The 60948-nt window shown below is 39.0% G+C and overlaps 4 protein-coding genes across 4 annotated transcripts; 3 read left to right on the top strand and 1 right to left on the bottom strand.

Moving 5' to 3' along the window:
* Positions 1-21752: 21752 nt before the first annotated feature.
* Positions 21753-24595, bottom strand: LOC122006873 (cysteine proteinase 1-like). Its single transcript, XM_042562550.1, has 4 exons — positions 24061-24595; positions 23817-23936; positions 22378-22624; positions 21753-22265 (listed from the first exon to the last, which is right to left on the bottom strand). The coding sequence occupies exons 1-4, from the start codon at positions 24541-24543 to the stop codon at positions 21985-21987; spliced, it is 1131 nt and encodes a 376-aa protein (XP_042418484.1). The 5' UTR covers positions 24544-24595; the 3' UTR covers positions 21753-21984.
* A 1696-nt stretch (positions 24596-26291) lies between these two features.
* LOC122006874 lies at positions 26292-31272 on the top strand. The gene is made up of 7 exons (XM_042562551.1): positions 26292-26800; positions 29824-30123; positions 30201-30244; positions 30351-30404; positions 30575-30707; positions 30783-30842; positions 31010-31272. Exons 1-6 carry the CDS (start codon positions 26668-26670, stop codon positions 30815-30817), a joined length of 699 nt encoding a protein of 232 aa, XP_042418485.1. The 5' UTR covers positions 26292-26667; the 3' UTR covers positions 30818-30842; positions 31010-31272.
* A 14696-nt stretch (positions 31273-45968) lies between these two features.
* Positions 45969-52631, top strand: LOC122006875 (high mobility group B protein 15-like). Its single transcript, XM_042562552.1, has 7 exons — positions 45969-46127; positions 46571-46754; positions 49422-49500; positions 50610-50751; positions 50835-50945; positions 51822-52216; positions 52296-52631. Exons 1-7 carry the CDS (start codon positions 46121-46123, stop codon positions 52590-52592), a joined length of 1215 nt encoding a protein of 404 aa, XP_042418486.1. The 5' UTR covers positions 45969-46120; the 3' UTR covers positions 52593-52631.
* Positions 52632-58288: 5657 nt separating this feature from the next.
* LOC122006876 (beta-1,4-mannosyl-glycoprotein 4-beta-N-acetylglucosaminyltransferase-like) lies at positions 58289-60561 on the top strand. Its single transcript, XM_042562553.1, has 2 exons — positions 58289-58720; positions 59005-60561. Exons 1-2 carry the CDS (start codon positions 58652-58654, stop codon positions 60100-60102), a joined length of 1167 nt encoding a protein of 388 aa, XP_042418487.1. The 5' UTR covers positions 58289-58651; the 3' UTR covers positions 60103-60561.
* The last annotated feature ends 387 nt before the right edge of the window (positions 60562-60948 follow it).

Genomic DNA, 60948 nt, shown 5'->3' on the forward strand with positions numbered 1-60948 from the left:
GAGTATTCCTTGTAGTCGGCCTCGGACCGGGCAGTTAGCTAAATGGTGTTATCAACGTAAGGTCTCGAGTCAAATCTTGATTAATAGTGGGGTATCTATCCTCCTTCATATATTATTAAACTACATAAAATTAGTAGTCATTCATAATTTATTTTTTTTCATATTAATTTAGAAGTGAGCTAGCGGAGACTCTAGAGCGAGCGGATTACCTTTTACAATCATAATAATAAGATAAAAGTTAAATTATAATACATTTAATTTATGAGGGAATGAATTCAGTGAGAATCAATTTTCCTCCAATAAAATAATTTTACCATCCCAGTGTCAACCCTTTGGAAGAAATAAATTTGAAATACAACTTTTATATATATATATATATATATATAATAGTTATTTTTTAAAAATCCAACTATATAGCTTTTTAAACTAACTAATCTCGGAGGTAATCAGTTCGGTCTTATAGAAGTTTCCCACAATCATCAAGGTAAATCGCGAAGTGGTCACAAATATCCATCCAAGCGACTATTTTTTTTAGAGTTGGCATACCACTGGAGAAAAATCTCTATGGTGCGATGAGGTTGGATTCAATCCTTAGATGTTTGGAATATATATGATAATTGTTTTTTTAACCCAGGTATCCAGTTCTTTGAACCAAATAATTTTGGAAGTGACAGGTTCAGTCTCATAAAAGTTCTCAACTGGCCATCAAGGTAAATCAAAAAATGCTCATGGAGGCCTTTCCGGATGACTAATATTCTTAAGCCCACTTCTCACTGATAATATTTTTTTTGGAAGGTAAATGTATTATACTCTCAAAAAGAACAAAATACAATCATATGATATCTACAAAGTGCATAACAGTCTTATGACTTTGTAAGACACCATTAAGCAAATTTCATACATAACATTACACATCAAGGCCTCACTAATGTCTACAAAGTACCAAACATGACTTGGACTTTGTGTGACATCCGAGCATATCACAAAATATTATCACACATTACAAAAGAATTACTTGATATCCATAAAGTGCCAAACATGAACTTGGATTATGTGAAATATTTTCTCAAAGCAAGGTACAATATTCTCAAATCGGCTCATGTTACGTGCATTCCATATGAGATAAATCATGGAAGATAGAGCTGAAGGCGCTGAAATTCCGTTCTATTTCAATTTCCCTGTACAAAAAATTGTACAAGAACATAATTTTTCCTAGCACGCATGTTCGATCAAACATGTGTTTGATCAATCAAGCAAGTTTTTGAATGATCAAAGCACACCTTGATCGAAGTACAAGATCGCTGGCCTCTTGTGTTGATATTCCGAAAATGATACAAAGAAAAACTAACTAATTATGCAGCGGAATTAAAGAACGAGTTATACCTTTCCTTTGTAGCTAAAGACCTCTTGATTTTCTGCCGTATTCCTCTCCTCTTCTTGGATGTCGTGTGAGCGACGATCTACCAAGACACCATCACCCTCCTTCTCTTCTCAGTTTCCAAACCGCTGGCTACAAAAGGAGGCTATAGGATGAGGCACCTTCTCTTCTTCTTCCTCTTCTCCAAGCTGTTGCCCACCAAGGAGTAGAAGAGGGGGACACCGGCCTTAGCAAGGAGGGGGTCGCCGGCCCTAGCAAGGAGAGGGGCCGCCGACTCTTAGCAAGAGGAGGGGAGGGGTGCCGGCCCTAGGTGAGGAGCAAAGGGAGGGGTGTCAGCCACAAGGAGGAGAAGAGAGAAAAAAAAAAGGTTTTAGGAGCTACCACCTACTCCTTTTTATAGGCTTGTTGTCGGTTACAAATAAAGAAAAAATAACAGAATTCTGTTTAGAAAAAATCTCCCTTTTTATAACCGAATTTTGTAGAAAAAATCTCCCTTTTATAACCGAATTTTGTTGAGAAAAAATCTTCCTTTTTATAACCAAATTCCGTCGAGAAAAAATCTCCCTTTTTATAACCAAGTTAAACCAAGCCAAGTTAAACTAATCCAAGTTAATCCAAGCCAAGTTAAATCAAACCAAGTTAAACCAAACCAAGTTATGGATGGGTGGATGTGAGGCTTTATATAGAAGCTATAATAGGGACATAGAGGAGGAATTGGTTTAGGCCTCCTGATGGGTTTGGCTTCCTGTGTTCGGTCCGAACACCCAACCCAAGTTCATCAATAATAACTCATACCACTAAAGGGTTATTATTGAACTACCGCACCAATCCCATATTACAATATAGGTTTCTTCTTATCATGATTGCGTTAATCTCCCCGTGTTTAAGATATCTCATGTCCATTAATTAATTGAGTTACTGACAACCCAATTAATTAACATATGATTTCAAGAGTAGTACTACTCAACTTTATTATCATGCCAGACTAAGTCTACCTGCAGGGTTTACATGATAATCCTTATGAGCTCCTCAAGGGGACATCATCAACCTAAATAATTAGGACACAGATTCCTTCTATAATCAACAACACATCATATAAATAGTATTATTTCCCAACTCATCGGGCCTATTGATTTAACGAATAAATCTCACTCATTGATAAGTTAAAGAAATAAATACTAAGTATACGTGTTTGTAATTATATAGAGATTAAGAGAACGCACATCCACAATAACAGAGGTATATTCTTTTATATAGTCAGTATAAATCGAACAACCTCAAATAGTCCTGCTTAATACACACATAGTGTACTAGTGTAATTTTATAGTCAAGACAGACTAATACCAAATTACACTACAACCGTTCCAATGGTTTGTCTCAATTCATCTTGGTTGTGAGATACTATTTATAATTTATAAGGAACTGATAACATGATTTTCTGTGTGACACCACACACCATGTTATATACAATATAAATTAAATGGACAACTGCATTGACATATATATAAATATAAAATGTAAACATTTGACCAAAGTGATTCTCATTTCAAAATATTTCAAAACAGATGTTCATACAAAAGCTAGACTTATAGTATACATCCCAACAAGAGCAAGATGTCTTGCTTTCATTTGCCTTCCTTTACCATTGTAATGTTGCCAAAATGTATCAAGAAAGGAGGTCATATCGGTGATGTCAAAAGTAATACCCATCCATATCTTGACTTTATCAAGTAGGGGCTTGACAATGTCACAATCAAAGAAAATATGATTATTGGATTCATCTTGTTGGTGACACAATGCACATAATTTGTTGGACTCATATGAGATGATGTTCGTCGTTCTTAGTCTTCCATGAACAAGTAACCAAGAGATAAACCTATGCTTGGGCAAAATATATAGCTTCCATATCACCGAAAACCAATCCACTTTAAACGCTCTTGGACGGAAAAACTCATATGCCAAAGTCGACCCATTATTTTCTCTCGCAAACCACTCTATCATCTTCATGTTTGCGGCGCCAATGTAGGTAGTTCACTGTACAAGCTCATCACGAATATAAAGTAAGCGTTTAATAAGGGGGGAGTCCGAAGGTTTACTCCTCCATTGTCAAAAGTCCATATTTCGGAGATAGTGATGATGAACCCATCGGACCCAAAGGGACTTCCTTCGATTTTGAATATTCCATAGAATCCGACATAAGAGAGTCCTATTCCATGTTTACAAATCACGTAAACCATATCCTCCTTCTTCTTTGGGTAGACATATAGAAGCCCAAGAGATTGGTGGATGTTTTGTTGACCATACAAAGGAACGAGAAATGTCATATATTTTGTCAATAACTCTACTTGGTATTGGAAGGATAGACAACAAAAAACATTCCACTCCTTGAAGTACCAAACTTACAAGTTCCAATTTTTTGGCATGGGAAAGTGTGTGCTTCGGCCAAGATACAACCTTCTTTCTTATGGAGTCAAGAAGTGCCCTATAATTCGCAATCCTCAATTTCTCAATCGTTAATGGAATACCAAGATATCGGAAGAGAAATGTGCCTTGTTGAAAACCAGTTATGTGTAATAGCTCCTCCTGTAGTTGGTCACTAACCTTGGTCATATATAAGTTGGATTTCATTGGATTTGCTTGAAGGCTCGTTTTATCACCAAAAATCAATAGGAAATCCATAATGAGGCTAAGAGTAGAAACATCGACCCTTGCAAATAATAAGAGGTCATCGACATATGCTATATGTGTGAGTTCCACTTCTTGACATTTTGGATGATAATGAAAAGCACTTAGCCTTGATATAACTTTCATAGAACGTGAGAAAACTTCTAAACATAGGTCAAATACAAAGGAGAGAGATGGTCACCTTGCCTCAAGCCTTTTCTTCCACTAAAGAAACCATGCAATCCACCATTTAGATTAACGGAGTAAGAGATCATGGTTATGTATTCTCTTATGCATCCACAAAATTATTGGGGAAACCCAAAACTAACAAGTGCGGGCATAAGGAAACTCCAATCAACCGTGTCAAAAGCCTTGCGCAAATCAACTTTGATCATACACCTTGGAGAAATCCGTTTACGAGCATCCTTTCTCAATAATTCTTAGGATAAATGAATGTTATCACCTATGGACCGACCTTTGATGAAAGCCACTTGAGCCGGATCCAACAACATATCTATAACTTTTACCAATCTTGCCGCCAATACTTTGGAGTTGACCTTGTAGAAAATCGTACAACATGAGATAGGCCTAAAATTCGAAACTCTTGGAGCATGATCAAATTTATGGATGAGAGCTATCAAGGTGTGATTCCATTACTTGAGGAGCCAACCATTAATGAAGAATTCCTTTATCGCCTTAATGAAATCAACCCCTATGTTGTCCCAAGCCGTCGTGAAGAATTTTGCATTGTAACCATCCAGACCCGGGGCCTTATCAGCGCCTATATCAAATAGAGTTTTCTTGATTTCTTCCTCCGTGATTGTGGCTTCTAGGGCTGATGCTTGGGCTTGAGATAATCTAGTCCCATGCAAGGAAGAAACATCAAATTGAGAGCTTTGACCGGACTTACCCAAGAGGCCTTGAAAATACTCCACAAATTCTTCGGCAACTTCATCCAAACTAGTTGTTTGTTCCCCGGATTGCTTGATGAGTGTAATAATAGCATTTCTTTTGTTGTTTCTCTTCACCAAGTCATGAAAAAATTTGATGCGTCTATTATTATTCTTGAGGTAGATACTCTTGATACGTTGTTGGTAGAAAAGTCTTTCCGCCTTCTTTCTTATTGTGTCATAGTCACTTGGGGGCTCTTCTCCATTAAGAAGGGTTTTTTGAACATCTTCTAACTCTGATTTTGCTCTTGATGCTTGCTCCTTGATATGTCGAAAATGAATCTTATCAAGTTCCATTAGTTTATCTTTCAACCGTGTAAGTTTTGTCTTGAGAGTAAATTGTGCATTGCATAGACGGGTGTCTCCCATGTGTTTGCCACCAAGTCTTTGAAACCATCATGTAATGCCCATATATTATAAAATTTGAATGGCCTATTGGATCCACTTTCCCTTGCAAAAGTTGAAACTATGCAACAAAAGTGGTCCGATAGACAACCGGAGAGCGTAAATTCTACATAACTTTCATAGTCCGCAACAAGCCATTGTGAATTCACCATAGCACGATCTAGCTTACAAGAACTCTTCCATTCGTCCATGTCAAATGACACTCAATAGAGCGAAAATCAACCAAACCACAATTGTCAACAAAACACTACAAATAATGTATCTCATAATTAGAAATCGGTTCCCCACCTTCTTTGTCTTGGATTGCTAATGGTGAGTTATAATCACTCATAATAAGCCAAGGTTCCACAATCGTTTCTCCAAGGAAGGTAAGAGAAGTCCATAAGGGTCTCCTTGTCATGATAGAATGAAGGTCATATACAAATGTCACCAAAGAAGATCGAGCCATAATTAAGCAACGAATACGACAATGTATATATTGATTCGATGCATTGAGAACATCCAAAGTGACCGTGAGAATTTCCTTCGCATGATAAAATCTAAGGAGTCTTCATTAAGCTTGGTTTCAATAAGTCATATAACTTGAATTGCCTTTTGCTTGAGGAGGTGAACCCCCCCCCCCCCCCCCACCACCATGTTTTAAGGGTTTATGGAAGCCCCTAATGTTCCAAGATGCAATCTTCATCGTCCACGAGATGAGCAGGTTGCTCTAACCCGTAAATACCTCCCATTTTACTTAGTCTCCACATGTGCTGAAGTTGAAGTTGGTGAAGGTGGCAGTTCCGCTTCATGTTCTTCCACAACAGGTCCCGGAATCAAATGAGGGATGAAGGTACTATCTGAAATGGTGGTGTTCATGTCCTCCATTCCTAAAGTGACAGAAGTAGCCTCACTTGAATCAATTTGCTCTTGATGTGCAGCAACCTCCCTAACATCGACTTGAGTATCGGTTGAATTTGATGATGAGGCCACACTATTCTTGGATGGAATAAGTGATACCATAACTGATTGTGAAAAAGGATCAGATACATTTGGAAGGGGTGATGATTCTATCTCCTTTGGAACCAATTCTTCAATAACCGTTGTAGCCAATACAAGGTCTTGTTCCGGAACACAATCCATTTGTGGTTGAATGTCATCAACGGCTTGTGGAGACCCTTGAGGAGGAATTGATTGCCTTTGTCGATAATAGAATTGTTGCCATCCTCTCGTGGATTGTGAGCGAATGGGGCAGTGGTCATTTTGTGTCGATTTCCGGCCAGAATTCTTGCAATCCGCTTTACAATGTCGAATCCAATCAAATCTTCCACAGTCTCAATATCATCATACTCAAAACTTAAACGCTGCCCAGTTGGTTGAGATTGTTGTAAACTTGTAATTGGGTCGCCATCTTAGTCCGTCGATTATACTTGAAGAGGTTGACCCATGAACCAGACTTCTTTTGTCCCTAAGGAACTGCTGCTTGAGTAACCCTCTCATCAGTAGGTGGAACTTGATCGACTTCATATTCGACAGCAACTTCATTACCTCCAGCGGTGATGGAGTGAGCTTCTCCGGTGAGGTTAGGTAAGGGGGCTAGTTGAGGAAGAAACACTCCATCCTTTGGGAGAGGAGGAAGGTGACTTGGAGGGTCACTTGCCACCTCATTTACCGCCTCAACATCTTGGACCGCCACCTCAACATGATCTACCACTTGTGATGCACCCTTCGTAGTAGTAACTCTTGTTGGCACTACTCGGAATTTCGTTCTGTTTCCCCTGTACAAAAAATTGTACAAGCATAGAACTTTTCCTAGCAACCCATGTGCTTTTCAGAAGTTAAACTTGGATCGTAAACGAAACTTAACATTATTTATCCAAGTTCAACCCATGTGTTCATCAGAAGTTAAACCATATTATAAAAGTTGATTAAATATCTATTTCAAGGATTGACTTCCAGGTCGTTGGTGAGACACTCGGCCTTCTTGGGTATGTGATCATCCACCACTTCCTAGACAAAGTCTTTCAAAAAAAATTTGAATATTTAAATTCCTTAAAGTAATCTTAGGTTTAACTACAGATACCACAATCGAAGCACAAGATCATTGGCCTCTTGTGTTAGTATTTCAGGATCCATACAAAGAAAATAAACTAACTAATACGCAGCGAAATAATTAACTAGTTGTACCTTTCCTTTGTTTCAATAGACCTCTTGATCTTCTACTGTATTTCTCTTCCCCTCTTGGACGTCGTGTGGGCGACAATCTTCCAAGACAACAACACCCGAATCACTTCTTTGCCTCCAAGACTTTAGGCCACCAAGGGATGCTAGAATAGGGAGCCTCCTTCTCTTCTTCTTCTCCTCCAAGTAACCGGCCACAAGAAGATAGAGCCTCTTGATGTCGCCAACCCTTGGTAAAGGAAATAAGGGGAGAATAGAAAGGGAAGAGGGCCGGCCAAAACAAGGATTAAATGAAGAGACTTAGGTTGTGTTATACCATAAGACACCATCTACCTCTCTTTTATAATCCTTGGTGAATGTAAAAAAGGAAAGATTTAAAATTAAAACCTTCCTTTTAATTCCTTTTATGTGTGGCTGACCCTTATTTGGGCAACAATTAAGAAAAAAAAATTAAATTAAAATCTCTCTTTTAAATCATTGTGGATGACTACAAAAAAAAAGAAAGATTTTAAAATTAAAATATCTCTTTTAATTCCTTGTGGATGACTATAAAAGGAAAGTTTTTAAAAATTAAAATCTCTCTTTTAAATCCCTTGGAGTATGGCTATAAAAGGAAAGATTTTAAAATTAAAATCTCTTTTTAAAATCCCTTGAAGGATGTCTATAAAAGGAAAGATTTAAAAAAATTAAAATTCTCCTTTATTTTCTTGTGGTCGACCCCTTGCTTGGGCACCAAGCAAGGCTTGGCAAGCCACCTCTTAGGCTCCAAGCAAAGCTTGGTCGACCCTTGCTTGGGTACCAAGCAAGGATGTGGCTGGTCCATTACTTGGGTAAGAAGTGGACTTGGTTGGATACAAGGTTTTTTTATAAAGAGGCTACAACAGGAATCTAGAGGAGGAATTGATTTTGGCCTCCTGATGGACTTGAGCTTCCCGTACTCAGCCCGAACACCTAACTCAAGTCCATCAATAATAACTCATACCACTAAAGGGTTATTATTAAACTACCACATCAATCCCATATTACAATATGGGCTCCTTCTTATTATGAGTGTGTTAATCTCCTTGTGTTTAAGAGATCGTATGTCCATTAATTAAATGAGTTACTGATAATTCACTTAATTAACATCTAACTCCAAGAGTAGTACCACTCAACTTCATTGTAATGTCGGAACTAAGTCCACCTGTAGGGTTTACATGACAATCCTTATGAGCTTCTCAAGGGGGCATCATTATCCTAATAAATAGGACACAGTTTCCTTCTATAATCAACAACACACCATATAAATAATATTATTTCCCAACTTATCAGACCTATTGATTTAACGAATAAAGCTCACCCTTTGATAAATTAAAGAAATAAATACTAAGTACATGTGCTTGTTATTATATCAGGTTTAAGAGTACGCGCATCCATAATAACAGAGGTTCTGTTCTTTTATGCAGTCAGTATAAAAGGAACAACCTCAAATGATCCTGCTCAATACACACATAGTGTACTAGTGTAATTTTATAGTCAAGATAAACTAATACCAAATTACACTACAACCATTCCAATGGTTTGTCCTAATCCATCTTGGTTGTGAGCTACTATTTATAATTTATAAGGAACTGATAACATGATCTTCTGTGTGACACCACACACCATGTTATCTACAATATAAATTAAATGGACAATTGCATTTAACTAAATACAGACATTTGACCAATGTGATTCTCATTTCAAAATAAATGTTTATACAAAAAGCTAAACTTTTAGTATACATTCTAACAACTCTATCCTCTTCAAATGGTATAGGATGTGAACCCTTGGATAGACTCAAAGGTGAATATTTGAGACATTTCTTCTTCTTTCCCATTTTAATGCATCCACGTAGAATTACCAAATGGGAATAACAAAGCCAAAGTCAAATACAATTCAAATGGAAAAGATACAACCACCAAAATTGAATCACCGTCTAAGTCACCAAGTTGTCTACGCCAAAAGCAAGAGGAAAATCAAAATGACAACCAAGACTTCCAATTCAAAAGAAGCTCCAATTAATCTACGCCAAATGCCAAACAAGACTTCCAAATCAAGGGGAACACCAAATAATCCACGCCAAAATAAAATCAGATGCCACCAAAAATTTCCAAATAAGGAGAACCCCAATTATTGGCCATTAATGTTGAATAATTCTCCCAATAGATTTCTTCTATGGAACGTGCCGGTCGAAATTTGCACAGTGTTTGAAAACTCTGACAAACCATTACATGCATTATAAAATGATGAACAATTGGTGTGTCAGTAGGTGTGGTAATCAAACATGGACAACAAGCAAGAATACTCAACCATGAAGAGCACTGGTAGCAAATGGAGCATCAAGCTGAGCATCAAAAGCACAGATAGCAAGCCGAGCAGCAAAAGAATGGACTGAATCTATGGTTGTCATCCCACCATAAATCGTCACCTCACTTTTAGCAAGTGGTCAGCTATAAACGGATTTATCGTATCTTTACCACGAGCTGTTTGCTGTGAACTAGATAGATCCTTATAGTGGATCTATGAACCCTCTTGGGCTTTTTGGCAAAGTCCCAGCCATCAACGGATTTGACGTTATCTTTACCGTGAGCCGTTTACTGCGGATTAGATAGATCGTTATGGTGAATCTATTCACCCTCTTGGGCTTTTTAGCAAAACCCCAGCCATCAACGGATTTGTCGCTGTCCTTACCGCGAGCTATTTGTTGCGAACTAGATAGATCAATTATGGTGGATCTATTTACCATCCTCTCCCATACCTCCCAACTCACATTCTCTCATCATAGGAAATGTGTACAAAATACAAGCTCTCACCATACACGGTAGGATCTCTCACTGTACAGTTATCATTACACCTTCTACACCAACCAACAGTGGGATTCAACTTGCAATTGATGAACACTAAGGAGGATTCAAGTCCACAAACCGGTGGGTATGTATTTGAACCTTCCGAATAGCCAATCCATATCCGACGTAATGCCTTGGTACCGACACCTTTTTCTAGTTTCCCACATATAATAGATTGAGCTAAAGACGGCTAGATGTCGGGCCTTCATCTTTCTACCACCCCTTGTTATAATCGTGATAACTGAGAGCTCTTTCACTTTTTTTTGATGAAAGGTAAATTATATATATGGAACGAAAAAAATGTACAGCAACCTATGGCGTATATGTCCTCGTCCGTCATATGTGAACCAATGCCAAATCGGAACGAAAATCCATAAGGCCGCTGACTGATACAATACCGCACTAGGCGAGGCATTAGTATCGCATCACTAGGTTGATGTACGCAGACACCAACCGTCATCACAAGTACACAAGATCTCGGGCACAAGCCCAACCAGACAACCATACAAACAAGCACTACTCTCACTAATGGCTGTATCAGCATGGCCTTCGCTGCGGCCTTCTTGGCGCTCCATCTCCGCAAGCTGACTCCGGTCGTCCTCCAAGCCGGGGACGCAAAACTGACCCAACAGCTCCTCAATTGGCAACTCCATGATGAAGAGGATAGTAATCAATCACTTGCATGCAGGCATACGACAATCGACTCTATGCAACGAAGCTATCCACTGGCATACGGCATGGTGTATGCCATCGACTCCATGCAATGAAGTTGACTTGCACACGGTTCATTGATTCTAAGCACTCGGTAGATCCCAAGTAATCAATCCCTAGCATGCATTGGTATACGGCAATCGACTCCATGCCCTATAGCTGACTCGCACACAGCAATTGATTCCCAACAACTGGTAATTCCAAGCAGAAGTTGATCAAGTCACGCACAATACGTTCAATTTGAATTCTGGATCCAATCTGATCTCCCATTCTCCTTTGCTTGATTTGATTCTCAATTTTGAGTCCACCTGCAATACGCTGATCTTTGACCTTCCAATTTGCATGCATTTGATTCTCAATTTTGAGTTCACATGCATTGAGCTTTGAGCTTTGACTTTTGACCTTCCAATTTGTATGCATTTGATTCTCAATTTTGAGTTCACATGCATTGAGCTTTGACCTTTGACCTTCTAATTTGCATGCATTTGATTCTCAATTTTGAGTTCACATGCATTAACCTTTGAGCTTTGACCTTTGACCCTCCAATTTGCATGGACTGCCATTTGACGTGCACTGCTCTGAATTTGAATTTCAAACCAATTTGATTTCCACGCCAACTTCATATTTCAAATTTGAAATTCAAATCTCCCACTAAAAACATGCCACCGAATACAGCTATGATCAATTCATGTACACCAAACTCAAATTTCCAAATTTGAATTTCAAAGTTTCCACTGCCTTCACTGTGTTGCTGCCACCTAAAGCCACTTCCAATTTCAAATTTCAAATTTGAATTCAAACTCCGTACCTTGCTGCCACATCCAAACTGAGATTTGAATTTGAATTTCAAACTCTGCAACTGAATCTTGCTGCCACCGAAAGCCACTTTCAAATTTCCATTTTTGAATTCAAACTCCCGTACATTACTGCCACGTCCAAACTGGGATTTGAATTTGAATTTCAAACTCCGCATCTGAATCTTCACGTTGTTGCTTCACCGGACTTTCACGCTGATGATTCCCACGTTGATGACTTCGCCGGAATTTCCAATTGCAAATTCTGAATTCTCCCTCTCCTACCTTTGCTGCCAATGAATCTTGCCGCTGCTTGTCCACTGTGGTCCCCAACTCCCAGATCGTCAACCCTTATAGCTCGCCTCCATATCAAGCCAAGGCCTTCGATCATGCTCCAAGATGACTCCGGTTGGTGGTGGTGTGGGGCGGTAGTGTCCTTGCACGACCGGAGGAGGCCGGACCCAAGAACCTCCCCCTCCTTTGCACCGGAGAAAAGCTTTGGTAGTGGTCTTCAAGCATCCTCTTGCTCTCCTTCTCGAGTCGCCGGAAAACCTCGCCGGAGCCCTCGCCGGCGCCGGTGGGTGGTAGTCCACCGCCGGTGAGGGAGGGGAAGATCCCCTCCCTCACCGCTCCTTGGTTGCTTGAAGAGGAAGCTCTTTTTGGGAGAGAACAACCACTCCCTTCTTAGAGAGAAGGGGAGCTTCTCTCTCTAGGAAGTGGAGGAGAAAATGACTGAGAGGGAGTGACTCTCCCTTCCTTTCACTGCAGTAAAAAGGCGAAACTCTCGCCCTCTCCCTTCCTTTCACAAAGGTAGATCCGCTATCTTAGCGACCCCCCTAGTGCCGGCCCCACGGATATGAAAGGAGGTTCATATAGGTACACAGGCCATAGGTGCATGGCGGGATAAATCTCAAGTCATCAGTTCCTAAGAATCGACCTCTGATCATTACACCAGAAATACCATGCGCCCACCGTCTACGCTACGCCCTGGGGGCCCTCTCCCTTCCTTTCACTGTGCAAAAAGGCGGGTCCCGCCGCCCAGCGGCCCCCTAGGCTTGGCCCCACAGGGATCCTAGGAGGAGGTAAATCAGCGGTGAATGCTGGCCCGGGTAAAGCGTGGTGTCTCCGGAATTTAACACAGCCGGCCCAGATTATTCATCCAGTGCGCGTCCGTGGACCTTCGACCCTACAACTCATTGTGCAAGGATGCCACGCCTTAACCGGTTGATCCAGCCCGCGGGGGCCCTCTCCCTTCCTTTCACGATTCTATGGGTGGTGGTGTATGGTCGTTGACTGAGAGCTCTTTCATGGTGGCAAAAAGGCGAATACGCTCACCCCCAACGCCCCTGCCCAACCCGCCCCAGGGCCAACACAGAGGAGGTAAATCACGAGCGGATACTAGCCTTTGGAATTGTGACTAGCAAATAAGAGAGACATTTACCTCGGCTTTACCGAGTTTCGAACCCTAGACCCTATGGTGGCAACACCTCATGTGCTAGCCACTAGACCGTCCCGAGGAGATGACTGAGAGCTCTTCACGGAAATAGCTACATTTATATAAAACTGATTTGAGAGATAAAGACTCTCAAATCGAATGTCGAAATATACATGGTAGTCAGGAGTCCATCCTTTGTAACTGAGGTAGACTCTTTTATCATCACTCAATTCATTTACATCATCATGCACTCAACTTTCCTCTCACCATTATGCTATACGTGGGCAATCCACAAGCAAAAACAAAGTCAAACCAATATCCAATCACACGCACACACAACATCACATTAACACATCACATGCATTATAAAATGATGTGTGGCAATCAAACACGGACAGTAGGCTTGAATACTTAGCCATGAAAAGCACGGATAACAAGTGGAGCAACAAAAGCCTGAATAGCAAACAGAGCATCAAAATCACGGACTGGATTACCAAGATTGTCATCCCACTGTAGATCGTCGCCCCACTTTTAGCAAGTAGTCAGCTATCAATGGATTTACCATGTCTTTACCGCGAGCCGTTTGCTGCGGACTAGATGGATTCTTATAGTGGATCTATGAACTCTCTTGAGATTTTTGGCAAAGCTCCAGCCATCAACAGATTTGACGTTGTCCTTACCGCGAGCCATTTGCTGCGGACTAGATAGATCATTATGGTGGATTTATTCACCCTCTTGGGCTTTTTGGCAAAGCCCCAGCCATCAACAAATTTGACATTGTCTTTACCGCAAGTCGTTTGCTGCGGACTAGATAGATCAATTATGATGGATCTATTCATCATCATCCTCTCTCATGTCTCACATGCAAAAACAAAAGATAAATACAAAGACATGTAAAAAAATATAGCAAACTAATCTTCATGTGCCACCCATGTAAAATCTAGTCAATTCTCCCTTTGCCATCGATTTAAACTTTGCTCCATCCATATCATAACTTGCATATACGCATAAGCCATGAAGCTTCAAAACCACGTACAGTAGATGAGGCTCCTTCAAAAACACGGACATAAAAAACAGTGAGCTCCAAATTTCATACAGCAAGCACAGTGAGCTCCAAAAATAGCAACATTAGCATTGTGGTCTCCATTTCCTTCATGTACAGTCAACATGACACCTTCTACACCAACCAACAGCGGCATTCAACCTGCAAATGATGAGCACTAAAGAGGTTCCAAGTCCACAAACCGATGGGTATGTATTTGGACCTTCCAAAATAGCTAATCCACATTCGGCGCAATGCCTTGGTACCGACATCAATTTCTAGCTTCCCACATATTATAGATTGAGCTAGAGATGGCTAGATGTCGGGCTTTCATCTTTCTACCACAACCCTTGTAATATCTCCCAAAAATTTGATGCAACTCCTCAAAGGATTTGAAGTTGTGCTTGATCTTCATCCATCACTTCACCTTGCACCAAAGTTCACAAATCACCGGACATTTAAAGAAGATATGTCGATTTGATTCTTCTTATTGTTGGCACATGACACAATCCTTGTTTGTCTCATATTCCATTCTATCCTTGATCCTCAACCTCCCATGAGCTAGCATCCATAATGTGAAGCGACGCTTTGACGTGATTTCCGGTTTCCACACAATAGATTTCCATGCTACTTCCGACCTCCTTGGCATGAAGAAATTATATGCATTTTTAACTCCATTTTCTATCCCAATAAAACAATCCATCATCCTCATATTTGCACTTCCAACACTATTTGAGGTTCTCAAGATATTGTCCCGAATTTCTATGAGCCTCTTAATCAAAGGAGAGTCCGAAGCTTTGCTTTCCCATGCCCAAAATTCTGCACCTTTTATATAATGATGGTGAATTTATCCATAAAGAATTTGTTTTGGACTTGATATCTCATAAGATTTTGCTCAACAAATCCTCATTCCATGCAAGGATGTCTCTAAGGTCATATCCTCCATCTTACTTTGGTAGATAATTTTTTTTCTCCAAGATATAGGAGGGCATTTGGAGAACCAAACAGACATACGACAAAGTGCTTTAATCTTGTCTACAACTCCACTAGAAATTGGAAGCATTGAAAACCAAAAGCATTCCACTCCTTGTAGAACTATACCTATCAATTCCAATCTTTCGGCATATGACAAAGTGTGTTTGGGCCAAGCATTTATTTTTTTTGTGATAGCCTCTAGGAGTAGTCCATAATTAGCAATCCCTAATTTTTCTACCGCCAATGGAATGTCTAAATATTGGAAGGGGAAAGAACTTTCTTGAAAATCCAAAAGATCAAGAATTTGGGCCTTTACTCTTGCTTCTACACCGACCATGAAAATCTACGTTTTTTGTGGATTTGCCTTTAGCCCTGAAGTCTTTCCGAAGAAATCCAAGTAATCCGCTGTGTTGTGTAGAAGATGTATCCGCTCGGTAAAACAACATAAGATCATCCGCATAAACAAGATGGGTGATGCCCACCTCCTTGCACATTGGGTGGAAGTGAAATAATGACAATCTAGAGGTGACTTTGAGTTTTCTTGATAACACCTCAATACATAATCCAAACAATAGGGGAAAGAAGGTATCCCCTTGCCTAAGTCCTCTTTGCCCACTGAAAAATCATAAACTCCACCATTAAGAGAGATTGAGTAAGAGACCGTTGTGACACATTCCTTGATCCAATTGCAATATCGTTGGGGAAAACCAAAATTAACGAGTGTCGACATAAGGAAATCTCAATCCATCATGTCAACAGCTTTTTTCAAATCAACTTTGATCATACATCTAGGAGAAACCCTTTTCCTTGCATATTTCCGGAGCAATTCTTGAATCAAATATATGTTGTCACCTATAGAACACCCCTTTATAAACACTACTTGAGCCGGATCTAATAAGAAATCCATAACTTTCGATAACCGGGCAACAAGTATCTTGGAAATAACTTTGTAGAATACATTGCAGCATGAAATCGGTCTATAGTCCGCTACCCCCACCGCATGATCTTTTTTCGGCACAAGTGAAATTAAGGAGTGGTTCCATTGCTTTAGTAGTTTGCCACTTTCGGAAAAATTCTTGCATAGCTACAATAAAATCATTATCAATAATATCCTAAGATGAAGTGAAGAATTTCGAACCGTAGCCATCCGAACCCGGAGCTTTTCCACACTCAATATCATGCAAGGCGGCTTTTATTTCTTCTAGCATTACCGACTTGATTAGATTCTCAGTTTGCCCCAAGGTGAACTTCCTTCCAATGATCTCACTGCTATCCAAAAATGTGCACGCCTCTTTTTTAGAAAGTAAGCCATGAAAGTAGTCAACAAACTCTTCCGCAACTTCACTTATACTTGTGGTTTGGTCTCCATTGCGTTTCTTGAGTGTGATGTTGAAAGTAGTCAACAAACTCTTCCACAACTTCACTTATACTTGTGGTTTGGTCTCCATTGCATTTCTTGAGTGTGATGATTGCATTCCTCTTGTTGTTCCTCTTTACCACATCATGGAAAAAAATTGTGCATTTATCCGCACTCTTCAAGTATACATTCTTGGCCCTTTGTTAGTAGAATTGTCTTTCCGCTTCGGCTAAAAGATTTGCTTTCTTCCTTATGTGAGTGTCCTCTATAGGAGTTGGGCCACCATCTAGAATGTTTCTTTGAATCTCCTCTAATTCTTCTTTTGCTCTCTTTGCCTTCTCCGAGATGTGCCCAAATTTATTCTTGTTTAGCTCCCTTAAGCACCTTTTCAAGCGGAGCATCTTTGCCTTGAGAACATATTGAGTGTTTCCTTGGATAGGGGCTTCCCATGAGTCCTTCACTATCTTCTCAAAGTCTTCATGCAATACCCACATGTTGATAAATTTAAAAGCTCTATTCGGAGGCCGGTCTTTGGACAAGATGTGCACAATAGTACATGAATGGTCCGAGAGACACCCTGATGTCGTAAACTCTGCATATGCATCAAAATCTGTCATCAACCAAAAAGAATTAATCAAAGCTCTATCTGGCTTGCAAGAAACGTTACAATTAGACCATGTAAAGCGGCATCCAATGGAACGAAGATTCACAAATCCACAAGCTTGTGTAAAAATCTGCATATCTCTCAACTCATGACTTATGATAGGAGAACCACCTTTCTTTTAATCAATAGACAAGAATGAGTTGAAATCACCCATAACCATCCAAGCATCAGTAATATTATCTCCCAAATTTGCAAATGTCTCCCATAAAGGTCTTCTTGTGACAATTGAATGAAGACAATAGACAAAAGTTACAAAGAAACTCCTACAAGAGATACGACATTGAATATAGCAATGTATATATTGATTTGTAGTCATAACAATAACCAAATCAACCTTATGCAAATCTCAAAAAAGAAATATGCGCCCATGATTAGATAAGTTAAAATTATGTGCATACCCTATACCTGAGAACCTCCTTTGTAATATAGGACTTAGTGAGTCTTCATTGAGTTTTGTTTCCATTAATGTCATAACTTGAATGTCTTTTTACTGAAAGAGATGTTGCACCCCTCCATGCTTTAGGGGTTGTGGAAACCCCTAATATTCTAAGATGCAACCTTCATTTATGACCATTACGGGCTTCTCTCACCCGTTGTCTTGTACCAATCATAGGGGCAGGTGTACTACTAGTCGTATCCCCACTCATAGATGATGTAACAGTGGGCAATGAGGAAGATGTTGATGCCTTCGATACCGTATGAATAGTCTCACTTGTTGCCCTATCTTCTTGTGATGCTGTGGAGGAGGAAGTAGAGGAGGAGGATGAGCTCCGTTCACTTAGAATTGTCGGTTGCTAGACAACTTTTGGTGGCTGCACTTGCTCGGTTTCTCTATGCACCTCATCGTTTGTTTCCACCTCTTGAGGGGTTGTTGTTGTGGCATTTGATCCTCTCCTTGGTGGACTTCATATTCACAATTAGAAAGAATTATATCACGATGGTAAAAAGGCGAATATGCTCACCCCCAGTGCCTCCGCCAACCCGTCCCAGGGCCAATACGGAGGAGGTAAACCAAGGAAAGAATTATATCACGATTCTATGGGTGGTGGTGCATGATCATTCTTAGTTGGTGGAGCGATTTTAAAACTAAAGTAGGGTAAACTTTTTACAGTGACTGGACCCACCGTTTCCCATAAACCCCCGAAGAGAATTTTTGGGGAGCCTCAGTACCACTGGCTGACACTTCAGTCAACGGGTAACAACGTCCTATCCAGAGCACCCCTAGATCAGTTGTTAAACTAAACTAGAGTAAACTTTTTATAATGACTGGATCCACCGCTTCGCGGCCCCATACCCCAGAAACCCTCGAAGGGATTTTTTTTGGTTGCCTCAGTACCACTGTGTTGATAAGAGCATGCGCAAGGCGCCTCCGTCAACAATAATCCAACGGATAAAGAGTTGATAAGAGGGCTCGAACCCGACACCTCAATCAACAGATAACAACATCATATCCAGAACACCTCTAGAACAGTTCTTAAAACTAAGATAGGGTAAATTTTTTATAGTGACTAGACCCACCGCATCATGACCCCATACCCCAAAAATCCCCGAAGGAATTTTTTGGAGAGCCTCAGTACCACTCTGGTTCATAAGAGCGTGCGCAAGGCATCTCAATCAATTATATTCGACGGATAAAGGGTTGATAAGAGGGCTTGAACCCGACACCTCAGTCAACGGATAACAACGTCATATCCAGAACACCTCTAGATCAGTTGTTAAAATACAAATTAAAATGTCGAGAAAGGTATGATAATTATTTGATTGTATGTGATGTAATGTGAGAGGTGAATTTTTTTTTTAATCTAGGTATCTAACTTTTTGAATCGACTAATTCTAGAGGTAATTGGTCTGGTCTATAAAAATTTTTCATAGGTAACTAGGATAAATTCAAAAAATACATATGAATCCTGACGGATGATCTAACATCCCGAGTGAGGGAAAGACTTTTCCTACACTCGAAACATCTTAAGTAACAAATTTGCAAGTCCCATTGAGGTTTGGTAGTTTAGTATGGCACAGACATCTCACAAGTTAGAGGTGCATTGATCAGGATAACCTGCTTATGGAAGCATCACCTTCTACAAGGAATGTGATGCAATACATCGAACAAGAGAAATGAAGAAATACGACGATAAGATTGTCTTGTCGAAAATCATGTTTGCAGTGAGACCTCATGGCTAACTTGTAAAACCTAACGCTTGGGGATGTTCCTAAGAAGAAGCATCTGCTCCAAGGCTTCCAAGCTCACACACACTTGAAGGTCTTTCAATAGGCTAATTTGACAAAATTGGCTTATTCGTCATGCGTTTGGAACCAATTGACAACATCCCATTACACACACGTTGCAACCAACCAAATTACTGCATTATGATATATGGGGACTGATCTTGTCTGAAAATTGATGAGATGGAAAGTTGAGATGTGACACTCCCGTTGACCGTGTGTAAACTCCTCCGCCCTGCAACACATATGGCGTTAGTGCCGAGCCAGGGAAGGGGTCCCCGATGTTGACCCTTTAACGCTTAAGTCAGTCACCGACGATGAAGTAGAAGACGGAGTAACAACAAGAATGAACAGTGTAGCACAAATGGTGTCTATTGTGTACCTCCGTCTATATTTGGACCCCCTTTTATATAGAGTTTTTGTAGCGTGCGTGCACGCTTCCCCAAGCGGGTGCGCGCTTCAAAGTTTCCCCTGAAAAAACTTGTCAGTAAAGTATTTCTAACACAATATCTTAACGAGCCGAGCATATCTCAGATGTGGTGGAAGCTTCCGTCGTACGATCTTCTGGGTGACCATGTCTGGTGTCAACGACACTAACTCCCAAAAGGATGTCGATGGATAACACAACAAGGTAGTTGCTAGACTGAGCGGGATAGTCGCTCAGTCGGGACTTCGCTGTTCCTGTGTGCCACCCGCTCGACCGAGACTGCATCGCGTCCGCTCGGCCAGAACTCCCCTATGCTTGTGTCGCGTCCGCTCGGCCGAAGTTCCGTTATGCCAATATCGAGTCTTGTCGTCTGGCCGAGCGAGGTAGATGCTCGACCAGGATACCGTATTCTCTTGGTGTCCAACACCTCCTTAAGCGTCGATTGTTCGACGCATCCCCCAAGTCAAAGGTAGGGTCGGATCAGACACCTTCTCCTCCCGATCGAGGACCTGATCGTCCGACCGACCGATAGACTTATCGTTCATCCGACCATATGATACCCAAACGTTAACCGTCTTGACTTTGATCTCTATCATGGTAACTATCCCCCGCAAGATGGACCCCTCCTTATCACCACATCATAGACGAATAGAGCAACAAGCATGATTAGGGCATGCATGCTACTTCTTTAATTAAGTAGATGGCCATAGTAGATACGTGAGGACTTACTTGCTTAGAGTCTTGAGAGAAGTCTAAAGCCTAGTAGTGCTAGTCAACTTTGGAACAAGGTTAGAAGTGATAATATGAGATAATTTACTTTAAAGTTTATGTAATGTTTCTACTCAAACAATGGGATTAGACATCAAACATCACTTATAAATACACCCTAACAAAATTTGTTAGCGAGAGAAAATTCCGGCACAATATAAACGCTACCTAAGTCATAATCTTCCAAGCAAGTATTTTAGAGGCAACATACTTAATTAATCTAACTCCAAATATTTTAGGTGGTAAAAGTCCTTATGAGATCCTTTTTTAAGAAAAATGTCAACATACATATTTAGTTGGGTTATATACAAAAAAAAAAGATCGAAAAGTGGTGATGAGTTTAATGGCGATAAGATTGAATTAGAAGTCCCAATTCAAAGATAAAGAGAATTGAGGCACAATATGTAATAATAAGCTAGAACGCCGTATGACAAATGAAGAGGAATGTATACAAAAAGAAGGACAAAAGAGATGATGAGTCGGTACAATTGGAAAGGAACCCATAGCATCCCAATGGGCATACAAAATCGATAGAAAAGAAATGATTCGACTGCCCCAAAGGTGCAGCCCAGGGACTTCAACTACTGGAATTCCTGAAAAAAAAAATGATTCAAATCTTACAACATACCATTCCTTGCCAGATTAGTATGCGATTGTTCTATTTAAAGTTGCATTCAAGTCATCAATTAGTTCAATGGTACCAAATGCTGCAAAGCAAAATAAAGATAAAGAGAAACACATAAGTTTTCAGCAATTCATAGATGTAGGAACTCAACCGAAGTAAACTGTTTGGAAAAAAAATTGGATCAACTTTAGCTCGGTAACTAGATGAAAAACAATTCAGCTATCTGCTTGTAGTTTCTGTTTTCTCACTCTATGTTGACTGTTAATCTGTTTTCTGCCATGAACAGCACGATAGCAACTAACATATATGATATAGAACTGTAGAGCTGCACTAGTCATTATTAATTAATATATACAGATAACATAGCAAACTAGAAAACATACCTAATGACAGAGATCATGTGATTCTAGGAATTGGCATAGCCACATAGACACCTACACCAGGTATTTAACTTGCAACATTTTCAAGCAGCATAAAGATAACCCATGCAAATAGAAAGTCTGCATATGGAACTATAATACATGCACTAGAGCAAATGATCACTGATCTTGTTGAATGTTAACTGCAGTAACTGTGGAGACCATGGAATCCACACCACAGACGTTCCGACCCTTGCAGATCTTGTAATACCCATTCTCACCCCAGCTCTCTCCCCAGGAGTTCTTTATTATCCAGTAAGGCTTGTTCTTGAGGCGGATTGGGGCGTATCCGGAAGAACCATAACCCACCAGCAGCACCCCATGATCCAAATGCCGTCCACAAATATAAGGGCACGAAACACCTCCGATATAGGTTTGCATGTACACGGCGTTTATACCAACTGCAGAAACGATAACAGCAATATGATCCATCAGGCGATGATAAAAGGTCAAAATCAACTGGTATATGTTGCTAGAGGTTTATCAGTAGAAAAATGGCATAGGGTCACCTACTTGCGAGAGGGCCATGTTTCACTAAATTAGCAGCAATTTGATCTTCATCAACAGAGACAACACTGAAGTTTTGAACTGAAGCAACAATTTTGGACTTGTCAAACTTGCAACCACCTCGGTCGGTTCCAGTGTAAGGGTAGTCTTCCTCACGCTGAAGCCCACCAGCTTTGAGTAAATACTTGAATGCAGTAGTCATTAAACCGCCATTACATCCCTGGTCGCATGCATCTGGTTCGTCCGAATCGCACTGCAAGAATATGATAAATTGCTAGATTATAATGTGTAACATGAAGAGCCAAAATTTGCGAGGGAAGAGGGACCAGCACTGATAGCTTAGATGTCACACCAACAATGCCAGAGAAACGACCAGGTTTAGCTTCCTTGTGTGGATAATTAAAAGAGGGAAGAGGAATAAGAGGGAAAGCAACACAGAAATCCATCAATTTTGTTATCCTTTTCTTAACTCTTCCTTGCTCCCTCATGCCTTTCCATACAAGTAAATCAAGCTTAAAAGAGAAGTAACTGAAATAGATACAAAAATTGAATTTTTGAATCAACTTCTGAACACAGAAGACATTAGAATACAAGGGTTTGGCATGAAAAGTTAAAGAAGAAAATCTTGTGATCAGGTCAAAGATCTATGCATTTCAGCTCATATGTCAGAACTCGAGAAGTATGCTTGAAATAATATGGAACTAGTAGATCAGACATAGGAAATGTATGGAATAGATAAATCAATTATAATAATTCCTAATCAACAGATGAATGCATTGTACCATTCAGTAAATAATATATAGTGATGTTTACTATCCTATCATTAACATTCATTCGCAACAGAGAAAAAAAATGATTCTTTTACTATCAAACCAGAACGGGCCCACCTGAACATTTTACCAATTCAAAAACCTGTACAATTTATTACAGAATTATCATGAAATATCCTTCTATCTTCCAGATGAATGGCCATAGCAATTCTAATATACAAACAAATCACAATTATTTCCATGGAGGTCCTTTTTCCTGATTTTTTAAGCCTTTATGGGCCCACTCAAAAATCCCATCGATTATTAAAGTGATTGTCGTGTAGGTTCTTAGTTGTAACAATGCAAAAGGTAATAAATGAGGCATTCAAGTAGAAACCTTCAAGATAAAGGTCCAGGCATCATCAAATTATTATAGGGTAAAAACCTCCTATTCACAGATAATGACATTTTCCTACTCTTGGTTAGGTAGGTATTTTCCCTCACCAAAAGAATTCTTAAATTAAGACTTCCAGTAGTGTAAATTACTTTGGACAGGTTCTACAATTCCATAAAACATACAGTAAAAAATCAAATCAATGATCTCAAACAATCAAGAATTTTCTTGAAAAGGTACTCCTCTCTTTTAATAGCCGCAATCAAGCCTAGATGTAGAATTTTTAAGCCAAAAGAACAGACCTCATGATCGCAATCAACTAGCTGCTGCTCACTGAGGCTTTCCAGTTTTCCAGTAGCCATAAAGTGTGCTCCTTCCAGGGCTGCTGCGGTGCTGAAGGACCAGCACGATCCACACGACCCCTAAAGTAGAACCAAAAAAAAGTAAAGAAAAAAAAGAAGAGCAAATTAAATCAGACCAACATACAAAGAGGGATAAAAAGAGGATGATTTAGGGGTTGGACTGTAGATTAGTTAAAAAGAGAACCTGATTCTTAACGGCGGCGACGGCTCCATAGTCCCTCCAATCGAAGTCTGTAGGCAGGTCGTTGGTCGGAAGGATGGGCGCCTCGGGGGAAGAAGTCATAGACGGGCGGCGGAGACCGAGGTAGGCGCGTCGGAACTCTGCTGGAGTTAGATCGGAGAACATGGTGACTCCATGGGTGGCGGTGGGGTCCAGCATCTGATGCCGCGCCGCCCGGAGGAGGTTCTTCCTGAACACCTTGAAGCGATGAGCACGCTCGTTCTCGTCGGCGTAGGTTTTCCCGAACCGCCTTACGAAGCCGGCGAAGTGCGCCTCCGCGCTAAGCCCTGACGCCTCGTCCTCCACGGCGTCCACCACCTGCAGGATCAGCTGATCCTCTTTGGCATCGTCCGCCGCGCCGGAGGAGGAGGCAATCGCCGCCGAGGAGAGGAGGAGGAGCGAGAGCGAGAGGAGGAGGAGCGAGAGCGAGAGGCGGAGGAGATCCATCGAGTCAAGGTGCCCCTCGTCTGCGTCGCCCTTCAGCTCATCCGCCTCAATTATAATCACCAGTTGCGTGCATCCATTGGGGGGTTACTGACCCGTAGGATGGTGACACTTGTGCGCCTTGCCATAATATCTTTGCATTTACCATTGCGTACGCAACTCGTTCATTAGTCAGCATCTTCTCATACCCGCTATGCAATTTGACCATAAGTGGAGCCCACAAATAGCCCGATACAGGAAGACATTTTGGGTATGTTGATTGGTACTCCTCTGGTAGTTTGTAGATGAAGTCGACATAGCTAGGGAGGATTCGCTGTTTCGAAGAGAACATACATGCTTTTGCGTGGTGGGTCTCGTAGGTTTAGATAGATCTCAGCCGTCGATAATTATCCAACGATTGTGATATGTTCCTTGGGGAAATCGTTGAGTTCTACGTGTATACGTGTATAAGGTTAGATAACGTCAGCCAATGGATCATCATCTCCGTGGTCGTCGTTATGGCCATTATTATACTTCCCATTATTAAAATATATATGGTCGTAGAAATTAGAAGGCATCCATTTTTTTAATTTAAAAGTATTTTTCTTCTAAATCTACCTAAAATGATAAATTCCTAGCTCACCCCACTTTATAAAAATCTATCTTTGTTACATAAATATTTTTAGACAAAAATAAAAACGCATCTTATTTTCTTGGAATTATCAAAGGGCATTTTTTTAATTTTTTTACAAAGAACGTCAAACTCCAATAGCAACTCACGTACAATACATTATTCTCATATTATTATTTTCTGTCATATAATTTCATTAATCAATTGTATGGATAAAATGAATTCATGTTATACAGTTACGATTTCTTAATTATTTTGATAATTATAATAATTATAGTTCAGAGATACTACATGAATTGTTGAATAAGATAAATTCATATTGCAATAATTATAAATTTCATAACTACTATGACTTAAATATTATAAATCTTTATTTTAATAATTATAAAATTATAGTTATTATAATATTATAACAGTTATAAAAATCATATTTACTATAATATTATAATAACTATTATTTGGTAACTGTTATATTATGAATATGGTTGAATAGATTAAATCGCTATATTCACTAGCTATGAGAGAAGATAGAAATATGGAAACATATATTAGAGGATAGTTTGGGTGATTGAATTTGAATCTGAGGGTCGGTGTTTAAAAATAAAAAGCTGAGCACTCTTTTATGATTTTTAAAATATAAAGTTTGATCAATATATTTTTTTTATTACTTTTCAATTTTATATGTATAAACTATACCTAAAACAATGTCCCATACATACCTTAATTTTTCTTAAAAAATAACACTAATTTTTAATTTGAATATAGTTAAAGAGTACCTTTTGAATTTCGACTAATATTATTTTATTATCATTTAATTATTAAAATACATATAATATTGTATCAACCAAAATATTTTAATCATTTAATATACCAAAATGGTATATTAAGAAGCTCGTTTTGAATTATATTTATGAACTTTAACTATCTTCCAACATAAAATGGCCAAACTAGAAACTCTTACATCGTAATTTTCTATTATTTAAGTTTTAATTGATAAATATTTAATTTGAGAGTATAATTTGGTTTTTGAAAAAACAATTTTCTAATGGGAAAATACCCGGGGTGCAATTAGTCAGATCGTGCGACTCAAGTTCTGGGTAGTTGAATCGGGTATTTTAACTTACTAAACAAAATTGGATGCTCAAATCGAGCCCTAAACTCTCCGTTCCCCCCAAATTTTGGACCCTCGGTAGGAATTAAGATCGGAAAGCCAGATCCGGAGGATTCTTCCTCTTCGCCCGGCAAGCGGCGGAGGACGGTGGAAGTGAGCGGCGGCGGAGGGTTCCATCTCGTTCTTGTTCTTTTCTTACTTCCAGATCTGTTCTGTTATATAAGAAAGGTCGTACCTTTTTTCTCGGAACAATAACTTGTGACCGACACACGAATTGGCTGCGGATTTCGTCGTCATTGATGATGTTATGTTCCTTTAACTTCCACAGTTCTTTCCCAAATTCCATTTTTTCTTTTCTTTTCTTGGAACACCAAGCTTAGGGCAGTTCATTTGCTACTTCGTTCCGATGCCGAAGAAGGGCAGGAAAAAAGCTGTCAAAAAATCTTTTTTGAGGACGGAGGTTGACGAAAATGTCGCTCCAATCGAGAGTGGCACCATGCAATTTAAGGAGCGACAACGGGCTTTCAATAATCGGGAAGGTACCGATTCGTCTCTTAGGCTATTCTTATAAATTTTCTTTTGGAAGACATGATCAGAATCCGTGATATCATTTTTTCCTATATCTTCATGTTAAGAAAGTTCCATGTCTATACCAATGCTGAAGATTTTTGTAATCTAACGGTGCTTCATGAATATTTGAAGATGGAAAAGTGAGGTATTTTTTCAGTTTGCGGTTTGTATTGTTTGGTTGTCTGAAATGCCTTTGGACATCGAATTAGTATTGTTGGTATACTGAATCCATATGGTAGTTCTTTAACTACACATATAATGAAAACAGTTTGACATGGATGGAAGTTATGTGGAATTCTACATTCCTTTTTTGATGCAGTAAAACCAATACCTGTTTCATTGTAACGAGTAACTGAATGGGTACATCTAAACATGAATGCAAGAGCGTGATTTTCCTATACAGAACTCTAAAGGTCCTGCATTCATTCAAGATCCAAATTGCTTCTAAAGGACTTTCCTACCTTTTTGTAGATAAGTAAGACACTTGAATTAGACTTGTTTAAGTACATTGGCACTCGTCAAACAGTGGTGTAGCTAGGATTTTCAACCAAGGGGGCGAATTCAATAAATTAAAAAAACTAATACGACACAAAATATTTAGCCATTGGTTCTAATCGAAACCACGACATGTCGATCCCTAGAGCTTATCTATGACTCAAAGTCGAAGAATTATTTGTGATTTTGCTTCCTCATAATATTTAGCATTCCTACATATGAGACCTCCATTCCGATTTAAATAATCACCCTAACTACCAACCTAATAAAATAAAGTTTATATTTAAAATGAAACATGAAAGAAGAAAGGAACAACTTACTCCTCTTGTTGTTGTTGTGGCTGGACAAAGGGGAAAAAGAGTTGCTTGTAAAGGGTTGCTCATTGGAAAAGATAAAAGAAAGACCGTTGCTTTTGAGAAAAACAGAGAAGTTATTGCCGAAAGAGGGTAGTAGATGATGCTGCGTTTCTTGCTTGCTAGAGAAGAGAAAGGAGAAGAAAAGAGAGCTCTTGTGCTTAGAAGAGGAGAGGAAAAAAACTACAAGTTTATTGTCGCTGGAGAAGAGAAGAAGAAGAAGGAAATGGGAGAAGATGAGGACGGGAAAATTAAAAGAGAGGGATGGGCAAAGACACGACGGTGGCGTGTGGCACAATGAGGATTGCAGTGTGCGTAGGGAGATACGGGAGGAAAAAAAAAGGAAAGAGAAGGTTTCTTCAAAAATGCCTCAATTCATTTTATACCGATCGAACTTGTTTAAACCTTAAAATTGGTTCGGCAATAACTTGACCAAATGAACTCCAAATAAATCCCGGTTTGAATCAACGTAATCTTTATCTCCGTGCTTACCCGTTGGATTTAGTTCAAATCCGATCCAATTTTAATTTAGCGCCCTCACTTCATGTTCTACGATTTAGTTCAATAGTTTATTTTATTATTATATATTTTATTTTTAAAATTCAATATTTAACATTTCAAATCACGTTATTTCATTGTAAAAGTGGTACCAATGGATAGCTTAGATTGAGGGCTTTCAAAATATATGGTCAATTTCAGGTTTTTGACAACGAACAGTGGTGAATCAGCTTATCAAAGTGACGGTGAGGTCTAGTATTAATTTAAAAAAAAAATCAAGGGGTGGTCGCACCCTCCCATCCCCACTTGGTGACGCCTCTATTGTCAAACTTGAATTGGATTGTTATACACAGGTCAATAAGAGTTAGTAACAAGTGTGTATACACTTGCAAGTATAGATGTGATATTCAATTAAAAAAGGTTAGCCCGGTGCACGAAACTCTCGTCAATACGAGGTTCCGAGGAAAGGTTACTGTGCTTTGCAAGAAGCTGTTTTCAAAAGTTGAACTAGTAACCTCTTGATCACATGACAGTAATTTTATCGTTGCGCCAAGACTTCCCTTCAAATGTGAGTTGCAAGCACAAAACTTGGGTCACATATCTTTAGGTCTTCATCCAAGCTTGATAATCATCTTTGAGTTGCAAGCCCTAACTCTGGCTCCACACTTAATTCATGATGTCTGCTATTTAAAATTTATCTTGGTCCAAGCTACCCTCCGTTCCAATCTACTTGATCTAAGATAATCAAATTGACACATCAAAATTTATTACTCAAATTGTATGTTAAATACGAATCAATAACTTTATCGTTTGTCAAACATCAAAACTTGTGATTAAGCCTTGATCACAAGGGAGGAACTAACACTTTTAACCATTTAAATTGACTTTGCACCTGTTGAACTTCCCTCTCAATTGCTATAAAAGAGACCTCATTCCTGACGTTCAATTAACTCAATTCTGAATTCTTAAGTTGTGATTCTCCTCTTGAGTTCTCCTCCCTTTATCCTTTTATGAGTTGGTAATGTGATTGAAGTTCATCAAGTCTCAAAATTTATAATGCTTTTATTTTGAGAAGAAGGTCATTGTATCTTGGGATGATTACTAACAATTGTAAGAACTTGAGCTGGTAATACCGTCTTAAAGAAAAGGAGTCCAACACATACCTCTACCTTTATAACTAACTTGAAGAGGTGTGCATTGACAAAGTTTAATGATTACACGTTGAAAATGACTTGCCTAAAAGGGTGTGCCAATTGTCCAAGGAGTGTGTTGATAAAGTCCGACGACTATGTGTTAGAAATGACTACCTTGGAAGGGTGACTAGGCAACATGAAAGGAAAAGGTGCCTCAACTACCCAAATGGGTGTGCTGACAAATTGAAGAGACATAGTCCATGTCACTATACCGACAGTCCCACCATACCGAGCTGTCAATGAGACGACAAGCTCACCACATGAAGAAATGAAGTTACAATGATCACAAAATTTACTCCATCGTAAGTAACTAGTGTTGTTATTTTTTGTTGTTGATTATATCCTCCTGTATTGGTGACTCGTGATTCAGTATGTCTAGGTGCAGATGCGTCAAGTGCCCCTTGATAATAAAACATTTATTTATTTTTGTTGTTGATCTTTGGAACTTTACAGTTGAAAGGAGAACTGCTGCAACAAAAGCCAATTGTGAAGTGGAGACTGGAAGCTTGCTTTCATGGGTGCGCTTGCTTCCTTTGTACTTCAGCAAAGATCAGTTGGACACTCCTGCAATCCAATTTTTTCAAGAAAATATGCCAAATGCAACTCTAACCATGAATAAGAAATATAATATTTTTGAGCTGCAATGGAACAACAACGAGATTTACTATGAAGGTGGCAAATATGATCGTGCTTCAGTTAGCAATATTTTCACTATGCCATCTATGAGTGATATTCAGTTTTCAATTGACCCAGGTTGGAATGCCTTTCTTTGTTATGTTGTCCATCTCAGACTGTCCATATAATTCGTGCTGTTGGATGCCTTTTCACAGCGAAGAAGACTCTGGGGGCTGGAAACCAAAGGATGAGTAATTTTGTATGTCAGACATTCATCTGTACTTTTTTTTTCAACTCCAGAAACCTCTCATTCTCGTCAGTTATGCATAAATAGTTAACACTAATGCATATATTCTCTATTTTAGGGTTTCAGTGAGTCATCTGAAAGAGGAAGACAAGAGACATTAAAAACTCCCGGGGTTTGTTCTTCATACTAGAATTTTCTTTTTAGCTTGAAGGTTCACTCTGGACAATATTAGTTTTAGGTGTAGGCAAGATGCAACCTTTCCTTTTGGATCATGTCTTTTAAAGTCTATAACAAAAACATCCGATCTGTGTTTCCAATTCTCACATCTCCCTTTCTACATAGGCAACTAGTAACCGGTTATCTTATGGCATGACACCCAAGACCTTAAGGTTACCAAAGAATGGCGAGATGATCTTGTCTGTCCATGGTTCACCTCTTGGTGTTTACAAAGAAGAGATCTTGGAAGCCATACATGGTAAACTGTTAATTTCCCTTGTATGTCCATGCGCAAAACAGTAATAAGTTTCTTCAATTTTCTGTGGACATCCAGAGTCTGGAGATGGGACTCATGAAAATGCTTGTTGAGATCATAGGCACATCATATGTAAAGGTAACTTTTTTTTTTCTTTTACACTTCAACACTTTGATGTCTTCATATTTCAACCGTACTAGATTGCCTTCTAATTTTCGAAGTAACTGATCAATCAGTCATTTTGATTCAGTTTCAAAAACACCATTTGTGAGTATTTTTCTCTGGTTTCATTATTCTACCTTCAGTTTGGATTTGCACTGGCTGGGCAGAAACCAGTAGAGCTTCAGGATGATCTCGAAACTTCTAGTCGAGTGTTTTGAACTTGCCATCAACGACCACCTTGTGTTGGATAAAGCAAGCAATCAAGTAAGCATTGAGATCAAGTTGATGTGTGTAACCAAATGGGCAAATGCTTATGTTTGGTAAAAACTTGTGTAAATTTCATTTGTAAGCATTGGACCTCCTGATTGAAGACTGAAGTAAATGAGTAATCTTTTTGAAGCAAAAACAGTGTGAATTAAACCTTGTTTTTGATGGTTCAGAATAGCCGAGGCAGAAAAGAGTTAAAACACACTATTTGTATATATATTTATTTCCTTTTTTGCAATTGTTTGTTAATTTTTCTGTGATAGCTCTAGAGCGAGTTTTATGTAGTCGAATCACTGTGAAAAATCCATTCATTACTCTACTTTTGAAGTTTTCTTTCTGAGCAGTGTAGTGCTTGAAGCTTCCGTTAACGTAGGGTTTTAGAAAAGGGTTGATTTCAATATTTGAACCCCTGAGGATCTATTTCGTAGAGTTTTACTTTAATTTGTAAGAGTTTTCATATGGTAATAATTTTATGTGAAGGCTCCTCTACATTTTGACAAATAATGTGCAATAATTTTTTTTCCTAATCATAAATTAGCTTTTATTCCTTTTATGTGTGAGGAGCTTACCTTTTGAGATTGCAAACACTCCCTGGTGGCTATGGATGACGTCGGACGACTCATAATAATGATGTTGATGCCAGAGAATTTTAATGCACTGATATAAACTCGAGTGGCGAAGATATTAGAGCAATAGCAACAAGTATTGATTGATCGGCCAACACATGAGCATGTTACCTCTGTAGCAGATCGACAAATTGAAAGAGGAGATCAAGTGGATCAACTTTTCGTTCGGGAGCTAAATAAGAGATCGATCGGCTCCTATGAGGACGCCGGTAATATGTCAGCCCCCTTTAATCGAGCGCTACAATGGGCTCCCCCAGAAGAAAGGGGTCAAGCGGATAGAGACCGGGGATCTTCCTCGGATGAGGTGCTCGTACAGGATGCACGAAAGGGAAAAGTGTCGAGGGAAGACAACTCGCCTGAGCGGGTCAATCAATAATTTTTAGAGGGGATCTTAAATGACCCTCTACCAAAGCATTACACCCAGTTGACGATCGGGGAGTACAATGGAACAACTAATCTCGATGATCATTTGGCCAAATTTGACAACGCGACCACCCTTCACCAGTACATGGACAATGTGAAATGTCGAGTATTCCTTACTACTCTGTCTGGATCGACCCAATGATGATTCAAACGGTTGTCGAACAGCTCGATCTACAGCTTCAAGGACTTCCAAGCAACATTCCTACACCACTTTGCTAGTACTCGACGCCATCAGAAGACTAGCGTGAATCTCTTCTTGCTAAAGCAAGGGCCCCGAAAGGCCCTGAGGGCCTATATTCAGCGCTTCAATTAGGTGGCGATGGGCATTCCAGCAGTCTCCTCAGATGTGTTGGTAAACGCCTTCACCCAAGGGCTCCCCGAGGGAGAGTTCTTCCGATCATTCATTCGGCGACCGCCGAAGGACTTTGGTCATCTCTAAAAGAAGGTCAATGAGTATATTAATATAGAAGAAACTCAGGCGACAAGGAAGAAAGAGATGGTTGCCGAGCCCGCAGTAGCATCCGAGCGGCGTCAATCGAGCAGTCATCAACCGCCTAAAGGGCCCTAGTCGGGAGCCCTTTCACACCAGGAGATTAAGCCACATGTCGTACAGCAGATGGCGGTCACTTGTCCAAGAGGCAAGAGGTGGGCACCAATGTTTGCACTTTCCACTAATCAACAACGCACAACACCAGGGACTACTACGACTTGACAGCTAGTAGGTCGGTTCCGCGCGAATACCACCGCCATTCGCCACTTCCAGATCCGCGTCACAGAAGCTGATTTGCAGAATGAAGGAAGGAGGAGAGGACGACCAAGCCACGCCACCACCATAGGGACCGAATCCCTGCTTGAGCCTCTTCCAAATGGACCAAATCGCCCGCAAAGGAAGAAGAGAACCGGAGTAATGCCGCTCGGGGAGAGATAGGAATGATCGTCGACGGGCCTACCGGTGAAGATTCTAATCGAGCAAGGAAGTTGCATGCTCAGCGGCTCGAGATACATGTTGTTGGCTGCAGTAAGGAAAAAGCTGAGGGGCCCGAGATTAGCTTCGGGCCTAAGGATTGGGAAGGAGTGGAGGTCCCCCACGACGATGCCTTAATCATCCAAGTGGTAATTGTCAATTATACTGCCCATCGAATTTTTATTAATACAGGGAGCTTGGTAAATATCATATACCGAAAGACATTCGACCAATTACAAATTGACCGGAATGAACTGATGCCAATGACGACTCTGCTCTATGGCTTCACGGGCAACAAAGTGTTGCCAATCGGCCAGATCAAGTTGGTCATCTCACTCGGAGAAGAACCCCTGAAGCGGATAAGGACCACAAATTTCATAGTGGTAGACGCGCCCTCGGCCTACAACGTTATTTTGGGTCGATCGACACTCAATGAGTTCTGAGTGGTAGTGTACCTACTGCTAGAAAATCAAGTTCTCGGTGGGGGATAAGGTGGGTGAGGTCTAGCCGTTCGGCATTGTTACGTCGAGATGGTCAGAACGGAAGCACGAGCCGCTCGGAAGACACCTCGCCTGGAGGTGAATGCCATCACTGAAAAACCCCCCACGCTGGTGTACGAAGAGAAAGAAGAAGTTCATATCCACCCTAACCGCCTAGAAGCAACTACTTTCATCGCTATCGATTTAGAGGGTGAGAAAAAGACGGAGTTGATAGCCTACCTCAGACAAAATCACGACGTGTTTGCTTGGTCGACACATGAACTTTCTGGTATTTTGCCAAGTGTAGCTCAGCACGAGTTACACGTTTGATTGGACGCTCAGCCAGTGAAACAAAAGAAAAGAGACTTCAGCGCGGAACAGAACTTGGCCATTCGAGCGGAGATACAAAAGTTACTGGAGGCTGGCCACATACGGGTGATACAATTTCCAAGTTGGCTTACTAACATCATACTGGTCCCCAAGCCGGGTGACAAATGGAGGGTCTGCATAGACTTCTACAACCTGAATAAGACATGCTCGAAGGATTTCTATCCATTGCCCCGGATAGACCAGATGGTGGATTCTATGGCAGACTACGAGCCGATCTGCATGCTCGACGCATATCAAGAAAGGTAGATCCGCTACCTTAGCGGCCCCCTAGTGTCGGCCCCACGGATATGGAGGGAGGTTCATCCAGGTACACAGGCCATAGGCGCATGGCGGGGTAAACCCCAGGTCGTCAGTTCCTGAGAATCGACCCCTGGCCATTACGCCAGAGATACCATGCACCCACCGTCTGCGCTACGCCCTGGGGGCTGCTCGACGCATATCAAGGTTATCACCAAGTGTCGCTCACCCGAGAAGTGTTAGAGTGTATACTAAAAGCCTAGCTTTTGTAAACATTTATTTTTAAATAAAGAATCACTTTTGGTCAAAAGTATCTATATTTATGATGAGTGTAGTTGTTCAATTAATTTATATCGCAGATAACATGGTGTGTGGTGTCACACACAGAAGATCATGTTATCAGTTCTTTATAAATTATAAACAATTGCTCACGACTAAGATGGAAAGGAACAAACCATTGAAATAGTCGTAGTGTAATTAGGTATTAGTTTATCTTGACTAATAAAATACACTAGTACACTATAAGTGTATTGAGTAGGACCATTTAAGGTAAGTTCTTTTTATACTGAATTAATAAAAGAACAAGTCCTTAGTTATTATAGAAGTGTGTGTTCTTAATCCTAATATAATAACAAGCACATATATTTAATATTTATTTCTTTGACTTATCAAAGGGTGAGGTTTAGCTTGATAAATCAATAGGCCCGATAAGTTATAAAATGATATTACTTATAGTGTGTGTTGTTGAGTATAGAAGGAAACTGTGTCATAGTTATCTAGGTTGAGAATGTCCCCAAGAGGAGCTCATAAGGATTGTCATGTTAAACCCTACAGGTGGATTTAGTCCGACATGACGATGAAGTTGAGTGGTACTACTCTTGGAGCTAGATATTAATTAAGTGAGTTGTTAGTAACTTACTTAATTAGTGGACATTCGTTATCTTAAACACAGGGAGACTAACACACTCATGGTAAGAAGGAGCCCATAATGTAATTTGGGATTGGTGCGGTAGTGCAATAATAACTCTCTAGTGGAATGAGTTATTGTTGATGAACTTGAGTTGTGTGTTCGGGGTGAACACGGGATACTCAAGCTCATCGGAAGATCAAAACCAATTTCTCCTCTAGGTCCCTGTCGTAGCCTCATTAGTGCCTCATAGTCCACTCATGAAAAGCCTTCTTGGTGTCCAAGAAGAGGTCGGCCCATGGCTTGGTGACCAAGCCAAAGGGGTCGGCCAATCTCCTTCACAAAGGGGCGGCCCTTTGTTTGGTGTCCAAGCAAAGAGGGGTCGACCATGATTAATTCAAATAGGAGGGGTGTTTTGAATTTTTAAAATCTTCTCTTTGTAGAAATCTACAAGTTGTAAAAGAGAGATTTTAAATTTGAAAACTTTTCTTATTTGAATTAGACCACATGGTTAAAAGAAAGTTTAAAAAATTTTAAAACTTTCCTTTTTTAACCATCCTCATTGTTTTAAGGAAAAAGGAAGAGAAGTTTTAAAATTTAAATTTTCTATTTTTGTAACCATGTTAAAAAAATAAAATTTTTAGAAGAGAAGTTTTAAATTTTAAAATATGGTTTTAATTTTTAAAACTTTCCTTTTTTAACTTCCACTTTAAGAAATTAAAAGAGAATTTGTAAAATTTTATAAGAGGTTTTCTCCTTGACTTATAAAATTTTTACAAAATTATTATTCCTTTCCTATTGGGGTCGGCCACCCTTGCTTGGTGCCTAAGCAAGGGGTCGGCCAAATGAAACCAATCAATGATTGGTGATTGAATCAATCAAGAGAAAAGAAAAAAAAAATAAAAAAGAAAAAGGAAAAACAAGATGAAGATTTTAATTTTTGTAAAAAGTCTTTCCTTATTGGCCTTGGGCAAGTAATATAAAAGAAGGGGAGGAGAGACCTTATGAGATAACAATTCTTATTCTCTTGGTGGAGTTCCTCTTGGTGGCCGACCCTCTCTCTCTCTCTTTTCCCTTTGCTCTCTTTTGCTCCTTGGTGGTGGTGGTGGCCGAAACATAGAGAAGAAGGAGAAGTTCTTTGGGTGGTGTTCAACTTAGAGGATCGTCGCCCACACGACGTCCAAGGCGAGGCGAGGAATACGGCAGAAGATCTCGAGGTTATTAGCATACAAAGAGGAGGTATAATTAACAATTATTTTCCGCATCATACTAGTTATTTTTCTTTGTAAGAATTCCAAACACAAGAGGCATTAGATTCTAGTTTTTCGAATTTATTTCGAAGTTGTGTTTTCTTCGTTTTGTTTTTCGAATTTGTGATTCGATTATTCCTTTTGGTTAAACCTAGAGTTATATAAGGAAATTAAATATTGGCTTTCCTTAAAAGGCTTTACCTAGGCAGTGGTGGATGCTCCCATACCTAAGAAGGTCATGTGCCTCGTCATGCAGTCCTGGAAGCCAATTTTGGAAATTAATATTTAATGAAATTTATAACATAAGTGGATTTGGATCAATAGTGTTAAGTTCCGCTTGCGATCCAATTCTAAACCATTAAGAACAGATAAGTTAAATTTGGAATCAATGATGTTAAGTTCCGTCTGCGATTACTAATTTAACTTTTAAAGAACACAATAGGTTATTTAGGAAATGTTGGACACTTGTACAAAATTTTTGTATAGTGGAACCGGTACGATCTTCCTAGGACTAACCAACAAGAAGATCAAGAAAAGGTCAGCTTTATCATGATGGAATGTTCTGCTACAACATCATTCCATTCGGGCTAAAGAACCCTGGTGCCACCTACCAGAGGCTCATGAACAAGGTGTTCCGAAGACAGATCAGTCGCAATATAGAGATATATGTCGATGACATATTAATAAAATCTCCAATAGCTATTGATCTTTGCACAGACATCAAGGAGATCTACCAAACTCTGAGGGCTTATGGAATAAAGCTGAACCCGAACAAGTACCCGTTCGGCACCAAGAGCGACCGATTCCTGGGATACATCATCACCGAGTGGGGGATCGAGGCCAATCCAAGCAAGATCAAGGCTCTACAAGATATGCCACCACCACACAACTTGAAGGAAGCCTAACGGTTAAGTGGGTGCATTACCGCTCTATCCAGATTCATATCCAAATCCTCTGACCGGAGCCTACCGTTCTTCAAGGTGTTGCGTCGGGCGATAAAATTCTAGTGGGATACGGAGTGCGATCGGACGTTCGAAGAGCTTAAAGATTATCTCAACTCCTTGCCTATATTAGCTAAGTCTAGCGCAGGAGAGTCGCTCTGGATCTATCTGTCGTCCATAGAGAATGTGGTCGGCTCAGCATTAGTTAAGAAAAATGGGCAAGAGCAACAACCTGTGTATTTTTTAAGTCATATATTAAAAGACAACGAGTCTCACTACACTGGTCTGGAAAAGTTAGCTTACGCTTTGATACTAGCCACTCGGAGACTCCGCCCGTACTTCCTCTCCCATCCAATCGTCGTGATGCCCAACAGTACCTTGAGCAGAGTCCTCCTCAACCCAGAAGCATCCGGTCGACTAATCAAGTGGACAACTGAGCTAAGTGAGTTCGACATCCAATACCAGTCCTGAACGGCGATAAAAGCTCAAGTCTTGGCTGATTTCTTCATAGAAATCCAGAGCGGCGAGTCAGAAGTCACTTGGAGAATATATGTGGATGGCTCTTCCACCCGACAAGGCAGCGGGATGGGCATCCTACTCATTTCCCCAAGGGAAGATCGAATGCAATTTTTCGTTCGGTTGGATTATCGCGCCACCAACAATGAGGTCGAGTATGAAGCCTTAATAGTCGGCTTGCAAGCAGCGAGGCATGTTGGAGCCACAAAGGTCCTCATTCACTCAAACTCCCATGGCAATAGGTCAGCGAAGGTTCCTACTTGTTGCTGTGGACTACTTTTTAAAATGGGTGGAGGTTGAACCCCTGGCAAAGATAAGTGAGCAGATGGTCATCAAGTTCATCTGGCAGAACATCCTCTGTCGGTTTGGCATCCCTCGTCGGCTCGTCTCGGATAATGGAAGGTAGTTCGTGGGTTAGAAGCTCTGGGAGTGGTGCGAAGGCTATAACATCCAGCAGGCCTTCACCTCAGTCGCCTACCCCCAAAGCAACGGTCAAACAGAAGTTACAAATCGGGAGATCCTCAGATGCTTACGAACTTGGCTCGACCACGCAGGAGGTAGTTGGGTTGACGAGCTCTCAAGTGTTTTGTGGGCACTTCGCACGACTCCAAATGAGGCGGAGTTTGACTTGGTGGTTGAAGCGCGTGATAAGGTGACCGTTTGACTAATGGCTTACCGAAAACGAATGAGGCAGAACTACAACAAGAAGGTGATCCCGAAGTCTTTCCAAGTCGGTGATCTGGTATGGAAGAAAGTCAAGCCGGTCGGCAACGTCACCAAACTCGAGGCACCATGGGTGGGACCTTACAAGGTCGTGCAGAAACTCCGCTCGGGGGCCTATTACTTAAAAGACGAAAACGGGAGATGATTCGAGCGACCATGGAGTGCAAATCATTTTCAATCCTACAGGCCCGGGTGAGAAGTGCGTGAGCAAATATAAATGTACTTGTGCATATGCCTTCTGAATGCGGGGCCAACATGAATAAAACCAAAGTTTTTCAGACTCTTGGGTCGATCAGGCCAAGTTAAAAGTCAAACGACGACTATAAACCCCATCAACGATCGAGCGATGACCTTAAACCTCTATCTCCGTCATTGGTTGAGCGACGACTTTAAACCTCTGTCTCCATCAATAGTCGAGCGGTGACCTTAACCCTCAGTCTCCATCAATGATCGAGCGATGACCTTAAACCCCTGTCTCCATCAACAGTATAGCGGCGACCTTAAACCCTTATCTATGTCAGCAGTCGAGCGACGACCGTAAACCCCTGTCGTCATCAACGGTCGACCGACGACCTTAAACCTCTATCTCCATCAACGGTTGAACGATGACCTTAAACCTCTGTCTCCATCAACGATCGAGCGGCGACCTTAAACCCCTATCTACGTCAATGGTATAGCGGCGACCTTAAACCCCTGTCTCCATCAACGGTTGAGCGGCGACCTTAAACCCATGTCTACGTCAACGATCGAGCGACGACCTTAAACCTCTGTCGTCATCTACGGTCGAGTGGCGACCTTAAACCCCTGTCTATGTCAGCGGTCGAGTGACGACCTTAAACCCCTGTCGTCATCAACGATCTAGCGACAATCTTAAACCCCTGTCTACGTCAACCGTCGAGCGGCGACCTTAAACCCCTGTCGTCATCAACAGTCAAGCGGCGACCTTAAACCCCTGTCTTCGTCAACAGTCGAGCGGCGACCTTAAACCCCTGTCTTCGTCAGCGGTCGAGCATCGACCTTAAACCCATATCTACGCTAAAACGGTCAAGCGACAACTTTGAAAACAAAATGGATTGACTGGCTAAGTAGATAATCTGTTGCCAATCAGAAGAAATATGAGACTACACGAGTTTACGCGATACTTGAAAATCGAGATGAAAAGTTAAAATGCTAAGAAGAAAATAAAGGGAAGAGAATAAAGGTTAGCCAGACGGACAAGTATTCATTGAAACTTTAAAATTTTTACAGAGGCAAAACGCTCAAATTGGCTCACTCCAGATAATCTAAGACATCATCGGGCAGCAACTCAGTCAGTTTGTCCCGACTGATGACCTTGCTTGATAGAGCGGCGGGGAGGTAGCCGCTTTCCCTGAGTTGGTTGAACATCTCTTCAATCGCCAGGTCGAACAGACGAAGAGCCCGATTGGTGACTTTGTCATTAAAAGCATCCGAGCGGATGTAGGTCGAACATTGCTTCATAAGATTAAACCCACTCGACTCAGCTCCCTGATACATCTCTAGGGCCGCTCGGGAGGCCTCCAACTCTTCCTACAACTTGGTCTGCTCTTCATCCTTGGCGTCGAGCTAGGCCATTACTACAGTCTGCTTGGCCGATCATTCATCTCACTCGACCTTCAACATAGTTTTAGCCTCCTTCAGATTCTGAGCCAACACCCGATACTCTTTATCTTTTATCTCTAGATCTTCAATGGCTCGAAGCTTTTTGGTGTTGAACGAGTGGATTTTTGACTCAAAGAAGGTAGCTTGTTTATTAAGACAAGCCAGCTGGGTCACCTGTTCGGTGCTCTTGCCTTTCTCCACCTCCAGTTGTTCGGCGCTCTTGGCCAGATCGACTCTTAGTTGAGCCATCTCAGCATTCATCTGCTGCAGTTGCGTCTAAGAAGCAGATGATTGGCCACTCGGCACCTTCAGCTGCTTGACTTCCTATTCTAAAAATAAGAGCATCTGGTACATGGCCAGAGTCTCCACCCAATACTGTGAAGAACCAGAGAAATATAAGAGACCATCAGAGATAAATTAAAAAACATACAAAAAACTTACCTCAATGGACATCCGAGTATGACTGTCCGCAAGCACCCTTGGAGGCATGACCGCTGCGCGGGCTTGGGCGCCCGCCCATATCTGTGCGAGCGACCCTTAAATGATTATTTGGTGCTCGGGGATCGGGATTCAGCGTCGTCCGACTCACGTCATTCCTCAGTCGAAAGATGGATAACCACTGTATGTTTCCCCGACCCGCTCGGGGCTGATTGGGCTGAGGTGGCTCTACCGAACAGTCGAGATGTTGACGTCCGTCGAATTCCAGGCTTTTGAATCTTCGGCGGTGGCATGAAGGCAACTGTCGGCGCGCAAATGGTTCCCTGGGGAAGACCGGAAAGGGATGATGTCCGATCAAATAATGTAGGGGGAACGGTCGCCATAACGGGAGCTGGCGTCGAAGTTTCAACCCGTTCAGCGAAGGGAAGGTGTGGGCTAGTTTTGGTGGGAGTCCGCACAATGGAGGAAGTGGAGCGAGATGTAGCCTTCGCCTGGCGCCTCTTGCGGCTTATCAGTGGCTCCCTAGAAGAGGCTGAGTCCAACGCCTCCTCAATCGGAACCACCGATAGCCGAGCGGGTGGAGGATTCGATGCACCAACCGCTCCACCGCTGGGTGTTCGGCTGGCTATCCCTTTGCTCACTAGTGCTGGCGCTCCCTCGCTCTCTCCGAGCAGGTCTTCTTGCGAGCTAATCGACCGTAAATCACGGCTCTCCAACTCAGCCATGATCGTCGCATTGATCTCAGCGTTCGCAAGCTTGGCTTTGTCAGCCAGACGTGCACGCAACATGACTTGAACTACAAAAGAGAACAAAAAAAATTAGTTGGATTCAAAAGTTAAGCCAAGAAGGAGCGTACCTAGGCTGGACGGAAGCTTCGTGCGAATCGGTCTCAAGCCGAACACGTAGAGGACTCCCTCATGCAGCAATTTGTGAATATGGTATTTTTGCCCAGCCAATTGTGAAGCTGCGTGGAGGTAGTCCGATTGGTTCTTGTATTTCTTGAGCTCTGGAGGATTTGGCGCTTCAAATTGCCATCTGGTCGGGAAGTTCGGCCGCTTGAGAAAGCGAACAAAAAAATAATAGTCCTTCCAATGTTTATTGGAGGACAACATCTTATCAAAGAAAACAAGGCCCACTCGGGCTTGGAAAAGAAAAGTCCCCGGCTCGGACAACCTGGGATAGTAGAAATAATGGAAGAGCCAAGGAGGTAGGGGAATACCATGCAGGCGGAATAGAACGATGACCCCGCACAACAGCTGAAAGGAGTTCGGCACTAGTTGATGTAAGGAGATACGAAAATATTTACAAACGACTGAGAAGAAAGGGTGGATCGGGAACCACAGACCAGTGGTAAATTGGTTCCTGAAAAATGTTACAAAATCGGATGGCGGTTCGTCCGAGCGGTCAAAAGCAGAAGGAAGACCTATTTGATAATTAGGCGTAATTTCGTATGCATCCCTCATACTCTCCGCATCGCCTGCGTCAAACCTAGACTCAATGGAGGTGTACCAGAGTCCAGGGACGACGGTGGGAAGTTGAGATGAGCTTGTCATCGAAAGAACAAAATTGAAGATGAACGATCAACAAACACTAGACCGAATTAATTGAAAACCTTACAAGGAAGATCACATAGAATTGATCAAAAAGAAGCGGGAGATTACCGAAGTATAGGAGGATCACCGACGAATAAGCGAAATGCCACAGCGACGAAGCTCGAAGACGAAAGCACGAAGTGGAAAAGATGACGGCACATGCGAGGCTTATAAACCTCACGGTTGATCGCTCTCAACCGTCCGATCTAAGGTTTCGAAAACCTAGAAGAAGATCTAACTGTGGAATTCAAAGAGGCGCCAGTCATGTCAGTAGAGGATATCCGTCTGTCTTGTCAGGCGTGCAGCGATAGAAAGAGGGACAGTGGCATGTGGTTACCGGGTATAATTTAATGAATTTAATTAAAAGGGATGGTTGCGTGCTCAGTCATAATTGTCAAGGATTTACACGGGCTTCGAGAAATATGGGTGACGTCAGCGACGACCAAGACCACTCGAAGAAGCACGTTTGGAGAATTCTCCAAGTATCACCACTCATTGCCCCGCGCTGCATAGAGAACAGGTTACTAGATACTCCGATCGTCCATTTTCCATGGTTAGACAACGACTGAGCGGCGTTGGTTGATGCGCCGATCAGACAGTAAGGACCAAACATTCCGATTGGACGTAAAAATCGCCAAGGACTAGTTGGCCAGTCAGTCAGACCTGTAGCCTGCTTCGACTAGACTTGAGGGGAAGGCTTGTGATGCGGTGATAAGGGAGGGTCCACCTGTCACGGGTCAATTGACACGGTGTCGGTCAAAGTCAAGGCGGTCAACGTCGGGCTTACGGTTATCTAGGTCGGCAAAGGAGTGGCCGATCGGACATCACCCGCTCGGTCGGGGCATCATGGATCGGTCGGCAAGAAAATGAGCCGCTCGAACCACCCGTTCGGCGTAAGGAATGACATTGCACAGGAGGAGATAAGGAAACAAAAGAGAACACGCCATCTATCATTAAATATAAAGAAACTAAGACAAAGAAGAACACTACATTTATCATCAATGCACATAAGTCAAGACAAATAAACCTTCTTCTGACAATTAATATAATTAAATAAGGGCAAATGAATGATCACAGAAAAAAGGTATAAAAGGATACGTTAGGTATAAAGAAGACAAGATTTATTATTTTCTTGATTATCCATTCTCTTTCTGATTTTGACTTGAGCGTCGGAGAGCTAACATCAGGGACCCCTTCCCCGATTTGGTTTTGTTTTGTAGTATTGAAGTCTTCATCCCATCAACGGTCACCCAATCCCCGGCTTTCCAGCTTCCTTCATTTGGACAGGATCAGTCATTATTATCATTTAAAATTTCAGATTTATTTAAGTTTAAATTTGAATTTTTAAGAGTAATATTTAACTTTTCTGAATTTGTTAATTTATTTGAATTATTTTTTGTAAAGCTATATTTTTAGTATTATTAGTTGAAATTTTTTTAGGAGTAGAATTACTCAAATTGATTTTATCTATATTATTAAGTGTTGTGTTAAGAAATATGTTGATTTTGTCATGATTTGGTCATTATTTGAATTTTTAGGGTTATTAATTATTTTTAAATTTTCTAAATTAATTATATTTATTTTATCAGATAATATTCTTGGGGTATTTTTGAAAGTATTGTCAAATACATGATTTTCATGTACATTTTCATAAATATTTAAATTAACATGCATATTTTTTAAACTACTACTAACATAAGTATTTTGGTAAATATTACTAACCTTAAGCGCAACCCCTAATTCTGTAGTCTTCTCCGTTGGGTTTAACTTGAGTCTGAATTCACTTTTTACTTGCTCCTCTAGCTTCAATAGTTTCTCGTGAAGGTTGATCAATTGAGTCCAAAACTCGTATGCATTCTCAAACCTTTTTAATCTACATAAAATATTATTAGATAAAATAGTATAAATTGACTCAGTCACCTTTTTATTCAACTATGAGTCCTCAGAAGTCCTTTTTAATATCAACAAGTGGTCAATATTTTTGTTTCCCAAGAAGCACTCTATTCTTTACTTTTAGTAGTTGAAATCTTGATCGTATGATGATGATTCGTTGATATTTTGTCTGAGCATTTTTTTATAATTTATTTTTCTTATAAAAAAAATCTGAAGGAATATCTCAAGATTAAATCTTAGATTAATAGTATTTGAAGTAAAAAAAAAATATCGACCACGAATTTGTAATTTAATATTTTAATTGATAACAATTTTGCCACACTTGTGTATACGTAATATTTTCAAGTAATGTTTATAACTAATAATTTCTGATTTATATTTCGATGGATAATAATTTTGTAGCGCTTGAAAATTATTTTCAAGTAAAATTTGGACCGATACTTTTTGATTTTTAAAATACAGTTAGATTGAATATTACTTTCAAAGATAGATTGATTATTTAAAACGTGAATTTCAAGGATAACTTTTTGGTTAATAATAATTTTGTAGTCATGAAGTTAAAATAAATATTATTTTAAAATTCTAACGCAAAGTTTACAAGTACTAGATATATTCAATTTTTATGAATCCAACGTTATTTCCAAGCCATAATTAATTTTCAATCTGTAGCATTAGAGGCAAGAAGGATATATAGAGTATTTTAGATAATAAATAATTATTTTTTTTCCTATTTATCAAAGTAAATAGTTTAAATGATTGATCTTACTGCTTTCTTAATAAAGTTAATAAGCACAGCAAACTATGAATTCTTTCCATTTTTCATGTCCCATGATTTCTTACATCTATACAAGGCATAAAAATGATAGATAAATAATTTAAATAAGTATAAATCCTTTTTATATTTTTAAATATTTTTTTAATAAATAATAATAATTTTGAACCGTAAACTAAATCATAACTAACTGTTTTGAATCATGATCTATAAGTGTCGACATTCTTAAAATCATCGAATATCATACCGTCAATTTCAAACTATTACCGATGGCTTCCTATTTCTTTTCTATCCATAGTTACTTGCTATCATTGTGGTCATAATGAGTTATCCTTCACATTCATAAAAAATTTGGAACCGTCACATTAATGACTCCCTTAGAGTTGGTCTTACGAATATAGAGGGAAATAAATATAGGTATACAATTGAAAGCGTATGACTAGGACACTAATCCCAGATAATGATATTTCGATGATCGAATCTTAGACCTCTTGATCATAAAATCATGTGCCCCCATTTGTACTCTGCCCTGAGGGCATTCCCCTTCACATTCACAAACAAGAGGTTGTGTGCCGATATCGATCCATCCATATACTACTACTTACACAAAGGTATATATATAACAAAGTCTTCTTACAAAAAGTCGTTAAAATGAAATGAGATCCTCTGGACCACCTTTCCTGATCCGTTCCGGGACCAGGAAAGATGGATTGGTGGGAGGTAAGGACCCCCATATGTTAAATAGGTGGGGATCATTACCTTCTACTAATACAAATGTTAGATCAAGGGATGTTCTAGTATTTACAGATCAGAGGATGCCTTCCCGTTAAATCAGGGTAAAAAAAATTAAAATTAAAATTGTTTTAGGGCATTTAAAAGTAGATGCTGTTTCTTGGGTAGATCTGAGAAATGTAAGAAACGAATTTAGAAAATAAATCGCGCAAATAAATATACACACCTACTACACTAGATACTGCATTATATTCTACGGGCAAAAACTACGAATCTACCCATACGTGTACCATCATTTTTATTGGAGGCAAAGAGATAAATCTAGCGGCGCCGACGAGGCTCCTTTCGAATATCCAATTCTACAAAAGGTAGAATATCCGGGTGGTTTCTGTTTGTCCATTTGTTTTCTCGGGAGCCGGTCGGCGCCTCTAAATCGCCCCGCAGCTTCACTACCCCGCAGTATGCTTTCACGGTGAAGGAGAGCATGAAAGGTAATTTTTTTGTTAGCATTCTTCTGCTCTTCTTATCATCTCACTTTTCTGGATTAGATCTTTGTTATAGTTTTAGGGTTGTGGTTCTTCTCCCTTGTAATTTCTTGCTGCGTGTGCATTTTATTTTTCGCATTTAACAGCAGTTGTGGAAAGATCAGAATGGTGTTAGTTATCACCAGGTTTTTCTTCTTTTTATTGATGACCTGAAGCTTAAAGTTTCTTCCTTTTTGGCTTGTGGATCTAATGGAGGTTGTTTCTTTGGTGGTATTCGTAATCGAGCAAAAGTTGTTTCATTTGAAACCCTATCCGGCTTTTAGGGCACAGTTCTGGACTTATTTTTACCCAGAAGGCACAGGCGAAGTGGGATTTAGAGTGCCATTTTGATTCTAGTTAATTTATTATTATTATTATTACTTGAGCTAATTTTGTCTTTGATGATGCAGTTAGAATGGAGGAAAATGAGAGGGGAGGCGAAGTTGCTGAGAAGGGCAAGTATGATTTGGAGACTGTGATGGTGGATCATCACTATCCTGAACCTTTGGCTAAGTATGAGGATGTCATTGCTGATCCGAAGTTGTTTACGGAAACTCTCGAGGATTTTCACTCCAGACTTGGGACAAAGTTAAGGTGTGACTACCTCCCTTCTTTTTTTGCTGAGTTTTCCTGGAGGAGAGGATTAAGAGGGAAATGAAACTAATTTTAAGTGAAAGGAAAAGAAAAGAAATAATTTTTCTCATTTTATTTCTAAGCAACTTCATTCTTAATTTTCTTGGACAGAAGGAAAAAGATAGAGCTATATTAATTAACTTTTTTTGTTAGATGCATAAACTTCATTTTCCTCTGTTTCCGCTTGATTTGGGTGGAAATGCGATAGAGGAATTGGACGGAATGAAATTCCTTCCTCTTCTCTATTACCTTCCAAATAAACAAGAGGAATCAATGATTTCATTTTTTTCTTCTTTCTTTCCTACTTCTGTTCAAGGAAACACAGTATGCATGCTTAGCTACTAGACCATTTTATTTTGCATGAGAGACTTTTTCTTGAATTATGAATCATCACATTGTTTAAGTTATAATAGAAATAAATGCATTGTTAAATTGACTGATCCTTGTATTAGAAAAACTTTATCAATGTCTTCACTAAGCCTTTATAACTTGATGCAATGACAAGGAATGTTAAATTTACCACTAAGAAACTAATGGGTCAAAGTTTGCTTCAAATAGAGTTATATTAGAATATCTTTATGGATTTCTAAGTAATTATGAGTACTAACCATGGTGGCCATAATAATTCTTGTCAAATTATGGTAACTTTTTTTTATAAAAAATATTCGATAACTATGTGTTGCCAAAAAACTTAGGAAGCTTTAAAATTTTATGAGTTTGAAAACAGTACGATTTTATCGTGGTTAAGTCATAGCAAGATATTTGTTTAGGGAAATAAGTTATTCATGTATAGGTTATTTGTTTGCCAAGTTTGTGGGTAATAGAATCCTTTCCAAGCTAGGACTACCTGAGTGAATATAACCTGGGTAGTGTAACAAGAACAAATTAGAAAACTGACCCTTAAACATTGACCTTAATGAGATGCAGAATCAAAGACATGCTTCTACACACTTTATGGATGAATTATATACCAAATTGATAAATGTTAAACAATAATCTCTAAGTGAGGCAAAATATAGAAATCAATTTGAAAATATTATAGGCGCTGTGAACATTCATGAAGGACCTTGTCGATCATTAACCAATTCATTGATGGATTTAACTTGAAATCCAAAGAGATGTTGAACTATTTATTCCTAGTTTATCATAAAAAGCCTATCATAAGCTGCAGACGTTTAATTCTATCTTAAGCAAAAGAAAACCTATTACGAAATCTGAGAGAGTGTGAATATAACCTTAGGCACAAATTTTCTCAAACCAAAAGCATATTAGTTTAAGATGAAAAAGAAGTAAAGAATCCAAAACTCACATCAACTTTTGTGCTTAAGGAAATAACACCTAAAAGTGTGTTATGATGAATTGGTCCCTATAAGAAGCATATCTGCACTTAGTGGTTACCAACATATTTTCTCACTTGGCAATCCTTCACAATAACAAACATTTAATTGAGCCACAAGATTCATCCTTAGAAAACCCCCGTAATAACTTGACCCCTTCAAACAAAAAACTTGCAGCTAACTACTGATCATGGCTTATGTTCATGGATTAAAATGCAGCATATGATCCTAAGAGACCAATAAATAAAGATGATAAACATGATAAGATAAGAACACGAGGCATCCTTTTTATCAGGCACAGTCACTGGATATGGTTCCTTGTTGAATCTTTGTAGTTACTTATTAGTCTAAAGCTCATCAACCTAGAGAGTGGATCTTCTTATCTACTTATTGGGACACATTTGAGACTTCACATTGCATGTTGAATTTTCTACAATTGCTAGACTACAATGGAACCAGCATAGTGTTGCTGCCTTATGTTAGTCACAACATTTTCAAAGTCATTGAGAAAGATTATAGAAGAGGAATAGGAAATCAATGAAGTTAATGTTCACATTCTCACATGGCGAAAGGATGAGTAGATATAACTATTCCTCATAGGAAGGGACATCCAAGAAAAAGATTCAAAACTATGATGATGTACCTCATTAGAAAGGCAATCAAAGGAAGATGGCAACAACATGCTAGGAGTTGAGTTCTCTGTTAGGAGGAATGCAAAAGAATTAGGAAGTTCTAAATTAAGAGGCCTTTTATTTTATGTTTCCTAAAAATTGTAAGATTTGAGTACCCAGTGCTATGTTGGTTCCCTTTTTTTTTTCCTCTCCTCCCTTTTCATCAAGTGTGGGCTTAACTGTTGGAGTGTTATATGTTTATGGGGATCCCTGTTGTATCTGGCCTGGGTAAGGTCTCTTACAATGGTGCTATTTCTGGTGATATTAATTAAATTATTGTTTAGGGCAATATGTGATTTTAGGTATATGTTATCTATTTATCAAGTTTATAGGGATTAAACTATTTTGTTTCCAAGTCATGTCATGGCTGGCCCTTTAACAGAAGATCCAACACCTCTTGTTGTCTCCATCTTCATTCTTAATTAAGTTTGGTTCTCTTCACGAGCTTTTGTTAGTTGTTTGACCTGGTGCTGGATTAAAGTACTTCATGAATTTATCTATTATCTTCGTTTAGTGGGTGTATACTTAAGCAACTTGATAGTTTCCTTTATGTATACTACTGATAGGTTATATATTGAACATAACCAGTAGCTAATCTTGTGATTTGTTTTCTTTCACAGGGTGCCAACTGTCGGGGGCAAGGAGCTTGACCTTCACTGTCTTTTTGTTGAGGTAACATCCCGGGGAGGCATTGAAAAGGTTAGCCATATTGAAACTTTTGCTCAAGAATTTAAAACTTTATACTGCATTCTGGCTAACTTATTATTGTTTGCTTGACACTGACAAGCACCATATCATTTCTGTGATGTTCTCTGGAAACTCATAAGAATAGTTGGTAAATTGCCTGAAGGATATATAGAATTGAAATCATTGTTTAATATATTATGATTAAATTAGACATTAAAAAGGGTATATCTCTGAGAGTGAATGATCACTTTCTAGTGTTTGACTGGAATGTATCCACAAGTGCAGGTAAGCCTTGGCCTGCAAATAGAAATGCTGTTTCCATGATTAAATATTTTTTAACATGTAAGTACTCCAGAATTTCATGCCAAGGACCATGAGCCCAGCTATGATTTAAACTGTATTCTCATTAATAAGGATGTTATCCCAACTTGTCATTCAACCAATGGGAATATTATAGAATGAGAGGTTGAAAAACTTTGCAGTTTGTTGGTTGTGAACAATTGCAGTAATAAAATACCTGGCAATTGGATATTTAAGTTGAGTATTAGTTCTCGATATGATAGCTCTGTTGGCTTCATGAGTCTGTTTTAGTTAGACAGATTCACAGAACAGAATGAACTACTCTTTCTTTTGTTTTCACATGCTGGCATTGCGTTTAAAATTGTTGTTAATGAAAATATTTCTTCTCTTTGTTGAGAGTTTTTTTGTTAAATTTCTGTTTCCTTGGGGAAATTTGTTTAAAAAACCTGGAATATTGTTACTTTTCGAGGCCTTGATCAAGATTTATGTTGATCGTTGCCAACAACAAAATAATATTTTGAAATTCTGCATGTATTGCATCTATTTTTTTTGTCTGACAGATATTGCACCATTGGTTCATGTAACTGCATTATGTTCATTGAATGATTATTCGAGAATTTATTGGTGTTAAATCATTATTTTAAGTATTTGACTAGGAAAATACAGTGATAACAATTGAACAATTCTATTTTGTTAATGAAGGCAATGAGTTACTTCGACTCCTTGTCTGCATGAAAACCGACTGACTCGTTTTCTCTTTTCTTTTGGTTGTTTAGCACCACTTAAACTAATAATAGGTTATTATTGTTATTTGGCCACAGGTAATTGAAGATCGGAAATTGAAAGAAGTAACTTCTGCTTTTACTTTCTCATCCACTACCACAAGTGCATCTTACTTAGTTCGCAAAAACTACATGTCTTTGCTGCGTAATTATGAGCAAGTATATTTCTTTCGATCATCAGGTTAGACCTTCCAGTTTGTTTGCATATGCATTAATGTGTCACAGGGCAATTGTCCTGTATCTCAACATGTTCTTGTCTTATAGCTTCCATGAACATGAGCTCGGCAACATCAGGTCTGACGGAGAGATCCTTGGAAGAAATAGAACCATCTTCTGAAACTCAGGCTATTTCACAAAAACGAAGGAGAAAAAATCGTGAGTTTGATTATCTTATTCATATTTTGCACAGGCAACTTGCACACTACTAATGCCTATGGACTCATGCATTCGGGTGAGTGTTTTCTAGGGGATCATGACAGACATTTAAAGATTAGGCATACCTTTACATTAGTTGAGGAATTCAACCCTCCACCTCTTGTATGGATCTGACACGCGCTAACCAAATTACACACAAGTTTATGTTGAAGTTGTAAATGCACGATAAAGTTGGTTTCAATGAAAACCTTCTTATTCGTTTCTTTTAGCTCTATTAGGGCATAATGATAAGATGTGATTAATTTGTGATTATGTGATTGAAATGAAGAAGAGCCTCTGGAGATTTTTGTGCCCCTAAGCTCTTTGAATTTTTTTTTATTAGATTATAGTATGATATGAAAAAGAGTTAGTAGCAAAGATGAGAATGTTAAGATCCTTGATATAGCTTCAATAGTTGAAAAGACGATTAGAAGATAGATTAAGATGATAGAAACATGTTAGAGTTAAATGCGTAAACGGTCATGAGAGATAACATGTGCTCTAGGTAATGTAAAAAGTGATTTAAGAATCTAAGGGATCTGAGTAGTTCAATGATGACTAAGATGGTCGGGACTAATATGATTTATTGTAGTATCTCTTCAAACATTCAACTCCTTTGATTAAGTAAAAATTATCAACTATCGCATATCGAAAATTATGCTGACTAAACACCTGGTGAGAAGAGGCCAATAAATAGATTGTTGTTTTATATCAACGAGACACTGATTCTAAATTATATTTTATTAATTTTTTTTCTCATTTGGTATTCTTTTTTTGTGACGATAGGAAGCTTTTGCCTCCACTAGTTGGCGTAACTACCTTTTACCCTATCTCCAGGTTTGGCATCCTCATCTCCTTATCAAAAAGTTGTTGGAGTAATCGATGGAAAATTTGAGCAGGGTTACTTTGTGACTGTTACTATCGGAGCAGAAAAACTCAAAGGTGTTCTCTATCACATTCCTAGACAGACTGACATGCAACTAACAAAGCATGCGGAGGTTGTCGACAATAGCAACCTTGAGAGCCGGAATGGTGGCCGTGCTAGAAAGAAGAAGATTAGTAAAAGCAGCCCACATCATCCAAAATCAAAACCAAAACCAAACAACAGTGGATACCCTTTATTCTTTGCCGAGCAGCAGGCGAAACTTAAGCCACTCTATCCTAGAAAGGGCCGAGAAATCAATAAAATGATTCGGGACTTGTGGAGCAAATTACCAGAGAGCGAGAAGGATGTAAGAAACTATCAACAACTGAAACATTTTTTTGCGAGGGATATTGAACCCCCAAGAAGTAATCTATTTTACATTTCAGGTATATCAGGACATGCAGAGCTATAGAACTGAGATAGCAAACAGGGAAAAACTGAAGTCAAGCCAAATAATTGATGCGGCATCGATGGCACATTCTCCAGCTGAACCAAAGATCCTGCAAGATGCAGGCCAAAAAATTGCAAACAAAGAAGATAATTTAATTTTGAGTAATGAGAATGATTCCAGTTCTGAAACTCGTGACTCTGCAGGAAAATTTTCGGAGGATGATTCTGATATTGAGGCATATCCAGAGTTTGGTGGAACACCTATTACAAGTAGATACCAAATGCGAAAGTGAGTGTGATGCTTGTCCTTGCAGGAAACATGACTATAATTATGAAAAGGATTTGAAGACGACCGACCATTTTGCGCCTCATGCCTAGATCCTAACTGGGGCTTAAGAATTCTTTTGCAGTTCTCTTTCCATTTCAAGTGTAAACTTTCAGTTGTAATATAACCTAGTTAGGGATGTGCTACTGTTGGATTAGTTTTGAGGTGAATGTCCATCTTAGTTTACTACCTTGTTAAACACTGTTTAATCATGATTGTGTAGAACTCGTCTTCTTGTCGAAATGTGGATGGTTTTGTAGCATGTCAGCATTGTTCATCTTTGAGAATCTGGTAACATCCAAACAAAACCATGATATTCCAATCTGTTCACAATCTCCAATTGTTCATGGCAATATTAGCACAATGATTTACTCATCCATTTAAGACTGAAGGAGGACTGAACCTTGTGGGTTTTGAGGTCAGTAAGTAGATCAAACTGATCTTTTACCTGCATTTGATTTGGACTGAACAAGTATCTGATATCGAAATATGAAGTTGTGCATTGCTTTAATTGACAACTGGAAATGCCATCGAGCAGCAGCAGCAGTCTTTGTATTTAACATGAAAAGCCTGCAAGCTTCCACAAAGTTGCATAAGCAAGCCCGAAGACGAAAGATGCAATGGGGAAGGCAGCCAATCCTTCGCTCATAAGATGGCTCGAGTTCACGAAGCTTGAGAGGGAGATTGTAGAACTATGTCCCTCATATGGGTCAGTTCAGATCTCTTAGTCGGTAATTCTTGGTCTCATCCCGGTTCTCTACACATTTCGACAGACAAGATCCTTTGGTCCGCATTTTACGGATAAGAGAATGGACCACATAAATTAATTGGTTGATTTAGATGAACCTTACCAATTTAGAAGATGGGATTCATCTAAATTAATCAATCAATGTAGTGAAGTGCAGTCCAGAGGATCTAATGTCTTTTATCTAGAAAATTCCTTCAAAAAAAAAAATCATCTAATTTGTCTCAATTTCATGCGAAAATTGTATTTCTTTTTTTTACAATTTTTACTGTTTCAATGTATTTAATTGGGTTTTTTTTTTCTAACTTTGATTCATGAAAAAAAACCAATTAAATACATTGATATGGTAAAAAAATATGAAAAAAATATAATTTATGCATGGAATTGAGATAAATTAAATGACAATTTTTTCGGATAAATTCACTAGATGAAAGACATCCAAAATGTTATAACTAGAGGATCTCCATATGGGTTAAAAAAAGATAATATATGACAAAAAAAAAATATGAAGAAATTTCGGTGCATAAAGGGCACAGTCTAGAGCATACTAAAAACTTGTTTTTTTTAATATACTAAAGCAGATAATATTGTAAAGGAAAGACATTAATCAAAACATAAAAGTATTATGACAACTGAATTATCAAAATGTTTAGATTAAAACGTCTTAATATCTTTTCTAATGATCACAAATTAATCACAATCGAAAAGTAAAGAGAAGAATGTACTAGGAACACAATGAATATTTTATATGGTTATTTTGATTACTAAAAGACAATCCATATATCCTTATTTAGGAAAGTCGTCATGGTGTTTTATCTTAAACATTTTGATGCCCCTTTCAAGTGCATTAATTAAATTGCAAGATTAATGATACGGAGCAGTTAAGTCTGGAGTTTTGGGACCGTTATGATAAGTAATTATAGATAGATAAATTTTGAGAGTTCATAATTTTTGACTTGGATTAAATCATGTGACTTTTAACCTATCAAATCGAAATCTATTATTAATTTTAAATTCCAAAAAATATCATTTAAAATTTATTCGGGAGCTCTAAATAATTTGTTTTTTAAAGATTATTTTTATTTTTTTAAATAGTTAGAGTTTTGAGACTATCTAACTATTTATTAAGTCAATGTTAGAGCAATTGTTGTCTTATTAGAAAACTTTTCTAAAGTTTCTTTTTCCAAAAGATATATGTTCAAGGATTTCAATAGGTTTGCTGAGTCAACTCAGGATTGATTTTTTTCAAGAAATTAGTTAAATATTTTATTAAGAATCTAATTTTTATGAAATTTCACGTCCGCACACAATTCAACATGATTTAATACAATCTAAATTCTAAATTTGCACCCCTCTCCTCGTATATTTATTTACATTCTCAATACATATGAATCAATATAAATTAATCAACATGTTTTAAAATTTTTAATATGGAACTAAAGTCTCATTCATAATAAAATTTTATATTTCTTTTATTTTTTATTTATTTATATATATCCAACAATAATTTAGATTGATGATATTAAAAAATATACATTTGTCGACCTTATGTATAAGATCAAGTGTAGTCGTGCTTATATTACACTACTGTATAGATATGATACACCTTATCAAATCCAATTTATGAGCTTAATCAAATGACAAGTCGACGGAAGACCGTCTTGGGACACGTTTACAACTTTGAGGGTGGAATCAAAATTGAATGATTTTTTCCAAGAAATTAGCCAAATATAAATATTATGAATCAAAAGGACAAGTGGAAGGAAGACAAAGTCTTGGGACACGTTTACAACTTTGATTGTGGAATTAAAATTGAACAAGTTTAGGCAAGTCATGAAAGCTCAAATACCAATTGGACTTTGTCAAATTAGCATTATATTAAATTGCCACGTGCAATTTTCAAAAGTCTCTTATTTATTAAAAAGACAATTTTTAAAAAAAAATTAAAAACAAATTGTATTTTACTGAATATGATAGTAAAATCTAGTTAAAAAAACATTATATTATATTATATTATATTATATTATATTATATTTATTTAAGGTTATATTTTCATTCCATTGTTTGAGTTGGTGAAGTGGACTTATTAAATAGGTTAGTCCTTACGTTGGGCGAAATAAAACAAGTGTCTTGCTCGACCAACTCAGATAGACAGACTAATTTCTTGCTTAGTTTAACTAACCATTTTGGGTAGATTGAATAGTCTGATCAACCAATTCGTTTAGACCAATTGTTCCACTTGATTGGTATATAAATATATTACTTGACTAGACCTGATCAATCTGCTTAACTCAATTGATCCTCTTGAATCACTTGACTTGATTTGACCTAACCATCCCATTTCACATTTAGATTCAATTAGTTCACCTACCCAACCAATCCACCCCATTTGACCCATCCCATTCCGCATATAGATTCAATCAGTTCGCCTACCCAACCAATCAGTTTAACTAACCATTTTGGCTCGCCGAAGTTGACCAACACGACCAACTCACATAGCCTGCTGAATCAGTGCACGTCTAACTTACTTGGTTAATCAACCGGGGAGGATCGATGGAGAATTGACTTCCACTCCTTACTATTTAAAGTCACTCATGTAAGTCTTTTTCATAGAGTGATTATCATGTGAATTATTTCTTCATTAATTGTCGATACAAAACAAAGATTTATATCAAGACACTACCAAAAAAAAAAAATGTCATCAAATTCAATTTCTTTGTGACAAATTATTTTTGTTATCAAATTAGTCCCCAAATACAAAAAAAAATAATCAAAACTAATTCATTTATACAATTTATCTTGTTAATACAATCCAAGCCAATACATTTATAAACATGTTTACAACAAATTCAATTAACACATCCTATTTAACATTATCACATCTTATTACACATCCTAATTAATATTATCAAACATATTATTACACATCCTATTTAACATATATATACATATCCTATTAATATTCGAAATCCAATCTACAATAATACAAGTCTAACGTTGTCAATTCATAGCCTTATAAAAAAAAGAAGTAAAGAGAAGCATATGCATACAAGTCATAATATATGTAAAAATATCCAACACTTCAAGAAATTAAACATGTGAATTCAAAAGAGGTACTGCACATACATCAGCTCACCTTTTTCTTCTACAAAAATTTTCTTGTCCATCCAATATTTTTTTCCTACATCAAAATAAATAAACAAATAAAACAGATAATTTTTAATCAAAAAAATAATTACTTAAACTAACCAAAAAAATAATTACTCAAACAATTATCTATTTATATATAAATGATTTTACTTCTATGGGAATTAAAAGTTCAAAAACTCATAAATACATAAGAACATAAAAATATAATACAAATGATTATCCAATAGGATTTATTAAAATCTAAACATTTTACTAAAAAGACAAGTGCAAGCAATATGTCAAATCATTAACAAAAGTTCTTCCAAATATTTAATCAATTTATTTCCTTCTTATTTGAACAAACAAAGTCTTGACATAAAAAATCAGGACTTCAAATGCAATAAAAGAAATTACAAGTACTCGATTATCCCTTTTAATGGAAAAACAAGATAGAAAGAATTTGGAAAATGGAAAAGATATTTGGCATTGTCATTTTAACTTCTCAAATTTTTTTTATGTAACTGATAATTAATCTAATAATAAGAGAAAAATATTTAAACTATTTTACATAAGGAAAAGGAAAAATTGGAAGAAAAAAAATTCAAACAATCTTAAACTTTCTATTCGATCATGATTGAACAAAGCATTACCATTTATCGTCCTTAAACAATCTTAAACTTCCTATTTGAGCACGATTGAATAAAGCATTACAATTTATGTCCTTGGAATATTCAAACATTACATATAAATTTAAAAGTAGTTGATTGAAATTTTAGACAACTATACATGCTCAGTTAGTACACATAAAAATAGTGATGATGAATTATATTAAAAACAGTTTGATGCATGCATCATCATACATGTGCAATAAGTTGGCTATTTTAGTGTGAATTATTTTAATTTTTAAATTCGGTGCATATTTTTACATTAATTAACTAATTGAAAGAATATGTATAATTTTATTAAGTTCTTCAGTAATTATCACATTATTTTATATTTTTTATTTTTCTTACAAAAACTCTACTCACAGCTGTGAACTTTTACACTAAAAAAATTATCTCATTTTATTTATTCATTGTCACCTTGCCAATAATAATAATAATATATGTACGCGATCTCAAATTAGATTTTAAGGCTTGATCAATTTATGATTTGGAGTCACTTTATTCATTATCAGTTTGATTAATCACAAACATTTGATATTAGTTCCAAATAGTCTGAGCATTTGAGATCTCACTCCACTTTTAACTCGCATAGATGTCTCTTGTACCATCACAACACCAAGGTTTTATGTCACCATCTAGGGGATCATCAGTGGGGCGCGCCTGATTTAAGGTAACGATCGTTACGAGTTCCAATAGATGAAGCGTAGTGTTGACTAAGGAATGTGGCCATGAGTTGAAGATGGTGGAGCAAGTGAGGCAAGTGGCCTCCGATCCTGTTACGATTCTATCGATCCTGTTCCGATCCTACCGATCCTGCTGTGATTCTGCTGCAAAACTCGATTCTGCACGATCCTGGATCGATTTTGGGTCTTAGGATCGTAGGATCGTACGATCGTACGATCCGGATCGTGATTTTGTAAACTATGATTTGATATGACATCTAAATTGACATAATGCTAATTTTATACAAATTTAATATCATGATAATTTTATGTGATTTTATCATTTATTTTTCATTTTAAAGCAAAATCATACATTCATAATGCGGCTTCCCATTATAAAAGACCAAGTCCCGCACAGAATTTGTCAACGGACAGGTAGATAGACAGATACACACGGACACACCCATGGAGAAGCAACCGCGTTGCGATCTCCGAAGCAGTCAAGCATCGACACCACCCTCCATTAACAACGCGCCGCGCTCCGCCGCACTCTTCCTTCCACCACCACTCCTCCTCCTCCTCCTCCTCTTCCTTATAAGAACCCCCCTCCCCCTCGTGGTTGTTACCTCGAATAACTTGCCAGCAGAGAAAGAGGATATTCTTCAAGAGGTGGAGAAAGAGAGGATTAGGAAGAGGATAGAATTGAGGCGGCAGCCGGCAGGTGATCGAATTGATTAGCGCTCTTGTTCCAGTCTATTTCGGATAGAAAGGCGAATCTTTGTGAGCAAAAATTTGCTCTTTTTCGTTTGGGGGTTGGCTTCTTCAGATGCCGGAGGCAGGCTGCCCTTATTGCTCCAAGAAGAAGGATGTTATCTGCGGGAATGTCTGCGGAGGGGTAATACTCTTTTCTCGTCTCTAGATTTCGTAGATCTGAATTTTCGTCTCTTTTTTCTCTCTTCAAATGTGTTTTTTTTTTCTTTCTTTCTTGTAATCGTGTGGTATTCGATCTCCTATGCACCTTGGAAACCCTAGATTGGCATGCTTCTCTAGCTTATTGAGTCCAGTTCATCCAATCGATCAATTTCACAATTTTAGGGTTCCGTAGCGCCATTGTAGCTGTAAGATTCTTTATCGTCTGTATATTTTTCATTGACATTTTAAGTTTACGCTTTAATGCAGGCTTCAAAAGCAGCTCTGAGCATGTCGCGGCTGAGATGCGCACTCAGTAGATTCGATCTCAAGATATTGTTGCTTCTCCTGGTTGGTGCCCCCATTCTTGTATTCATCATCTATGCCCATGGCCAGAAGATCACCTACTTCCTTCGTCCGCTGTGGGAAGCCCCTCCGAAACCCTTCCGAATGATACCCCATTACTACCACGAGAATGTCCCGATGGAGAACCTGTGCAAGCTCCATGGTTGGGGCATTAGGGAAATTCCGAGGCGCGTCTTCGATGCCATCTTGTTTAGCAATGAACTCGACATCCTTGAAGTCAGGTGGAACGAGCTTAGCCCTTATGTGTCAGAGTTTATTCTCCTCGAGTCCAATTCGACATTCACCGGCTTGAGGAAGCCCCTTGTTTTCGCAAAGAATCGCCAGCGTTTCAAGTTCATAGAGTCACGACTGACCTATGGAACTGTTGGGGGAAGATTTGTGAAAGGTGAGAATCCTTTTGTGGAAGAGTCCTACCAGCGAGTTGCATTGGATCAGCTTCTCAGGATTGCCGGCATCACTGATGATGACTTGTTGATCATGTCCGATGTGGATGAGATCCCTAGTGGTCACACAATCAACCTACTCAGGTGGTGCGACGAGATACCGGAGAAACTTCATCTCCAGCTCCGCAACTACCTCTACTCTTTTGAGTTCTACCTTGATGATGATAGCTGGAGGGCTTCAGTTCACCGGTACAGAACTGGGAAGACCAGATATGCTCATTTCCGCCATTCCGATGATTTGTTAGCTGATTCCGGGTGGCACTGCAGCTTCTGCTTCCGACACATTAGTGAATTCATTTTCAAAATGAAAGCGTACAGCCATGTTGATCGTGTTAGGTTTGCCCATTACTTGAATCCTGCAAGAATTCAAGGTGTCATATGCCGTGGAGCAGACCTTTTCGACATGCTGCCTGAGGAGCACACTTTCCAGAAGATCATTGCCAAGTTGGGACCCATTCCTAGTTCATACTCCGCCGTCAATCTTCCAGGATACCTAATTCAGAACGCCAAGAAATTCAGATACCTTCTTCCGGGAAACTGCAAACGAGAACGCGGCTAGGTGAATTCCTGGCCCTTACCATTGAGAATGTCGAAGTACCATCCATGAACTGCAGAGTGTAGGCTCGAAATGGAGATTTCTTTCTTGCGAGTGGATGAGTTTTGCGAAGCGCCGGGCGAGCACTGGGCTTCTCATGCCACTACCCTTCAACCACATTACTTTTGATGAGATTGTAGTTTCATCCACCCGCTCAATGAGACCAGTTCATTGTAAGTATCATGGGAGATTGTCCATTTCTTCCTCCTCTCGGTATGTGATACTGTATCTCAATTTTGTAGGCCCAGAATGAGTGACATTTACATAATTCTTATTTCCGGGATTCAGTTTTCGGTCTGAATCAGTTAATTCATTCATTCTTTCTGTCAGCTGACCTCATTTTCTCTGTAAACTATGTGTGATTGTAATACACTGATTTGGTTGAATTCTCCATATGCATTGGTTGCTTGTTTCAGATTCAAAGGCTGAGCCTTTCACTTTTCAGATGCCATATTGGTCAGTAAACCCCAATGTTATGACAATAGTAGTAGCTTAAGAGATCTGATTATGATCGCCCTCGATAGATATAACCTAGTATTGAGTTCAATAGATATAACCCGGAGAGGTCCCCGGATGAGGGTTATCACATTTTGCAACAATAGTATTGAGTTCAATAGAGGAATAAGATCTCTAGTCGCATGGAAATAGTTAAGAGTAACACTTTAGTAGTTATAATCTCGCTTTTGTAAGGAGTTGAAACTCCAACTCGAAGGACCATAAGATGGGTCTATGTTAGGTTTGCACGGTCTTAAAATTTTACTTTGATTGCCTAGGAATCCCTCATTTTGGTTCATGTTGGGCTCGCGGGAG

The sequence above is a fragment of the Zingiber officinale genome, chromosome 7B, assembly GCF_018446385.1.
Source record: "Zingiber officinale cultivar Zhangliang chromosome 7B, Zo_v1.1, whole genome shotgun sequence".
NCBI lineage: Eukaryota > Viridiplantae > Streptophyta > Magnoliopsida > Zingiberales > Zingiberaceae > Zingiber > Zingiber officinale.

What these genes read in the sequence shown, in the direction of transcription:
- LOC122006874 (XM_042562551.1), top strand. Translation starts at nt 26,668, where the DNA reads ATGCCGAAGAAGGGCAGGAAAAAAGCTGTCAAAAAATCTTTTTTGAGG. An exon ending in GGCTTTCAATAATCGGGAAG is followed by an intron (nt 26,801 to 29,823) that starts GTACCGATTCGT and finishes GGAACTTTACAG; the next exon opens with TTGAAAGGAGAACTGCTGCA. An exon ending in AGACATTAAAAACTCCCGGG is followed by an intron (nt 30,405 to 30,574) that starts GTTTGTTCTTCA and finishes CTTTCTACATAG; the next exon opens with GCAACTAGTAACCGGTTATC.
- LOC122006875 (XM_042562552.1), top strand. An exon ending in ATATTTCTTTCGATCATCAG is followed by an intron (nt 50,752 to 50,834) that starts GTTAGACCTTCC and finishes CTTGTCTTATAG; the next exon opens with CTTCCATGAACATGAGCTCG. An exon ending in AAAACGAAGGAGAAAAAATC is followed by an intron (nt 50,946 to 51,821) that starts GTGAGTTTGATT and finishes CCCTATCTCCAG; the next exon opens with GTTTGGCATCCTCATCTCCT.
- LOC122006876 (XM_042562553.1), top strand. Translation starts at nt 58,652, where the DNA reads ATGCCGGAGGCAGGCTGCCCTTATTGCTCCAAGAAGAAGGATGTTATC. An exon ending in GCGGGAATGTCTGCGGAGGG is followed by an intron (nt 58,721 to 59,004) that starts GTAATACTCTTT and finishes GCTTTAATGCAG; the next exon opens with GCTTCAAAAGCAGCTCTGAG.
- LOC122006873 (XM_042562550.1), bottom strand. Translation starts at nt 24,543, where the DNA reads ATGGATCTCCTCCGCCTCTCGCTCTCGCTCCTCCTCCTCTCGCTCTCG. An exon ending in TCGCCGCCGTTAAGAATCAG is followed by an intron (nt 23,937 to 24,060) that starts GTTCTCTTTTTA and finishes GTTCTACTTTAG; the next exon opens with GGGTCGTGTGGATCGTGCTG. An exon ending in GAAACATGGCCCTCTCGCAA is followed by an intron (nt 22,266 to 22,377) that starts GTAGGTGACCCT and finishes TCGTTTCTGCAG; the next exon opens with TTGGTATAAACGCCGTGTAC.